General features: G+C 45.8%; 1 protein-coding gene across 1 annotated transcript; it reads right to left on the bottom strand.

Moving 5' to 3' along the window:
* Window positions 1–44,156: 44,156 nt before the first annotated feature.
* LOC129694496 (sialic acid-binding Ig-like lectin 8) lies at window positions 44,157–62,275 on the bottom strand. Its single transcript, XM_055631211.1, has 6 exons — window positions 62,230–62,275; window positions 61,292–61,585; window positions 48,287–48,568; window positions 45,691–45,963; window positions 44,578–44,656; window positions 44,157–44,256 (listed from the first exon to the last, which is right to left on the bottom strand). The coding sequence occupies exons 1-6, from the start codon at window positions 62,273–62,275 to the stop codon at window positions 44,157–44,159; spliced, it is 1,074 nt and encodes a 357-aa protein (XP_055487186.1).
* Window positions 62,276–72,089: the final 9,814 nt, after the last annotated feature.

The raw sequence follows: 72,089 nt of genomic DNA, 5'->3' as shown, positions 1-72,089 counted from the left end.
CTTTCCTTCTCTCCAGAGATTCCGCCTGTCCCGCTGAGTTACTCCAGCTTGTTGTGTCTACCTTCGGTTTAAACCAGCATCTGCAGTTCCTTCCTACACTTCTCTGTTCCCTTTCCAGCTTGATAGAGAAATAGAGAAGTTGTGTAATAGAGAAATTTACATAGAAACGTAGAAACATAGAAAATAGGTGCAGGAGTAGGCCATTCGGCCCTTCGAGCCTGCACCACCATTCAATATGATCATGGCTGATCATCCAATTCAGTATCCTGTACCTGTCTTTGCTCCCTTTAGCCACAAGGGCCATATCAAACTCCCTCTTAAATATAGCCAATGAATTGGCCTCAACTACTTTCTGTGGCAGAGAATTCCACAGATTCACCTCTTTCTGTGTGAAAAAAAAAATTCTCATCTCGGTCCCAAAAGACTTCCCCCTTATCCTTAAACTGTGACCCCTTGTTCTGGGCTTCCCCAACGTCGGGAACAATCTTCCTGCATCTAGCCTGTCCAACCCCTTAAATATTTTGTAAGTTTCTATAAGCAGGGCTGCCAACTCTCACGCTTTGAGCGTGACACTCACGCAGTTCAGCCAATTCTCACACCCTCACGCTGAAGACAGAATTCTCACGCTGACAGGCTGTCTTCAGTCTGCTGCACAGTTTGTCTCTTTGCGCCACATGGCAGCAATCTATTTTAGATTAGAATAGATTAGATTAGATTAGATTAGATTAGATCCTTTATTTGTCATGCAGGCCTTACGGCCTGAACGAAATGTCATTGCCTGCAGCCATACATATAATAATAAACAACAAAACACACAGTAAACACAAATTAACATCCACCACAGTGAGTTCACCAAGCACCTCCTCACTGTGATGGAGGCAAAAGTCTTAGGGCTACTGTCTCTTCCCTCCTCTTCTCCCTCTGCGCTGAGGCGATACCCCACCGGGCGATCTGCACAGATTGGGGAAGCGCGTCGGTCCCGGGCAGCGGGTGTCAGCGCTTTTGTGCGCTGTCTGCGAGCTCTGCGCTGCCGGCTGCCGCTGCAAACTCGTTCCCTCCCTCCCTCCTGCCCTTCAACTCACACGGCAGCGCCAACGCCGCCAATCCACGCTGCACCGTGCCCACCAGACTCCCCATTGGGCGGCCGGGGACAGAGAGGGAGGGGAGAAAGAAAAAAAGGGAGGGATGGAGGCAAAGAGAGACAGGGGAAGGAATGTAGTAAGGGATTGAAGGAAGGAAAGGAGAAAGGGGAGAAAGAGGAAGCTTGAGGAAAAAGAGGGAGGGTGAGGAAAGAGTGGGAGGGGGAGGAAAGAGGGTGGGATGGGGGGAGGAAAGAGGGAGGAGGGAGGAAGGGGAGCATGGAGGGGGGGAAGGAAAGGTGTGTGTGTGTGTGTGTGTGTGTGTGTGTGTCTGTGCATCCGTGTGTGTGTGTGTGTGTGTGTCTATGCACATCCGTGCGCGCGGGTGTGTGTGTGTGTGTGTGCCTCCCTGTGTGTGCCTCCCTGTGTGTGTCTCCCTGTGTGTGCCTCCCTGTGTGTGTCTCCCTGTGTGTGTCTCCCTGTGTGTGTCTCCCTGTGTGTGTCTCCCTGTGTGTGTGTGCCTCCCCGTGTGTGTGTCTCCCTGTGTGTGTCTGCCTCTCTCCCTGTGCGTGTGTGTGTCTGTCTCCCTGGGTGCGTGTGTGTGTGTGGCTCCCTGTGTGTGTGTCTGTCTCCCTGTGTGTGTGTGTCTCCCTGTGTGTGTGGCTGTCTCCCTGTGTGTGTGCGTGTGTGTCTCCCTGTGTGTGTGTCTGTCTCCCTGTGTGTGTGTGTCTGTCTGTCTGTCTCTGTGTGTGTGTGTGTCTGTCTCCCTGTGTGTGTGTGTGTGTGTCTCCCTGTGTGTGTGTCTGTCTCCCTGTGTGTGTGTGTGTGTGTGTGTGTCTGTCTGTCTCCCTGTCTCCCTGTGTGTGTGTGTGTCTGTCCCTGTGTGTGTGTGTCTGTGTCCCTGTGTATATGTGTGTGTGTGTATGTCTCCTGTGTGTGTGTGTGTGTGTGTGTGTGTGTGTGTGTGTGTGTGTGTGTGTGTGTGTGTGTGTGTGTGTGTGTGTGTGTGTGTGTGTGTGTGTGTGTGTGTGTGTGTGTGTCTTCCTTTGTGTATGAGTCTCCCTGTGTGTCTGTTGTCACATCCTGGCCTTAGACAGGGCTGCCAACTCTCACACTTTGAGTGTGAGAGTCACGCATCTCACGCTGATGACAGAATTCTCACACTGTCTTCAGTCCCTGCACAGTTCGTCTCTTTTGCACCACATCACAGTGATCTGTGCGGTCTGTGGAAGCGCGTCAGTTGGCGGCTTTGAGTGACGTGGCATCTCTAGTCTTCTCTTCTCTTCTCTGTGAGCTGACCTGGGAACGGCAGCTAATTCTTGGGACATGCAGAATGCCAACTTGATCATTATGGACAAATTGAGCCAGCCGTGTATATGTTGTATAACTCTGACTATGAAGATCTGAATGGGCTTTGAATGACCATTTAAGTAAAATTGCCCTCACTTTCCACATTTTGATTCTTGAGATTGTGTGTGTGTGCTCTGCTAACAGCATTAAAGTACTTATGAGGTAGAGTCATAGATTCATAGACAATAAGTGCAGGAGTAGAGGCTATTCGGCCCTTCGAGCTTGCACCGCCATTCAATATGATCATGGCTGATCATCCAACTCAGTATCCTGTACTTGCCTGCTCTCCATACCCTTTGATCTCTTTAGCTACAAGGGCCACATCTAACTCCCTCTTAAATATAGCCAATGAACTGTGGCCTCAACTACCTTCTGTGGCAGAGAATTCAACAGATTCACCACACTTTGTGTGTGAAAAAAAATGTTTTTCTCATCTCGGTCCTAAAAGATTTCCCCTTTTTCCTTAAACTGTGTGTGACCCCTTGTTCTGGATTTCCCCAACATTGGGAATAATCTTCCTGCATCTAGCCTGTGCAACCCCTTAAGGATTTTGTAAGTTTCTATATGATCCCCCCTCAATCTTCTAAATTCTAGCGAGTACAAGCCGAGTCTATCCAGTCTTTCTTCATATGAAAGTCCTGACATCCCAGGAATCAGGCTGGTGAACCTTCTCTGTATTCCCTCTATGGCAAGAATATATTTCCTCAGATTAGGAGACCTTTTTTTAATTTATTTTTTATTTTTTATTTTTTTTGTATGTTTTAAAGTATGTGCTTAATGTTCCTTCATGTGTTTTGTGTGGGGGGTGGTGTGGGGGGGTAAGGGGGAAACCACTTAGGTTGCCTCCTCCACGGAGAGGCGACTTTTTCCAGGTCGCCTCCCCCGTGGTCTAACAACAAGGATCGGCGCGGCCTTTCCCAGAGACGCGCCCGGGGCTTCAGCAGCGGGCGCAGCGTGGACTCTCGTTGTGGAGCGGGTGAGCCCTCGTTGAGGCTCGCTGGAGGGGAGCACTCCATTTCGCTGGCCCGGGGCAGCCGGCAGCCTGAGGTCGCAGCCTGAAGCCGCGGCCTGCAGAGCTCCAGCTGGCGCGGCGTCTACAGCCCGGGATCCCTCGTGGGGGACCCGGGGGAAGAAGAAGCCATCACTGCTGGCCCGCGGCCAACTTCTGCCGCGGGTCCGGCATGGACTTACCATCACCCCTGGAGGGGAGCTTCGACTGCCGGCCCTGCAGTCTGCGGTGCTTCTGGCTGCGGCGGAGACTTTAAATCTTGACCGCCGGCCTGCGGCCTACAACAACTTAAAGCCGTGGTCTCTGGTGAGGAAGAGCCGATCCTGGACTGACTCTGGACTCTGGTCCTGTCCACGGGGGGGAAATGGAGGAGGACTGGCCAAATTTCTGTGCCTTCCACCACAGTGATGAATGCTGTGGTGGATGTTTGTGTTACATTCTTATTGTGGTTGTGTGTTCTTTATTATTGTACCGCTGCTGACAACCCAAAATTCCACCGACCCTGGTTGTGTGGTAATAAATTCTATCTAAATTCTATCTAATCTTTAATTTGTTAGTTGATTTTGTGTTGACTGCCATAATTTCTGAAATGGTCTTAAAGTAACTTAACTGTTATAAAGCAGGAATAAGTGATTTTTGTCCAAACAATTGGAACTTGCATAAAATGTTTGCATTATTAGCAGGGCTGCCAACTCTCACGCATTGAGCGTGAGACTAACGAATATCACAAAATTCTCACGCTGATCACAAAATTATATAAAGGGGAAAAAAACTAAGGGGAAAAAAAATTTGTTCGGCATGGACTTGTAGGGCCGAGATGGCCTGTTTCCGTGCTGTAATTGTTATATGGTTATATGGTTATAATGAGAATAGGACCTGTTTTGCTTTACAAATAGTGTAGGAAGGAAACGGAATGGATTATATTTGGAATAATAGGAGAAGATACCAATTTAAATAAAGATCAAACATTTTTTTTTTAAATTATGGGTTAATAATTGGAAAGAAATTGATACTTAAATTTTGGAAAAATACAACCATACCAACAGTTAAAATGTGGATTAGGAATATGATGGACATAGCACGCCTAGAAGAAATGAGACTCTGACTAATAGATAAATATGACCAATTCTAAAGGAGTTGGTTTCCTTTCATCGACTTTTTGGAATCATGTGATGCAGCGGTACCGTAAAGATTGCTGATTTCATTTCATGACGCGGATAGATCTACATCTCCGAATACAGATTTGAAAAATTCTCTTTTAAGGGGCCTTCTCTTCTATTTCTACTTTCCACTTTCTCCCTTCCTTTTTTATTTTTTATATACACACTTCACGTTTTTCTACTCTCTACCATCTATTTTTCCACTTTTTCCTCTTTCTATTGTTTTCTTTTTCTTGTCTTGTCTTCCTTCTCATATCATAAAACTAGAGTTTGTACATAGAATGGATTACGGTATTACATAGTTGGCACCTAAAATTAGGTTCCACTGTACTGTTTTGTGCTGTATTAACTTCTAATAAAATAAACAAAAACAAAAAAAACAAACAAAAAAAAATGTTTGCATTATTAGCAGGGCTGCCAACTCTCACGCATTGAGCGTTAGACTAACGAATATCACAAAATTCTCACGCTGATCACAAAATTATATAATGAGAATAGGACCTGTTTTGCTTTACAAATAGTGTAGGAAGGAATTGTAGATGCTGGTTTAAACTGAAGATAGACACTAAAAGCTAGAAAACTCAGCATGACAGGCAGCATCACTGGAGAGAAAGAATGGGTGATGTTTCGAGTCGAGACCTTCAGCCTGAAGAGGTTGAAAACCAGCCATAAAACACGATGACTGGCATGTGTAAGGGCAGAAATCAGAATCATGTGTTCATCTTTATTCACGTGACACCATAATAAATATATTACAGAAACAATAATTTAATGGGCAGTGGTAGAGTTGCTGCCTTACTACTACATGGGTTTTCTCTGGATTTTCCGGTTTCTCCCATATCCCAAAGAAGTGCAGGTTTGTAGGTTAATTGGCTTCTGTAAATTGTCCCCGGCGTGATGGATGGAATTGGTGTATGATAGATTGCTGGTCGGTGTGGACTTGGTGGACCGAAGGGCCTGTTTCCATATATATTTTTATATATAGATCTTAACTTCATTGAAACATATATGATTAAATATGTGGCATTATTTTCGTCTTGTTTCTATCTTCAAAGGGTAAGGTTGAAACCGTCTGAAAAAGGGTTTCCCTGTTTCCTTCGTTCCATAGATGCTGCCGCACCCACTGAGTTTCTCCAGCAATTTTGTCTACCTTCGATTCTCTAGCATCTGCAGTTCTTTCTTGAACAAGGTTGATTGATTTATTTGCGCAGAACAGTGATGGAAGTCCAACCTTTTTGCTTTGTTTCTCTGTGTTTTTTTCTATATATATGCATAACAGCATGATTTCCATACATGAATATAGACATTCATGTGCTGCACCTGTTGACCAGAGCCTGGCTCTATTGTGGAATGTAATTAGGAATATAATTTAGCCTTACCTTATTCATACCTAATCCAATTTAAAGCATAAATGTTGCATTCAAATGCAAGTTAAAAGACTCGCTACAATATGCACCAGATTGCACAATTTCAAGCTGAAAAATGCAAAAGCTCCCAACCGTGGGAGGGGGAACACCCCTCACACTCCCCCTCCCCCCCCCCCCTCACACTCCCCCCCCCCCCCCCTCACACTCCCCCTCTCCGCCCCCCCCCCCTCGGTCGCTACGCTCCCTCGCAATTTCTCACTCTCAACCCACCCAATGTTGGCAGCCCTGCTATAAAATCCCCTCTGAATCTTCTAAACTCTAGCGAGTACAAGCCGAGTCTATCCAGTCTTTCTTCATATGAAAGTCCTGACATCCCAGGAATCAGTCTGGTGAACCTTCTCTTTACCCTCTCTATGGCAAGAATGTCTTTCCTCAGATTACGAGACCAAAACTGTACGCAAAATTCCAGGTGTGGTCTCACCAAAACCCTGTACAACTGCAGTAGAACCTCCCTGCTCCTATACTCAATTCCTTTTGCTATGAATGCTAACATACCATTCGCTTTCTTCACTGCCTGCTGCACCTGCATGCCTAATTTCAATGACTGGTGTACCATGACACCCAGGTCTCGTTGCATCTCCCCTTTTCCTAATCGACCGCCATTCAGATAATAGTCTACTTTCCTGTTGCCACCAGTGAGAAAGTTACCCATCTAATTCCTATTAATTATTTTCCCCTTCACCTTGAACCCTCCCCTCATCACCAGAACTCACCAACAAGCACCAAGACCTGGCTTGGCTGGCAGTGAAGGGAGCCCTCCCAGTCAGATCCTTCCTGCACCGTTGGAACCTCACTACCAACGCACGCTACCCTCGGGACGGCTGCTATGGAGAGGAGACGGTTGCCCACTTCTTTGCAGAAATGTGGATTTCCAAAGTCTGGAAAGGTCCAATCTGGAGAGGTCTGCAAGGGTCCCTGTCACGGTTTAGAAACATAGAAAATGTGTGCAGGAGGAGGCCATTCGGCCATTCGAGCCAGCACTGTCATTCATTGTGATCATGGCTGATCGTCCCCTATCACTAGCCCATGCCTGCCTTCTCCCCATATCCCTTGACTCCACTAGCCCCTAGAGCTCTATCTAACTCTCTCTTAAATCCATCCAGTGATTTGGCCTCCACTGCCCTCTGTGGCAGGGAATTCCATAAATTCACAACTCTCTGGGTGAAATTTTTTTTCTCACCTCAGTCTTAAATGACCTCCACTTTATTCTAAGACTGTGGCCCCTGGTTCTGGACATGCCCAACATTGGGAACATTTTTCCTGCATCTAGCTTGTCCAGTCCTTTTATAATGTTATATGTTTCTATAAGATCCCTATTCATCCTTCTATACTCCAGTGAATACAAGCTTAGTCTTTTCAATCTTTCCTCATATGACAGTCCCGTCATCCCAGGGATCAATGTCATGAACCTACGCTGCACTGCCTCAATCACAAGGATGTCCTTCCTCAAATTAGGAGACCAAAACTGTACACAATACTCCAGATGAGATCTCACCAGAGCGCTATACAACTGCAGAAGAACCTCTTTACTCCTATACTGAAATCCTCTTGTTATGAAGGCCAACATTCCACTAGCTTTCTTCACTGCCTGCTGTACCTGTAAGCCAACTTTCAGTGACCGGTGTACAAGGACGCCCAGGTCTTGCTGCACCTCCCCCTTACCTAACCTAACCCCATTGAGATAATAATCTGCCCCCTTGTTTTTTCCGCCAAAGTGGATAACCTCACATTTATCTATATTATACTGCATCTGCCACACATCTGCCCACTCACTCAACCTGTCCAGGTCACCCTGCAACCTCCTAACATCCTCTTCACAGTTCACACTGCCACCCAGCTTTGTGTCATCCGCAAACCTGCTAGTGTTGCTCCTAATTCCCTCTTCCAAATCATTAATATATATGGTAAACAGTTGCAGCCCTAACACCGAGCCTTGCGGCACCACTCGCCACTGCCTGCCATTCTGAAAAGGACCCGTTCACTCCTACTCTTTGCTTCCGGTCTGCCAACCAATTTTCTATCTATTTCAACACCCTACCCCCAATACCATGTGCTCTAATTTTAGTCACCAGTCTCCCGTGCAGGACCTTATCAAAGGCTTTCTGAAAGTCTAGATACACTACATCCACTGGCACCCCTTCATCCATTTAACTTGTCACATCCTCAAAAAATTCCAGAAGTTTAGTCAAGCATGATTTCCCTTTCATAAATCCATGTTGACTTGGACTAATCCTTTTACTGCTATCCAAATGCCCCATTATTACCTCTTTAATAATTGACTCCAGTGTGGCGGCTCCCAAGGGTCGCGCCATCATAACTGTCGAACCCCTCGGCACGGGAGTGGTTCAGTCCGGAGGCGGCCCTTAACCAGAGGGTTTAAAGGCAGGGGTTTGGGTGCCATCTTGCTCTCGTTTGGACTTCACTCCAACCGGGAGGAACATAATTAAAGGTGCCTCACAAAATACTTAACTCCTCTCTTCCTTTTTGAGACCCATGCACCACATTGGTGACCTCAACGCTCCATTGTCATCATGATGGAGAAAGCAGAAAGCCCTCCCACCTCACAGGCCGGCCCGGCCCTGTCTCTGGACGCTGTCTCTGTAAAATGTCCCACCTTCTGGACCACCCGGCCGCTCATCTGGTTCCAGCAGGCGGAGGCCCAGTTCAAGCTGCGGGGCATCACGGTCGATGCCGCCCACTTCTATTACCTGGTGGGGGCCCTCGACTAGGACACAGTTGAGGAGGTCACGGACTTCCTCGTAGCCCCCCCGGACAGCGATAAATATCTTGGCCTTAAGGAGCTCCTGCTCCAGATTTATGGACTAAGTACGATTGAGCGTGCTGCTAGGCTCCTTCATATGGAGGGCCTAGGCGACCGACGGCCATCTAGCCTTCTTAAGGAGATGGTGGCTCCCCTGGATGGGCACACGCCATGCCTGATGTTCGAGTATACTTACCTCCACCTGCTGCCGGCTTACATCTGTCTTCAGCTCACAGACGCCTCCTTCGCCGACATCAGGGCCCTTGGGAGGTGCGCCAACGCATTGTGGATGGCGTGCTCTGATGACGTCCACGCGCTGGCCGTCAGCAGCTAGGGGGACGCACTGAGGACGACGCACCCTGATGACATCAACGCACTGGCAGTCGGCAGGCGCGCCGATGACATCACCCCGGCAGCTCCCGATTTCCTCCGGTGGGGCGGGGGAGCTGTGGAAGGAGTGACAGCTCCAGCGCGAAGGCCCGTAAGATTGCCTCCTGCGACCGTGACGGGTACTGCACCTGCAGTCCAGCGCCAGCAAGCTGCAGGCACCACCAACAGGAGCCGGCAAGCTCCAAGTACCACCAACATGAGGCGTGGTGCTACTACCATCAGCGCTGGGGTGCTGCAGCACGACTATGCCACCAGCCATGCATGTTCCTGGGAAATGCTTGGGCCGGCTGCTAATAGTCCCCGCGGCGGCCGGCTAAATTCACCGCCTCTTCGCCTGGGATCGGCGCTCTGGGACCCGCTTCCTCGTTGATACTGGAGCGGAGCTCAGCATCCTGCCCCCTTCGCTGGCCGACATTTGTTCCGGTAAGCGGGGGCCCGTCCTCACTGCGGTGAATGGCAGCCCCATCCGCACGTATAGAGTGCGCATGGTTCCGATCGTGTTTGGCTCCTGCCATTTCTCGTGGCGGTTTACTATTGCTGATGTCTCCCAGCCATTGCTCAGGGCCGACTACCAGGCGCATTCCCTCATGGTGGACGTCAGGCATCAGCGCTTGGTCAACGCCGCTACGATGGAGCCGATCACATTGCATGGACTCCTGCTTCGCACGGATCTTGGCCATGTTTCCGGACATCCTGACCCCACAGTTTCGGTCATTGACCCCCAGTCATGGAGTGGTACATTTTATCCAGACTACCGGCCCACCTCTCCATGCATGAGCATGTCGACTGCTGCTGGATAAACTGCATCTGGCACGGCAGGAATTCCGCACGATGGAGGCCTTGGGGATCGTCCGCCCTTCAAGCAGCCCATGGGCGTCCCCACTCCACATGGTCCTTAAGGCAAGCGGGGGCTGCTGACCTTGCAGGGATTACCGACGGCTGAACGCCGCAACAACAGCGGATCGATACCCCATACCCCACATCCAGGACTTCACCGCCCATTTGGCTGGGGCCACAATATTTTAAAAAGTGGATCTGGTACGGGGTTATAACCAGATCCTGGTCCACCCGGATGATGTGCCCAAGAAGGCGATCGTCATGCCATTCGGACTTTATGAGTTCATGCGGATGCTGTTCGGCCTCAAGAACGCTGCGCAGGCTTTTCAACGCCTAATGGACGGGGTTTGTCGCGACCTCGATTTCTGATTTGTTTGCGTAGATGACATCCTGGTGACCAGCCTCTCGCAGCAGGAGCACTGTGCCCACCTCTGGCAGCTCTGTCAGCAGCTCAGCGAGCATGGCTTGGCTATCAACCTCGACAAGTGCCGTTTTGGGGTAACTGAGATCGACTTCCACGGCCACCGTGTGACTTCGCTGGACAGGGTTTCCCCGCCCACGCACGGTGCGCGGCCTGCAGGAGTTTGTTGGGATGGTGGCATTTTACCATTATTTCGTGCCATCCGTGGCCCACATCATGCGGCCGCTCTATCAACTTCTGGCAGGTGGGCAGCATGGGAACGTCGTGTGGACCCACGAGGCAGTGGCAGCCTTTGGTGGCGCGAAGTAGGCCCTTGCTCGGGCCGTACTGCTGGTGCAGTAAGATGCCCTGACTGCTCTCACAGTGGATGCCTCGGAGTCGGCGGTTGGTGCCGTGCTGGAGCAACTGATGGACGGAGGTTGGCGGCCCCTGGCCTTCTGCAGCCGGCACCTCAACCGCACGCAGACCAAATACAGCGCGTTCGATCATGAGCTCCTGGCTCTGTACCTGGCAGTGCGCTACTTCCGCTACTTCCTGGAGGGCCACCCATTCACCGCCTACACGGTCCACAAGCCGCTCACTTTTGCCCAGGCGAAGGTTTCCAATCCCTGGTCTGCACGACAGCAACGGCAATTGGCTTACATTTCTGAATATAACACATCCATCCGCTACGTTGAGGGTAAAGAGAACTGGGTGGCGGACGCATTGTCCTGCCCCGCTATCAACGCTGTTTTCGAGGTGGCACCCGGAACTGACTATTCTGCCCAGGCGGAGGTACAGCTCTCCGGCCTCCGCCTCGACAATGACCCTCGGTCCTGGAGGAGCGACGATCCTGTGCGATGTATCGACCAGTCAGCCGCGCCCCATCGTCCCTGCCGCCTGGCGCCGGAGGGTTTTCGAGGTTATCCACGGACTGTCTCACCCATAAATCCGGGCGACAACGGAACTAGTGGCTGCTCGTTTCATGTGGCACGGTCTGCGCAAGCAGGTTGGCCACTGGGCTTGCACCTGCATTCCATGCCAGACGGCGAAGATCGATCGCCATGTCCGGGCGCCTCTCCAGGAGTTTGGTCTACCTCACCGGCGATTCGACCATCTCCACTTGGACATTGTGGGGCCTCTTCCGCCATCCCGGGGCATCACCCACATCTTCATGATGGTGGACCGCTTCACACGGTGACCGGAAGCCATTCCACTGGCCGACAGTTCAACAGCTACGTGCGGTCGTGCGTTGTCCGCACACTGGATTGCTCGCTTTGGGGTGCCGGCGCACATCTCCTCGGACTGGGGGCCAGAGTTCACCTCCGAGCTGCGGTCGGCCATGGCTCGCTTGCTCGGGGTGCGGCTGCACCACACCACAGCATATCACTCGTAAGCTAATGGTCTGGTGGAGAGGTTCCACCGGCAGCTCAAGGCAGCGAGGAAGGCGTGACACTCCGGCCCGGACTGGATGGACGAGTTGCCGTGGGTCATGCTGGGCATCCTAAAGAAGTCTTGGCCTCATCATCAGCGGAGCTCATGTATGGGTCGCCACTCACGGTGCCCGGGGAGTTCGTGCCGTTGGAGCCGGGGCAGCTGGGAACGCCCTCATCCACCCTACAGTGCCTTTGCGTGCAATTTGGTAAACTCGCACCCGTCCCGATGTTCCGCCATGTGACATTTCGCCCGCACGTGCCATCAGCCCTCTGGGACTGCCCCTACGTTTTCCTGTGCCGTATTGCCCACCGGACGCCACTCCAGAGGTCGCACGAAGGGCCATTCCGGGCGCTGGAACACGTGCAGCCGACCTTTGTGTAGGACATGGGGGGCCAGCCGGAGGCCATGTCGATTGGCCGGTTAAAGCCAGCAAATTTGGACATTGACCAGCCAGTGCTGGTCGCCCAACCTCGACCGTGAGGTCGTCCCCCTACTCTGCTCCTTCCGCTTGTCACTCCACTTGGCGCTCTGCTGGCTCCTCTGTCGGCTGACTTCATATGCGGTCCAGTCGGGTTTGTGCGCCCTCCTGTTCTAGTGGGGAAGGGGGGAGTCCTGTGGTGGCTCCCATGGGTCGGGCCATTTCTACTATCCAACCCCTCGGCATGGGAATGGATGACTTGGATAGGCTGGGTGAGTGGGCAAATGCATGGCAGATGCAGTATAATGTGGATAAATGTGAGGTTATCCACTTTGGTGGCAAAAACAGGAAAGTAGACTATTATCTGAATGCTGGCCGATTTGGAAAAGGGGAGATGCAACGAAACCTGGGTGTTATGGTACACCAATCATTGACATTAGGCATGCAGGTGCAGCAGGCAGTGAAGAAAGCGAATGGTATTTTAGCATTCATAGCAAAAGGATTTGCGTATAGGAGCAGGGAGGGTCTACTGCAGTTGTGCAGGTGAGACCACACCTGGAGTATTGCGTACAGTTTTGGTCTCCTAATCTGAGGAAATACATTCTCGCCATAGAGGGAGTACAGAGAAGGTTCACCAGACTGATTCCTGGGATGTCAGGACTTTCATATGAAGAAAGACTGGATAGACTCGGCTTGTAGTCTCTAGAATTTAGAAGATTGAGGGGGGATCTTATAGAAACTTACAAAATTCTTAAGGGTTTGGACAGGCTAGGCATAGGAAGATTGTTCCCAACGTTGAGGAAGTCCAGAACAAGGGGCCACAGTTTAAAGATAAGGGGGAAGTAAAGGGGAAACCGTCTCACGGAGAGGCGACTTTTTCCAGGTTGCCTCCCCCGTGGCCTAGCAATCAGGATCGGCGCGGCCTTACCCGGAGACGCGCCCGGGGCTTCAGCGGCGGGCGCACTGTGGACTCTCACCGTGGAGCGGGTGTGGCCTCGCTGGGGCTCGCCAGAGGGGAGCGTTCCGCTTTGCTGGCCCGGGGCAGCCGGCAGCCTGAAGCTGCGAGCGGTCTGCACAGCTCCAGCTGGCGCGGCGTCTACAGCCCAGGATCCCCCGGGGAAAGAAGAAGCTCCATTGGCTGGCCCGCGGCCAACTTCTACCGCGGGTCCGGCATGGACTTACCATCACCCCTGGAGGGGAGCTTCGACCGCCGGCCCTGCGGTCTGCGGTGCTTCTGGCTGCGGCGCGGCGGGAACTTTAAATCTTTGACCGCCGGCCTGCGGCCTACACCATCCTGAAGCCGCGGTCTCTGGTGGGGAAGAGCCGATCCTGGACTTACCTTGACTTTACTTTGTTCTTTACCATCTGGACGCCCGCAGCAACGGCTGCGGAGGTGGAGGTCCTGACCACGGGGGAAAATGGAGGAGGACTGGCCAATTTCTGTGCCTTCCACCAAAGTGATGAATGCTGTGGTGGATGTTTGTGTAGAATTTATATTGTGGTTGTGTGTTCTTTATTATTGTACTGCTGCTGACAAATTCATTTCACTTGCACTTTATGTGCAATGTAACGAATAAAACTGATTGATTGATTGATTGATTGATTTTAGGACCGAGATGAGAAAAATAAATTCACACAGAGAGTGGTGAGTCTGTGCACTTTTACTTCGTAGTCACGTGAATGACTACGTGAAGAAGACCCCAGCTGCATGTACGTCATTACGTCAGACGCATGGCGCAGTGACCGGTCGGAGGAGCAGCGCTCCTCCAGCGGTAAGTCTTAAAACCTCAAGGTAAGTGCTCAGCTTAGTCGGAGATTGCTTTCTGGTGGAAAGGCTTGTTTTTTCAGATCAAGTTGAACATGCAGAAAGCATCAAAGGTGATGGCGAGGCGAGCCAATGGTAAAACCATGGAAGACCGCGGCAGTGCGGGTCGCGGGTGCCCGCCTAGTTCACCTGTACCGTCGTTGGCAGGGGGGGCTAGCGAGTGCAGACATGTTGCCTTTGAGCACTGTCGCCGTGCCATTGGGGCCACTTCTACATCTGCGTGGCCCATAGACTCCGAGTCGGGACAGGAGGATTCCCCTCCGCAAAGCGAGACCGTTCTTGCACGGTTATCTCAAATAAAGCTCCTGATGGAGAGGATGCTCGATAAGGATACACTCCGGGAGGAGGAGTGGTGTCCACGCCGGGCTGTTGGAGAGCTTGTGCCAGCAGTGCCAGGAATAGGGCTGCTTAATCGCTCCCTCATGCAGGAGGAGAGTTTGATGGGTCAGGTTTACACTGACACCGAATCAGTGGGTGAGCAGAGCCCAACGGGTGAAGGGAATGAGTTTCGAATACCAAATCGGGCAGCAAAATTTGCCATCCCCAGAGAATCAGGGGAGCCATTGGCTGAGGAGTTGGCCACAACGATAAACTATTTACTCTCCCATCAGCTCCAAGAGCTGACTATGGATGAATGCGCAAAAGGATATGAAACCTCGGTTAATTGTGGCTTACTGAAAGTACCAGTGGTTAACCATGTAATATGGGGCCAAATGGGTGTTAGCATTCGGGCACAAGAATTAAAGCTCCAGCGGGTGCTGAAGCTGCTTGCTACAGGCATTACTGCGTTCACCAGAGCGGTGGATGAGGGGCACCTGGCTGAATCACAACAGGATGCCTTAGGCCTTCTGTGCAATGCACATTTTGAAGTGAACTGTTTGCGGAGAAGTGCCATATGCCCTACTATCCACCCTAAATTTGCAGCGCTGTGCAAGCCCAGCAATATTCAACTGGCAAATCTGCTGTTTGGTGAGGACCTCGCAAAGAGAGTGAAGGAGCTCGATGACGAGGCAAAAACAGTGGGGTTAATTAAAGCGCTGATGGGCAGCAAAACTGTTTGGAGGCAGTTCCCCTACCGACGGGGTGCAATGGCCGGAGCTGGTGAAGGAACGAGAATATGCGCAACTGGCGCCCTGCTACAGGCACATGGGCAAACATGAATGTTCTCACGAGGAACCTGGGGCAACAAATTCCACCGGTAACCATGGAGGTAGGTGGTTTTGCTCCTGATAGAAGCATATTAAGTGCAAAACACTTACAAGTTGGGGGTAGGTTGCACTTGCTTCTAAAAGAATGGCAGGAGATAACATCAGTTCTGTGTGCGCTGTGCAGGAAAGAAGGGTTTCGAATTGAATTCTATCCTAATTTGAGTCCACCCACGCACCATGTTCCAAGCCGGAATCTGATTTTCTCACATGAAGAGAATATGGAGATAAAGGCAGAACTTGAGGAATTATGCAAAAAAGGGGTGATTGAGAAGTCGGTTCATCAACTCCATCAATTCGTGTCAAATATATTTCCTAGGTCTAAAAAGGATGGAGGATGTAGAATCATCCTTGCCCTGATGAGCCTTAACCCCTTTGTGCAGTATAGACATTTCAAAATGGAAACGTTTGCTACTGCTAAACAACTGATTTCTAGAAGGTGTTATATGACAAGCATATGACGAGTCAATAATGGCAATTCAAAGCACTGCGTAATGGTTAACCTCAGCTCCTAGGTTGTTTACCAAATTATTAAAACCAGTCCAGCGGCTACTTCGAGCTCAGGGTCATATTGTAATGGCCTATTTGGATGATATTTTAATTGGAGGAAAGACTCGGAACGCAGCTGAATCATCCATTTCAGTTGTTAAACTCAATTTTGAGAAATTGGGGTTCATCATTCATCCAGATAAATCCAAATTAACACCAGTCAAATTTATTGATTACTTGGGTTTCACTATTAACTCAGATCACATGTTGGTGACTCTGCCCAGGGATAAAAGGGGGGCAGTTAATTGAAGGCTGTATCAAGCTAATTGAAGAACAACGGCCTTCAATTAGACAGGTGGCCAGCTTGATTGGCAAATTAGTGGCTTCTTTTCCAGCTGTGCAGTTTGGACCTCTGCATTACCAACAATTACAACGAGCAAAAGAACAGGCACTGAGGACACATTCAGGTCATTATGACAGGCCCATGGAATCACCAGCTGAAGCCATTGCTGAAATACAATGGTGGATCATGAATGTCTCAAGTAGTTCCAGCAAAATTTTGGTTGACCCACCTTCCATAGTCTTACAGACCGATGTTAGTGCTCTAGGTTGGGGTGCTACTGATACTTTTTCCAGCTGTGGAGGCAGATGGAATATGCATGAGGCACCTCTTCTGCAATTACGAGTGATCAATTATTTAGAGCTTTTGTGAACATTTTATGGGCTGATGGCTCTACCAAGAGTCACTTGCATGTTCAGGTTCAAATTGACAACACTACAGCAGTGGCGTATGTTAATCATATGGGTGGAGTCAAGTCAGAATCTTGTGATAGATTGGCAGATCTAATTTGGAGCTGGTGTATTACTTTCAGCAATCTACTTATCAGGTAGATTTAACATAGTAACACAAGGTCATGCCAATTCAATGACAACACCGAATGGATGTTGAGTCATGAGATATTTAAAGATGTTGTTGCTCAGTTTGGGATGGCAGATATCGATTTGTTTGCATCCAGACTAAACCACCAGTTGCCTAAATATGTTTAATGGGAACCAGATTCTGGGGCAGCAGCAGTCGATGCATTCTCGCTGCATTGGGGTGGAAAGTTTTTATGTGCATTTCCTCCATTTTGCCTCATCAGTTGGTGTCTGCAAAAAATCAAGCAGGACTCTGCCTCAGGAGAATTGGTGGTACCTGACTGGCCTACTCAGCCATGGTTCGCTCTCGCTTTACAGATGACCACACAGCCTCTTATGATTGTTCCCAAACTGGTGCACCCTTAAACTGGCGATCAACATCCTTTACATGATCGTATTGATCTGTTAATTTGCAGATTCTAAGAAGGCCATACCTGGGGAGAGGACCATCCGATCGCACCGTAGATGTTATTACTGCGGCCTGGAGGGATAGTACCCAAAAGCAGTACAACTCTTCGATAAGAAAGTGGGAGGTGTTCTGCTTACAGCAGAATATTAAACATCAAAATGCAGGCATCCCAGACGTGCTGGGGTCTTGTCAACTCTCTATTTCGATCATAAGTTATGCTATAGTGCGATTAATACAGCCAGAAGTGCCCTGTCTTCATACTTATCCATGGGATCAGAACAATACTCTGTGGGGTCACACCCTTTAGTCTCTAGGTATATGAAGTGAATTTTCAATTCCAATCTTCCCAGGCCCAGGTATTCGGTAATCTAGAATGTAAGCAAATTTCGTCAGTGGACTCCTGTCACAGCCCTGTCTTTGACCAAAGTCACCATAAAGGTAGTCATGCTCATGGTGATGGTTTCAGCCCAACGTGTGCAGACATTACAAAAGCTGCAACTAGACAGGATGGAGGTGTCTGCAGATGCTGTTACTTTTTACATCTATGATTTGCTCCAGCAGAGTAGACTAGGGGCGACAGGGTATAAGATTATTTTTTCGCCTGCGTGTGGTGTCACATTTGGTATATTACATTTAGGCCACCAGAACCCTAAGAGGTGCGGAATCAGCATTGTTTATTAGCCACAAAAAAACGCATAGTAAGGTATCGGTTCAGATTATTTCAAGGTGTCTGAAGCAGGTTCTGGTTAAACTGGGATTGACACTGACAATTTTTAATCTCATTCCACCAGGGCGGCATCAACATCAGCGGCCAGGGCTATGGACCTTCCTATAGACCATATCCTTGCGGCCACAGGATGGTCAAGTCAATTGATGTTTCAAAAATATTACCATAAGCCATTTACCAAACCAGGGGTATTTGCCCATTCTGTTTTGAGTTCAGTTTTATAGTTTCCCCCTCGGACAGAAGGGGTTGCTATTGTTTTCTTTACAAAAATCAACCGTTAATACATTTAAATCAATGTTATGGTTTGATGCATTGTTGATTATTTACTCATTCTGAGTCAATCGATGCAGTGAGATGCCTGGATTTGAATCTGCGGCATGAAATCACAGAGCTTTGAAATCTTCACGTAGTCACTCACGTGACTCCGAAGTAAAATAGTAAGATTAAATGAGAACATATCAGTTTGAAGTTTGATCTTTATTTTATGAGGAGTTACGATGAGGGACTACGTCCCCTCCACTCCCAACCCTCTCTCACAAAGGTCATCTGGTAGTTCTAGGTTTCTGGTCTTACTATTATAGTTCAATCACTATTACCTGTGATTTCACACCGCTATTTTGAAGATTGACGCGCATGCGACTGGACAGGGTCTTCTTCAAGTGGTCCCTCATCGTAACTCCTCATAAAATAAAGATCAAGCTTCAAACTGGTAAGTTCTTGTTTAATCTTACTATTCTCTGCCACAGAATAGTTGAGGCCAGTTCATTGCCTATATTTAAGAGGGAGTTAGATGTGGCCCTTGTGGCTAAAGGGATCAGGGGGTATGGAGAGAAGGCAGGTACAGGATACTGAATTGGATGATCAGCCATGATTATATTGAATGGTGGTGCAGGCTCGAATGGCCTACTCTTGCACCAATTTTCTATGTTTCCATGAGTCCGGGGGCGGCCCTTAACTACAGGGATAAAGGGCAGGGGTTTAGGTGCAATCTCTCTCTTGCAGACTCGTCTGGTCAGGAGACTGGCAATTGATTCTTAAAGGGTCGACGGTGGATAGGCAATGGAAGGCATTTAAAGACTGCATGGATCAACTACAAAAATTGTTCATCCCAGTTTGGCAAACGAATCAATCAGGGAAGGTAATGCATCCGTGGATGACAAGGGGAATCAGGGATAATATCAAAACAAAAGATGAAGCATACAAATTAGCCAGAAAAAGCAGCCTACCAGAGGACTGGGAGAAATTCAGTCCAGCAGAGGACAAAGGGCTTAATTGGGAAAGGGAAAATAGATTATGAAAGAAAACTGGCAGGGAAAACTGACTGCAAAAGTTTTTATAGATAAGTGAAAGGAAAAGGATTAGTTAAACCAAAGGCCCCTTGCAGTCAGAAACAGTTGAATTGATCATGGGGAACAAGGACATGGCAGACCAATTGAATAACTACTTTAGTTCTGTCTTCACTAAGGGAGACATAAATAATCTACCAGAAATAGCAGGGGACTGTGGGAGGGGGGGGGGTCAAATGAGATGGAACTGAGTGAAATCCAGGTTAGCCAGGAAGTTGTGTTAGGTAAATTGAATGGATTAAAGGCTGATAAATCCCCAGGGACAGTTAGGCTGCATCCCAGAGTAGCCACAGAAATAGTGATGCATTAGTGATAATATGTCTAAGCTCTTTAGATTCTGGAGTAGTTCCTGAGGATTGGAGGGTAGCTATTGTAACCCCAATTTTTAAAAAGGGAGAGAGAGACAAACCGGGTATTACAGACCAGTTAGTCTAACATCGGTGGTGGGGAAAATGCTAGAGTCAGTTATTAAAGATGGAATAGCAGCACATTTGGAAAGTGGTGAAATCATTGGACAAAGTCAGCATGGATTTATGAAAGGTAAGCCATTTCTGACGAATCTTTTGAGGATGTAACTAGTAGTGTGGATAAGGGAGAACCAGTGGATGTGTTATATCTGGACTTTCAGAAGGCTTTCGACAAGGTCCCACATTAGAGATTAGTAAGCAAACTTAAAGCACACGGTATTGGGGGTTCAGTATTGATGTGGATAGAGAACTGAGCAAAGAGTAGGAGTAAACGGGTCCTTTTCACAATGGCACACTGTGACTAGTGGGGTACCGCAAGGCTCGGTGCTGGGACCCCAGCTATTTACAATATATATTAATGATTTGAACGAGGGAATTGAATGCAACATCTCCAAGTTTGCGGATGACACGAAGCTGGGGGGCAGTGTTAGCTGTGAGGAGGATGCTGGGAGGCTGCAAGGTGACTTGGATAGGTTGGGTGAGTGGGCAATTGCATGGCAGATGCAGTATAATGTGGATATATGTGAGGTTATCCACTTTTGTGGCAAAAACAGGAAAGTAGACTATTATCTGAATGGTGGCCGGTTAGGAAAAGGGGAGATGCAACGAGACCTGGGTGTCATTGAAAGTAGGCATGCAGGTGCAGCAGACAGTGAAGAAAGCGTATGGTTAACATTCACAGCAAAAGGAATTGAGTATAGGAGCAGGGATGTTCTACTGCAGTTGTACAGGGTCTTGGTGAGACCACACCTGGAGTATTGCGTACAGTTTTGGTCTCCTAATCTGAGGAAAGACATTGCCATAGAGGGAGTACAGAGAAGGTTCACCAGACTGATTCCTGGGATGTCAGGACTTTCATATGAAGAAAGACTGGATAGACTCGGCTTGTACTCGCTAGAATTTAGAAGAGTGAGGGGGGATCTTATAGAAACTTACAAAATTCTTAAGGGGTTGGAAAGGCTAGATGCAGGAAGATTGTTCCCAATGTTGTGGAAGTCCAGAACAAGGGGTCACAGTTTAAGGATAAGGGGGGTGTCTTTTTGGATCGAGATGAGAAAAACATTTTTCACACTGAGATTGGTGAATCTCTGGAATTCTCTGCCACAGGAGGTAGTTGAGGCCAGTTCATTGGCTATATTTAAGAGGGAGTTAGATGTGGCCCTTGTGGCTAAAGGTATGGAGAGAAGGCAGGTACAGGATAATGAGTTGGATGATCAGCCATGATCATATTTGTAAAGGAGTTAAGTCTGACACACTGTAATCTTTACTGAGTCTTTAATACAAGCCATGTTAAACACGTCCCAGTACTGACAGCATCTAGTCTTCAGGCGTACTGGAACCAAGGGAGGACCAAGGGGAAGATATCACAGTTATACTGAGATGACTGGGCGCGGTTAGTGGTATTGAGGTAGCTACGTTATAGGTTGCATGCATAAACCATCTACATCCTTTCCCTTAGAAATTTAAATTTTGAAGTCATAACAGTGGCAGTGTGATTATACAACACATGCAAAGTTAAACAAAATCACCGTAACGGACAGGAGGTTTGACAATCCGACCCGAGCGTGTGCGTATAACACCATCTCCCTCCCCACCAGATAAAGGAGGAGGTGGGGCAGTAGCAGCCAGGAAGGAGAAAGGCGGTGGGGACACAGCCGGGAATGCAGGTGGTGACCCAAGCAGCACAGGCGAGCCAGGAGGAGGAGATGGGGGAGAAGGAGGATAGGGAGCGCATGCAGGGGAGGAGATCATTCAGGTGGGACGAGGAAGCGCAGGGGGAGGAGAACGCGGCAAGCGAACTGACCGGGACATGCAGGGATCTGCGGGGTAATTAATAATGACAGGTTCGAAACGCAACGGAGGAGCGTAGGGATCCGCAGGAGGAGGCTGAGGCTCGTTAACGGCCAACAGGTGCTGGCGGCTCCGGCGGTAGACAGTCCCATCAAAGTCCACCGGGAAAGATCTCGGGGAATCGTCCACACCAACAACGGTCGAGAGACGGGAGAATCCGGTGGCTGACTGCATGCGGACGATCTGGATAGTCAGTAGTGGTGAGAGCGGGTGGCAGGACTTGTCGTGGGGGCGGCGCTGGATCTCATGCTTGTGAGCAATCCACTGCTGGATGGCAGTAGGCTGGAGGACCTTGGGCACCAGGGATTGTGGAGCGATTGGCATCGGTGGGCGAAGCACGCGAGACACCAGACGCTGGGCAGGGGATCGCATGGTGGAGTCCTGTGAGATGTTGCGAAGGTTTAGTAGACCCTGGTAGAAATCACCATTGGAGAGACTAGACTGCTCGAGCAGATTCTTGGCACTGTGGACAGCTCGCTCAGCCAGGCCGTTGCTCTGCGGGCATTCGGGGCTGCTGGTATAGTGAGTGAAGTTCCACTTCACAGCGAAAGCCTGGAATTCTGCCCTGGTGAACTGACGGCCGTTGTCGGTCTGCAAGCGGACCGGGGACCCAAAGGTAGCAAAGTGTCTACGCAGCTTACTGATAACCATTTCAGAGGTGATAGCAGGGAGAAGGTCCACTTCAAACCAGTTGGAATATGAATCAACCAGCACCAGGTAGTGCTTGCCTCGCCATTCGAATATGTCAGCAGCCAGCGAGGTTCAGGGCATGTCAGGCGCAGGCTGCTGCAGAAGTGGCTGGCACTGCTGATGTGGGGCTAGGGCGTTGCAATCAGGACAGGAGGCTACTCAGGCTCTAATGTACTTGGCCATGCCAGGCCAATAGTATTGTTCCTGGGCATGTGAAATGGTCGCATCTGCTCTGGGATGCCCCATGTGGGCAGCTTTGTAGTACGAGTTATATAGGGAGGCAGGGACGACCACCTTGTGGCCCTTGATGATGATGCCGTCCCGGAGCAAAAGCTCGTCGCGGACCAAAAAGAAAGGGTGGGCACCCGCAGGCAGTGAGGTGCGTCTGCTGGGCCACCCCCGCTGGATGACAGCTGCAAGCTGTTGCAGGTCGGGGTCGTGGCGGTGTGCGCAACCAGGCACTGCAGCTGTTTAGAGGGAACAAAGTTGACAATGAGTACCTGCAGATCCTCCTGCTCGTAGGGGTGCCTAGCACAGGAGGACCGGGAGGCTCGGGACAGCGCGTCAGCCACATGCATCTCGGTGCCCATCTTGTACACGATCAGAAAGTCAAACCGCTGGAGCTGTAGCATCATGCGCTGGAGTCTAGCAGGGGCGACATGGATAGGCTTGTTGAGGATGGTCACCAAGGGTTGATGATCCGTCTCGACGGTGAACCTGGTACCGAAAAGGAAGTCCTTGAACTTGGAGTAAGCGAATACAACCGCAAGAAGCTCCTTCTCGATTTGTGCATAGCGCTGCTCAGTGTCTGTCATGGTACGTGAGGCATAAGAAATGGGCTGTAGCGAGCCGTCATTATGGAGTTGCAGGCAGGCAGCACCGAGTCCGAAGCGGGAAGCATCACACGTAACTACAATCGGACGTTGCAGATCGAAAAACTTGAGAGTCGGTGTGCTAATCAGCTTTGTTTTGAGAAGGTCGAAAGCCTGCTGGTGTTGGGGAAACCAGGACCAGGCGATGTCTTTTTTCGTCAGTTGCCTTAGGGCTGCACTCAGCTCGCTTAGGTCGGGATGAACTTCCCCAAGTAGTTGACCATGCCCAGGAAACGCTGCAGGCTGGTCACGTCGGTCGGGGCAGGCAGCTCGGTGATGGCATTGGTCTTCTGCGGATCAGGTTTTAGCCCGTGGGCTGTGAAGATGTGGCCAACATTGGGTACTTCGGTTACACGGAACTTGCACTTGGACGGGTTAAGTTTTAAGTTGATCTGGCAAGCGCGGTCTAGAATCCGTCGGAGGTTGTGGTCGTGCTCAGCAGTATCTTTCCCATAGACCAGGATATCATCCACAATAATGGCACACGGCAGGCCAGCGAACAGCTGCTCCATGGAGCGTTGAAACACTTCGCTGGCAGAGTTGATGCCGAACGGCATCTGCAAAAATTTGAATCTTCCGAAGGGGGTGCCAAAAGTGGTCAAGTCTGAGGAGCGTTTGTCTAGAGGTATTTGCCAGAACGAGCTCCTGGCATCAAGGACAGAGAACACTGTGGCCTTACCGACCTGGGCAGCAACATCTTCTACAGTCCTCATAGGGTAATGAGGACGTCTTATTGCCAGATTTAAGTCTTTGGGGTCGATGCACACCCGTATCTCGCTCTTACCCTTCTTAATGGTGGCGACCATGGTGAAGACCCACTCGGTGGGTTCGCTGACAGCGGCAAGCACTCCCATGTCCACCATGTTCTTCAGCATGGCTTCGACTTTGCCCTTCATGGCAAACGACACCCTGTGAGGAGCACGGATCACTGCTACAACCGACGGGTCAGTTGCGATCTTGTATACAAGGGGCAGCTTACCCAGTTCATTGTCGAATAGGTCAGGGTACTCGGAGAGTGGATCCAGCATCACCCGTACATCGTGGACAGTACGATCAAAGGACACCAGCCCGAGATCCTGACTCGCCTGATTGCTCAACAGAGTCACACAGTCACAGTCAAGGATGAAAAAAGACAGGTCACGCGAAGCTTTCTTCAGCACGCAGTGGAAAGTGGCCCTCCCCACAGGTTTTAGCTCCTCTCCCCCATAAGCGCACAAAATGGAGCGATCAGCAGTTAACAGTTCAGAAATAGCAGGGGCTATGGCAGAAATATTTCAAATGTCAAGAAATAGCAGGGGCTATGGCAGAAATATTTCAAATGTCATTAGAAACGGGAATAGTGCCGGAGGATTGGCGTACTGCGCATGTTGTTCCATTGTTTAAAAAGGGGTCTAAGAGTAAACCTAGCAATTATAGACCTGTTAGTTTGACGTCAGTGGTGGGCAAATTAATGGAAAGAATACTTAGAGATAATATATATAAGCATCTGGATAAACAGGGTCTGATTAGGAACAGTCAACATGGATTTGTGCCTGGAAGGTCATGTTTAACTAATCTTCTTGAATTTTTTGAAGATGTTACTCGGGAAATTGATGAGGGTAAAGCAGTGGATGTTGTGTATATGGACTTCAGTAAGGCCTTTGACAAGGTTCCTCATGGAAGGTTGGTTAAGAAGGTTCAATGGTTGGGTATTAATGGTGGAGTAGCAAGATGGATTCAACAGTGGCTGAATGGGAGATGCCAGAGAGTAATGGTGGATGGTTGTTTGTCAGGTTGGAGGCCAGTGACGAGTGGGGTGCCACAGGGATCTGTGTTGGGTCCACTGTTGTTTGTCATGTACATCAATGATCTGGATGATGGTGTGGTAAATTGGATTAGTAAGTATGCAGATGATACTAAGATAGGTGGGGTTGCGGGTAATGAAGTAGAGTTTCAAAGTCTACAGAGAGATTTATGCCAGTTGGAAGAGTGGGCTGAAAGATGGCAGATGGAGTTTAATGCTGATAAATGTGAGGTGCTACATCTTGGCAGGACAAATCAAAATAGGACGTACATGGTAAATGGTAGGGAATTGAAGAATGTAGGTGAACAGAGGGATCTGGGAATAACTGTGCACAGTTCCCTGAAAGTGGAATCTCATGTAGATAGGGTGGTAAAGAAAGCTTTTGGTGTGCTGGCCTTTATAAATCAGAGCATTGAGTATAGAAGTTGGGATGTAATGTTAAAATTGTACAAGGCATTGGTGAGGCCAATTCTGGAGTATGGTGTACAATTTTGGTCGCCTAATTATAGGAAGGATGTCAACAAAATAGAGAGAGTACAGAGGAGATTTACTAGAATGTTGCCTGGGTTTCAGCAACTAAGTTACAGTGAAAGGTTGAACAAGTTAGGGCTTTATTCTTTGGAGCGCAGAAGGTTAAGGGGGGACTTGATAGAGGTTTTTTAAATGATGAGAGGGATAGACAGAGTTGATGTGGAAAAGCTTTTCCCACTGAGAGTAGGGAAGATTCAAACAAGGGGACATGACTTGAGAATTAAGAAATGGGACTAAAGTTTAGGGGTAACATGAGGGGGAACGTCTTTACTCAGAGAGTGGTAGCTGTGTGGAATGAGCTTCCAGTGAAGGTGGTGGAGGCAGGTTCGTTTTTATCATTTAAAAATAAATTGGATAGTTATATGGACGGGAAAGGAATGGAGGGTTATGGTCTGAGCGCATGTAGATGGGACTAGGGGAGAATACGTGTTCGTCACGGACTAGAAGGGTCGAGATGGCCTGTTTCTGTGCTGTAATTCTTATATGGTTATATGGTTATATGGTTATTCCTTATCTTCCTGAACAGGGATGTTGACATAATATTCACCTTTGCCCCCGTGTCGAGTTTAGCAGTGAAGGACTTGTTTACGGTGACAAGCACAGAAGGATCGGGGATGCGAGATTGATTGTGAAGGAGAGTGTAAACACTGGCATCTCCCATGGAACCGCTGGATTCAGAATCAAGGGCAGTGTCGACAGAAGACTGTGAAGCAAATTCTTTATCAACTTGTTGAAGGTTGTTTAAAACCTGCCTGGGAGCTGGAGGAATGTTCCCACGGGAGCGGCAGGCAGCTGCAAAATGGTTCAACTTCTTACAGAAATTACAAGCTTTCCCAAATGCGGGGCACTGCAACTGCATAGAGTGGAGATAGTTGCAGTTGGGGCACTTCTTGACAAACGGGGCCCAAGCGGCATAAGTCAGCCGCGGTGCAAGGCGAACGTTGTCTTGCCTGCGACGGGGCATAGCAACACCAGTTAGATTAACAGTCCGATTATCAGATCCCCTCTGACCATGTTGCGGTTCAACCACCTCAGCTATACGGCATGCATGCATAGCCTCAGTCAGGGTGAGGCCCGGTTTGAGCAGCAGCTCTGCTCGTAGCTTCTGGTCTAGCATGCCGGTGACCAAAATATCTCTGGTGAGCTGATCACGGCACCGCTGAGCAAGGTAGTGCAGGTCAGCGATAAAGCATTCCACAGGTTCATCAGGCTGCTGTTTCCTTGTAAAGAATCTAGCCCGCTCCAATATACGTTTGGAGGGCAAGTCACAGATCTCCGCAAACTTGCGTAAGAGACATACCGGGTCACTGGCAGATTCTGCCGGTTCGAGGACCTGGCCGTTGTCATCCAGGACCGCTGGATTGTAGGTGAAAGTCTGAGCATGTCTCATAGCATCTGGACCTGCAAGGTTCAGCAGGAGGGAGGCTTTGACCGCATCAGGGTCGTTTCTGTGAACGATGTTGATAAAGCGATTGTAGTCCATAACGAAAGTGGCCCATCGCTCCGCAATGTCAGCGTCAAAGACAAGGGGAGAGGGCTTGCGGCACGAGGATGCCATGGTTAACGGGGAATAATTACTAGTAAAACTAGGGGCAAAAACAGACCCGATAAACAGGAGGCGTGCGTTTAACTTACTGACACCATGTAAATAAGTTAAGTCTGACACACTGTAATCATTACTGAGTCTTTAATACAAGCCATGTTAAACACGTCCCAGTACTGACAGCATCTAGTCTTCAGGCGTACTGGAACCAAGGGAGGAGCAAGGGGAAGATGTCACAGTTATACTGAGATGACTGGGCGCGGTTAGTGGTATTGAGGTAGCTACATTATAGGTTGCATGCATAAACCATCTACAATATTGAATGGCGGTGCAGGCTCAAAGGGCCGAAGAGCCTACTCCTGCACCTATTTTCTATGTTTCTATGTTAAGTTGCATTTTTTAAATACTTCGCTATTGCATTGATTTGGCACATTTTTTAAAAAACTTGACAAAGATTGATTAAGATTTATTTTACGTTGAATTTTTAACTAATATACAGTTCATTTTCTACAAAGACTTCGGCATTGAATTGTATGTTCAACACAATTGCATTTCAAAAGAGACTGCAATTCGCTTCAATAACATTTTCATTTACAGTTGCAATAAAAAAAAACGTTTCATTGATTTCATTCCACAGGAAACACAACATTTTAATTCAATTAATCTGTGTTCATTACAAACTGAGATTGTACTTGGGCTATTTTTACGCAATTATGTTATTTTAAACCAAAAATATATTTTTTTATTTATGTTGCAATTAACAGCAAAAATTTCAATGAGATTGATTTCATTCCACAGGAAAGACTTTATTTTTTAAAAATCATGCCAAGAAGAAGGAGAATGAAAGGTCCAACTATGCCCTCTATTCTTTTACATTTCCATCCTGGGAAAAAATTCTGGCCGTCTAGCCTATATGTGCCTCTCAAAATCTTTTAATATACTTTTTTACATAGAGTCTTACAGATTACTGGATAACACACAACAAATAAAGCTCTTCACTGTATACGGACATGACAATAAGCTAATGTGTAGAATTTTGTATATTTCTCTTAGGTCTCCCATCAATCCTCCACTCTCCAGAGAAAACCATCCAAGTTAGCCCAACCTCTCTTTATGTCTAATCCCCTCTAATCCAGGCAGCATCCTGGTGAACCTCTTCTACACCCTCTCTAAATCCTCCAATATATTATTGTAATGGGGTGACCAGAACTGAACACAATACTCCAAATGCGGCCTGGTCAAAGTTTTATAAAGCTGCAACATGACTTCCTGCTTTATATTTCGCACACAAGTTGGCGCAGCGGTAGAGTTGCTGCCTTACAGCACCCAGGTTCGATCCTGACTAAGGTGCTGTCTGAACGGAGTTTGTAGGTTCACTCTGTGACCTGCGTTGGTTTTCTACGATATCTTCTGTTTCCTCGCACACTCCAAAGACCGACAGGTTTGTAGGTAAATTGGCTTGGTATAAGTGTAAATTGTCCCTAGTGTGTGTTGGGTCATGTTAATGCGCAGAAAAAACCTGTGGGTGCGACTCGGTGGGCCAAAGGACCTGTTTCTGCACTATATCACTAAACTAAACTAACCTAAGAGCTTTTCATTCCACCTCGATAAACATGACTATAGGGGGGTTGCACGTAAGGTCACTGGGTCATAGGGCCTGACGCACAGAGCCACTCAATCCATCTGGAGGACATCAGTAACTTCCGGTATATGTTATTAATGCTAGAAACGCGTACTTTCCTACCTGTTAAAAACCGCCAAAATGTTGAATTTTTCCGCTGTAAAAAATCGTGGAATTTGGGGTAAGTGTGAGAGACATGTACCGAACTTCAGAATTCCAAAAGTGAAGCGAAATGAAGGTAAAGAGACGCGAGAGCTGAAGGAACAAAAACAGCTAAAGTGCTTGGCGAACATTGGCCGTGCAGACATCGGAATTGGAATATTGGGAATTATCGCGTTTGCTCACTGCATTGCATCAACAGTAAGGCATCATTTGTGTTTTTTTTTAATTTCTTTGGTATCTAAAAAGTCTCAAAAATGAAAAATCTGGCTGTAAATTTTGCTTCAGTGGCGTGTTCTTTTTGTATGTAAAAACCCACTTGAGAACCATGGCTAATTTTTAAATTTTACAGCCAGATTTATCACTTCTGAAACTTTTTAGATGTAGTTGATGAAATGCAGTTAGCAAACAGCCAATGTTCACCAAGCACTCTGGCTGTTGTTGTCCCTTCAGCTCTCGATTCTATCTACAGTCATTTCTCCTCACTTTTGGAATTCAGAAGTAGGCTAAATGTCTCACACGCCTATCCCAATTTCCATAATTATTTACAGCACACAAATTGATAATTTCAGCCGGTTTTCACGGAAACGTTGGAAACAATGGTAAGTGCTTACCTGCAGTTCATCGCGTGTACTCCACTTGGCCTAACGTAGCAACAGTACGGGTCATGGGTCGTGACCCGACTGCCGTGAAACCTCCCTATAAACTAAACTCAATGTGCCAAGACATGGGAGCACTGAGAAAGCTCACGCAGAAGCGACAAAGAGTTGGGAATTGAACCTGGGTTTCTGGAGCTCTGTGTGTCAGTTTTAATCACCGCATCTCCCAGCAGAAGCAGGGAACACAAGCCCCAATACACCACCTTCCACCCTATCGACCCGAAGCTCTCCCACGCCGCCGTTTGTCATCTGGCTTGATCCTCCAGTTCTTCTGCTCTCCAGCATGGGGGCAGTGAGAGGGTTGAGTGGGCAGTGCATGAGATTTGGATTCTGAGCAGTTTATGTCACAAACAAACCGGGGGTGCAATGAAATGCCTCGCCTGCTGTCAGCTCAGAGTGTAAACTGTGGACACGCTGACAGATCACAGCTCGTCTCGCAATAACGCGCGTCGACACTTTCACCGCATGTGATTGCACCCTTGGATGGCGGGATTGGACTGGACAGCTCGCAAACACAACTTTTTACCCTTTCTCAGTTCATGTGGCAATTATAAACTAAAGCTAGACACGAAATGCTAGAATAACTCAGCGGGACAAACTGCATCTCTGGAGAGAAGGAATGGGCGATGTTTCAGGTGGAGACCCTTCATCAGAGATGCTGCCTGTCAAGTTGAGTTACTCCAGTATTTTGTGTCTATATTTGTTTTAAACCAGCACCTGCAGTTCCTTCCCACACAATAATATACTGAACTTGTTGTAAAATCAGTGGGAGTGACAGCGGATTGGGCGTGCAGGATTCTCGTGGCTATTCACGATCATAGGATGCTGAAGGTGTGAGCAGAGAGGGTAGGGAGAGAGCAGAGAGGAGGAAGGAATGGGAGAGAGGAGGAGGGAGGAGAGAGGAGGAGGCTTGGGGAGAGAGGATTGAAGGAGAGGGAGAGGAAGGAGTAGGGGAAATGATGCGGTGGAGAGAGGGTGGGGGAGAAAAGGGAGCAGCTGGGCTTGTACACTCTGGAATTTAGAAGGATGAGGGCATCGTTGAAACATATGATTATTAAGGTTTGGACACGCTAGAGGCAGGAAACATGTTCCCGATGTTGAGGGAGTCCAGAACCAGGGGCCACTGTTTAAGAATAAGGTGTAAGCCATTTAGAACGGCGACGAGGAAACCGTTTTTCACCCAGAGTTGTGAGTCTGTGGAACTTTCTGCCTCAGAGGGCGGTGGAGGCCGGTTCTCTAGCTACTTTAACGAGAGAGCTAGATAGGGCTCTTCAAGATAGTGGAGTCAGGGGATATGGGGAGAAGGCAGGAATGGGGTACTGATTGTGGATGATCAGCCATGATCACATTGAATGGTGGCGCTGGCTCGAATGGCCGAATGGCCGAATGGCCGAATGGCCTACTCCTGCACCTATTGTCTATTGTTTATTGAGAGAGGATGGGGGAGAGAATCAGAGAGATGGGAGAGGGGGGAGGGAGAGGGAGAGGATGCAGGGAGGGAGAGAGGATGGAGGGGAGGGATAAAGGGGCGAGGGAGAGAATGCAGGAAGGGAGAGGATGGAGGAGGGAAGATGTCGGGACAGGGAGAGGATGCAGAGGGAGTGCGTGCTGGAAGGGGTACAGTACATTAAAAAAACAGTGGGTAAGATAATACAGCGAGAATGGAGCAGTGGACACAGTTTAGTTTAGTGTCAAAAATGCTGGAGAAACCCCACGGGTGCGGCAGCATCTATGGAGCGAAGATAATAGGCAACGTTTCGGGCAGAAACCCTTCTTCAAATCAAGGGTCTGAAGAGGGTTTCGGCCAGAAACGTCGCCTATTTCCTTCGCTCCATAGATGCTGCTGCACCCGCTGAGTTTCTCCAGCATTTTTAGGTACCTTCAATTTTCCAGCATCTGCAGTTGCTTCTTAAACATTAGTTTAGCGTCACATGTACCGAGGGACAGTGAAAAGCTTTTGTAGCGCATAAAGATACACGATACACGATAAGGGAATAGCGTTTAGTGCAAGGTAAAGCCAGCAAAGTCCGATCAAGAATAGTCCGAGGGTCACAAGTCAGGTATATTAGTTCAGCACTGCTCTCTGGTTGTGGTACGGTGATCCAGTTGCTTGTTAAGAGCTGGGAAGAAACTGTCCCTGAATCTGGAGGTGTGCATTTTCACACTTCTCTATATTTTGCCCAATGGGAGAGGGGAGAAGAGGGAGTGGCCAGGGTGAGACTGGTCCTTGCCGAGGCAGCGTGAAGTGTAGATGGAGTCCGTGGAAGGGAGGTTGGTTGTAGAGAGTGAGGAAGAGAGAGATGGGCAGAGAGAAAGTCAGAGAAAGTGGACAGAGGGAGGATGCGCACAGAGAGGGGTTGAGCTGAGGTTCATTTGAATCTGGGCTTGAGCTCGCTGTACAGATCCATGTCGTCGAGATGCAGTTCCTGTGAGGAAAAAAGTTCACAAGTTATAGGAGTAGAATAGTAAGATTTAACGAGAACTTACCAGTTTGAAGTTTGATCTGTATTTTATGAGGTGTTACGATGAGTTTACCATGTTACAGCCGTTAGGATGTAATCCAACGGAACGTCAACAACCTTTGCTGCCGATGTTGCAGCAGCCCCGGTGCAGTGAGATCTGGAATCAGTATCTACTCCTGCATAGTTGAACCCCGTTTTATTCTTGGACATCATCTGACCGGATACATTTTGTAATGTGTTTTTTTTTCCTTTTTGTTTCTTTTTGTGTGTAGTAACAAGCATAGCAAGTTCAGAGCCTTGAAAAGCTCTTGGTGACCTTAACGTATAGTTGTATATGTGTGCCCTCACATAGCCAAAGGTCCCTGGGTATGCCTTGAACTATTCTGAGACCTGACACCCTTTCTGCTGTGCGTAAGTAATTATAAACATAAAATATTATATTTTATTTACAGATGTAATCATCCTGTCCCTTTGCAATATGTAGCGACTGAACCTGTTGCGTTAAACCTGCGCCAGTAGGATAACTACCTTATGAGAGCCGGCCAGACTCAAGGATGTAACTGGAGCCCCGGAGTGAAACAGTGTTTATACAATGTCAGTATCCCTTACTGCCTTGTAGTTGTCCTGGGAGAATTTGTGTTAAAGATATCCTTTACAAACTTGATATCCGGGGTGAACCTGACAGAGTGAGTCCCGTTTGCTGCAGTAAATATGCTGGGAAAACACGTTGACACAGTTAATGGCCCTATCACTTAAATTATTGTCAAAAGAGAGTACTAATAGAATACTATTATTCCTGCAAATAAATTTACTGCCTTCCCTTTTTTGGTGCTATATTAGCACTCTGGAGTGAACCTAAACAAGGGTAAGTGTGCCAACTACAGCCACAGGGGAGTCTAATTCAGATACTGCAGAGCATAAATTGATTTTAACATGCAACGGCTGATTTCCCAAGCCATAACCTCTTATAAGGTTGTCTTATTGTTCCTTACAAATCGAGAATTTAAGCTGCATAGACCAATCAGACAGTAGGAAACTTAAAGCGGAATCTTGATGATTTTATTTGAAGACCCGACTGACGAGGCAAAATGGAGGAAAATATAAAACCATTCCTACTCCTTGTAGCGAGAATGTATCTTTCGCCACTGTTATATAGAATAGAATAGAATAGTTTCTTTATTGTCATTGTAACATGAACCATGTACAACGAAATTTAAAATGTCAGATATTTCGCCACTGTCATAAATAGTGTGTGGTCTAACACCCATTCTGTGTTGTCATGATTTGTACTTGATGATACATCTGTGGCAAACGACATTGGGTAAACCATTACAGGATATTTTACTGTTACTTGATTGCACCCATGTGACCATAGTGTATCAACCTGAAATTGAGCATGCAGAATAAGCATATTCGCTCAGTCACTCTTTAACCCATCAAATGCATGTAGGGTTTATAAATAGTTGATACCAATAACTTGTTTTAACCAACAAGGTAAGGTTTTACACTTACCTCTGGAATTGTTTTTTGTTTTGCAGGAAACTAATTTTCAGAGTTTGCCTGCTGAATTGGGGGCGAAGTCGGGACGGGCCGCGGGCAAACCTATGGACCGCGGGAACCCCAGTCACGGATATGGAATCCCGGTCATGACCTCAGGGATACCCGGAAATGGACCGCGGGACCCGCTACAGAGACCACGACAGTACGAGTAGCGGGTGGCGGTAGAAATTCGCCTCTCGAATCGCTGGCAGTGGAGCCAGCGGCGTCGGACTGATGCCGACAGCACCAAGACAGCCGTTGGATATCACAAAAATTGTATCTCCCGCTCTGCGGAAGGGAGTGCAGGGAAGAGGCCCATTCATTAAAACGAAACAGGCCAGGAGTATCTAGGAAAACCCAATTGGAGGGTTAGCCACTATTTGATCTGTCGCTCTGAGGAAGGGAGCGCAAGGAGAAAGCCTGCAAACAAGTCGGGCCAGGAGGATTCCGGATGGAGAGGAATACCTCCTACATGGGTAACGTGTTTAAACGTTCAAACCTGATGGAGAGGTGCTCCACACTGATATACTCCAAAGGAGGGAATTATCAGCCCGGGTATTATGGCGAACCCGCAGGCAGCGGTACCTGTTTCAGGGCTGCACAAATGTCTCCTGCTCTGAGGAGAGGAGCATCCATGGTCAATTTCAGTCTGACCCAAAGCAAGAACCTGATATACGTCCGCTGGAGGGGCCATGTCAGCGCAGGTATCCTCAAGGGCCTGCGGCAGCACCTGTTTTCAGGGCTGCCTACAAATCTCACTGTTTGTGGAGGGGAGTGTGAGTGATCAGTAGGTAACTGATCTCGAATTTAAAGTATGAACATACTGAAGCATATGCAAATGGCCTCAAGAGTACTCGCAAACAAAGGGTTTGCTACCGGAAGAGTTGGTCTCCAGCCGTTGGCAGAATAACCGGAAGGGGCCAGAGTTTTCACGCTACAAGTGCTGGCAAGAGAACAGTGCTATCAGGGTGACATTGGAGAAACCAGTCGCCAAATCCTCTCTTCAGGCAAGACCAGAAGAAGGAAGCAAAAGCTGTTGGATTAATCAAGGTACCAACGACAAGCAAAGCTTCATCAGTAGGCGACAACAGACCCCATGCCGCCATAGGGGGGGAAGCGGTTCACTGAAGCCGGTGGTAACTTGAAAGCTGGGCATGGAAATATGATTAGAGTCGTATTTCAAGGCAGACAGAGTTATGGCCAGAATTGTCTTACAAGGGAGGCTCAGTATGATGAGGTTTCAGCCCAAGACCCAAGCAGAGGTCAGGAGAAACATGGAATCCACACTCCCTACCAGTCCTACTACCAATCAAGGAGAAAAGGAACCCGCATCAGTGGCCTTTGGGCTTACCACAAGACCACCGGTAGCCATGGAGGTAGGTGGGTCTGGGTTTACCGAACTAAGGGATTGTGGACCAGTTACATGTTGGTAATTTTTACTCTTGTGGTTTTTTTGTTCAAAATGACAATGGAAAACAACATGAGTTTCAAATCTGGTTTAAAAAAAGATAATAACATGTGATTACTTTTACTTCACAACATACATAGGTTTCAAGCGACTTGGAATTGGGACCGGAGATGTCTTCGAGGCAGGCCCAGTATGATGGGAAGGATTGCCTTTCAGGACAGGTAACAGATGGAGGATGTCACTTCATCCAGGTTTAACTCATATGTGCAGTACAGACTTTCATAATAGTAAATTTTGTTACGGTCTAACTGTTTTATAGGAGCTATATCGCAAGCATCAATCTCAAAGATGCATGCTATGCAGTTCCCATTCACTGGAATCGCCAGAGATATTTGAAAGATAAATGGATGGGGCTATAATAACAGTTAAATCGTTGTAAAATAGGCTAACTACAGTTCCCAGGTTTACTTACCAAATTTCCAAATGGAGCTTGGGCTGCTCAGAACTCAAGAACATTAGTTATCATTTATCTGGAATGATGTTAAATGCTGGGTTTTGCTAAAATTAACTGTTATAGGCCCAAACTATATTTGAAGAATCAGGGTCCCACCCATCCAATTAAATTTAAAGTTGATACCAATCAGAACTACTGATTATTGGGATTAACATTCAACTATCAACTAACAATTTTGCCCTGGAGCAAGAGATGCAATTAACAGAAGCCTGTTGGTTATTAAACAGCTTTCTATTACATCAAGATGTAGTTGACAATATAGCAGCTGTGTATCTGCGGTACAAATTGGGCTTTGCATTTCCTGAAGTTAAAACATGCAAAGAATTACCTCTCTAGTACCATATAGGTCATTACAAATAAACCTATGCTATTCTCAACTGAAGCTACCGAAATCACGATGGTGGCAGTATTCAGCATTGCCCCAGTATTTTTGGTCGGGTATACTTAGTATTACAATTGATACTAGTGCTCAAAGATGAGAAGTGTGGTATGCCATCTCCAGTTACGGAGGCGGATGCAGGTTGCGTAAGTACCAATTTTCAGTAATTGGTATCAACTACCTATAACTCAGTGCATTATATACATTAAATGGTATTGTAAGAATGTGCACAATCTGCATGCTCAACTCCAAGTTGATACACTATGGGGGTGGCATATGTTAGTCACATGAGTGCTATGAATTTTAAATATCCTGTGATATTTACCTAATCTTATTTTGAAACTACTATCCCATGTGAAATCTATGAAACACAGGATAGATGTTGGACTACAAAGTATTTAATGTCATTTTGGCTCGTTTAAACATCGAATATCGATATATTTATATACAGGCTTATTTACCACTGCAAAACATGTGGCATACATTATCGCCACGGTGGAGGAATTATTGCATTTGTGTTTTCTCCATTCTGCCTCATCAGTGAGGTTTGCAATTTATCCAGCAAGACTTCAGGTCTCAATCTGCCTGACTGACATATGCAGCCATGGTTCCCGCTAATATAGGGAATTATACAGAACCTATATGGTTATTAAAAGCATAAAACTTGCTGGTACAGCCTGTGACTCGGGAGACCAGCGTCTGCATGGCACATCAAGTCATTGACTTGAAGACTCCGAGCCGATTTCCTGCGCCGCGGGTCGTCGGACAAATCCGTGGAGTGCTCACTGCAGAATGCAGGATAGCACCAAAACGAGGCAGGACATCTCCACTTCAGCAGATGGGGAACGGTTTTAGCTGAATACACGTTACATGCTATACAGCACGAATAACTGATGTCCTAAAGTTCATCTCATATGAGTCTTTGAGAATACTCAGTTACAGTGCCATTAAACGGTGCTAACGTGCTTCTCATCATATTTGCTGCAGCAAGTGGAACCCACTCTGTCGGGCCTCACCCTCTGATCCTTATCTCAAGTTGGCTCTCAAAAGGTAATAATCCTCATGGCATTGGCCTCAGTGCAACGGGTCCAGTCATGACATACATTACGACTGGACAGGGTGGTTACATATGTTAATAACATAATATATTATGTTTGACTTAATAAACCAAAGTTACCAGGCGTGAGGTACATACAGTTTCATGGCATACCCGACGGACCTTCGTGATACGTCTGGATCACTTAGAGCCTTAAGGCCCCAAATGAAACAATATTTTGTGGAAGAAAAATATATATATATATATATATATATATATATATATATAAATTTCATAACAAGTTTAGTACTACCATCTTCAGGTGGTAAAACGTGAGTTTGGTAAATGCAGGAGTCAATACTAATATTTTAACACGCACTTCACCGGGTTTGCTACCACATCAGCTCATAGGATTATGTACGTTACTTTGGACGACATCCTAGCAGCAGCAGGATGGTCAAACAAACATACTTTACCAATTTTTAATACAACCTGTTGCCAAATCTGTGGGGTAGTTGCCAACTACATTTGTGACTCTGTTAATAGTTTCCTCTGGATGAAAGGGGTCGCTATTAATTTCATTGGATGATCAAGCATCAGCATAACAAACCAAGTCATGTCTGAATGCATGAATCTTTTTTCACTCATCCATGGTCACTTCAAGCAGTGTGTTACGCATGGATTCGGTTCCGGCGTGAAGTCACAGAGCTTTGAAATCTTCACGTAGTCACTCATGTGACTCCGAAGTAAAATAGTAAGATTAAACGAGTACTTACCAGTTTGAAGTTTGATCTTGATTTTATGAGGAGTTACGATGAGCGATCACGTGCCCACCGCTCCCACCCTCATATTATCAAGGCCATATGGTAATTCCAGTTCTCAAAATCTTACTATGTTCATAGTCAACTATTCATTCTGTGATTCCACATCGCTGCTTTGAAGTATGACGCGCCAAGTGGGATGATGGCCTTCTTCACGTAATCGCTCATCGTAACTCCTCATAAAATCAAGATCAAACTTCAAACTGGTAAGTTCTCATTTAATCTTACTACAGGTACACAACCTTTTATCCAAAAGCCTTGGGACCAGACATTTCTCGGATTTCGGAATTTTTCGTATTTCGGAATGGAAGATTTTTAGTGTAGATTAGGTAGGTAGCGCGGGCGGCTTGAAAGGTCTGGAGCGGCTGCCTCCTCCCCGGAGACCGGGGAATCATTGTAAATCATTGCTTAAATGTTAGTCAGTTAGTTTGGAGGGATTTTATGTGGTGGAGGGGGGGGGTGAAGGGAGAAACTTTAATTCTTAGTCCCTTACCTGGTCGGAGAGGCGGGGAGCGGGCAATGCCTTACCGGGTCGCCGTGCAGTAAGCTCCAGAGCGCTGTGGCTGCCGACTCCCAACATCGCGGAGCTGGGGCTGCGGGCGTCCAGCCGCGGGCGGAGCCGTTTGGATCTCCGACCCCGGCGAACTCCACCACTGGCTGCGCGGCGCTCCAAATCTAGCGCAGCCCGCGGCCAGATGACCGCAGCCCCAGCTCCGTGATGTTGGGAGTCGGCGACCACAGCGCTGGGATACCAGCGGGGAGCGGGCAATGCCTTACCGGGTCGCCATGCGGTAAGCTCCGGAGACCGGGGAGACACTTAAACATCTGTAAATCATTGCTTAAATGTTAGTCTGTTAGTTTGGGGGGCTTTATGGGAAGGGGGGGGGGGGTGTGAAGGGCAAAACTTTAATTCTTAGCCCCTTACCTGGTCGGAGAGGCGGGGAGCGGGTAATGCCTTACCGGGTCGCCGTGCACCAGAGCACTGTGGCCGCCGACTCCCAACATCGCGGAGCTGGGGTTGCGGGCGTCCGGCCATGGGCCGCGCTGGATTTGGAGCGCCGCCCAGCCAGGGATAGAATTCGCCGGGGTCGGAGCTCCAACCGGCGCTGCCCACTGCCGGACGCCCGCAGCCCCAGCTCCGCGATGTTGGGAGTCTGCGGCCACAGTGCTCCGGTGCTGGTTCCCTCGTCAGCCTCGCGAAGTACCGACAGGAACCTCTGCGAAAGAGGTTCCTGCACGGAATCTAAGAAAGGTAAGAAATAGAAACCTTACTTTCTTAGTTTAAACTTACCGCTGGCAAGCAGCGACATCCTTGCCAGTCTGGTGCTTTTGTAATGTGAACGGCGATATGACGCGCATGCACACGAGCGGGGTTCTTCACATATTCACTCACGTGACTATGAAGTAAAATCACAGATAACAGTAGTTGAAGTGACATAGTAAGGTTAGAGAAGACTAGAGCTACCAGATGACCTTTATGATATACGAGGGTCGGGAGTGGAGGGCACATAATCGCTCATCGTAACTCCTCATAAAATAAAGATCAAACTTCAAACTGATAAGCTCGTTTAATCTTACTATTTTACTTCGGAGACACGTGAGTGATTCTGTGGAGATTTCAAAGCTCTGTGATTTCATGCCATGGATACGAGTCCATACGACACACTACCTCAGTTGACACAGGATGAGTAATAATAAATAATGCATTCAAACATGATGCAGACTTAAACATGTTGATGCTTTAATTAGCAAAAAAGAAAACAATAGCGACCACTCTCTCCCAGGGGGAAGATATAACACAGAAGTTAAAATGGAGTGGGCAAATACCCCCGGTGTGGCAAGAGGTTTATTATAAAACCTTTGAAATGTCAGTTCATTGGACCATCCTGCGGCAGTGGGGAATTACAGTTAAATATACCTTTCATGAATTGGGATATTAAAGGGTGAGACCCACCAGAGTGTTGTCCCGATCCCTGCCACAGGTAGGACGATAAGGCACTCCTGGCACCGTTGATGGCACTAAAGCTCAGTTGCTCACCAAAATACAGTGTGGAAAGAAATTGCAACACATCCGGTATGCTTGCCGTGTGATATGATATGTTCGACTGCAAGCAGAACACCTCCCATTTCTTGTTATGAGAGATGTATTGTTTTTTAGTATTATCCTTCCAGGCCGCAATAATCACATCCACTGTACGACCTGATAGTCCGAGCCCCAGGAATGGTTTTGTCAGAATCTGCAAATCAATAGATTAATACGGTCAAGTAGTGGATGGCTCTCCCCAGTCACAGGGTGAACCAGCAGGTTACTGCATTTGGGGACAACCATAAAAGGCTGTGTTATTAGTCTCAGAACGAGTGGGAACCATGGCTGTGTGGGCCAGTCGGGAACTACCAAAACGCCTGAGGCGGAGTCCTGCTCGATCGTAAGCAAGCATCAAATGATGAGGCAAAATGGGGGAAATGCATATAAAAACATTCCACTCCAGTGTAGCGAGAATGCATCTATTGCTACTGCCCCTGGGTCTGGTTCCTATGAAACATACTTTGGTAGCTGGTGATTGAGTCTGGATGCAAACAAATCATTATCTGGTACGCCATACCGAGCAGCAATATCATTAAATATTTCATGATTCAACATCCATTCTGTGTTGTCACTGATTTTTGTGACCTTGTGTCCGCCACCATGTTTAATCTACCTGGTAAGTAGATAGCTGAAATCCAGATGTTTCTTGCAATACACCAGTGCCAAATAAGATTAACCAGCTTATCACATGATACCGACTTGATTCCACCCATGTGATTGACGTATGCAACTGCCGTAGTGTTGTCAATCTGAAGCTGAACATGCAAGTGATGCAGACTAGTATAATACGCCTTTAAGCCATAGAGTGCTCCCAACAACTCTAAATAGTTAATACCATGTGATTGAAGAATTAATGCTTCATGCATATTCCATCTACCACCACAGCTAGAGATGGTATCAGTAGCTCCCTATCCTAGAGCACTAACATCAGTTTGTAAAATAACTGAAGGTTTATCAATCAGAAATTTACTGGAGCAATGCCAAATATTCACTATCCACCATTGTAACTCAGCAATGGCTTCAACTGGTAATCATATGGGTCTATTACAATGACCTGCATGTCTTTTGAATGCCTGTTCCTTTGTACGTTGTTAATTTGATAATGTAAAGGCCCAAACTGTGCAGCTGGATAAGCAGCCACTAATTTGCCAATTATACTAGCCACCTGCTGAATAGAAGATTGTTGCTCAACAACGAGATTGTTACAAGCTTCTATTAACTCTGATCTCTTGTCTCTAGGCAGAGTCACAGACATGCGAGTTGACTTAATTGTGAATCCCAAATAATCAATGACTCTAGATGGTATCAATTTGGATTTAACTGGATGGATGAGAAACCGCAACCTCTCAAACATGAGTTTGGTAGCTGAAACAGATAATTCAGCTGATTTCTGAGTCTTGCCTATGATTACGACATCATCCAAAAAGGCCATTACAATATGATTCTGAGCCCGGAGTAGGCCCAACACTGGTTTTAACAACTTTGTAAATAATCTAGGAGCTGAAGTTAAATCAGCAGGCAATGCTTTAATCTGCCATTGCTGCCTCATCCAGCTAAACTTCAACTATCTCCGGTGATTGTAATGAATGGGTACTGAATAGTATTCATCTTTAAGGTCTATGCATGCCATATAGCATCCTTTGGAAACCAGTTGCTTAGCAGTAACAAAGTTTCCATTTTGAAATGTTTATACTACACATAGGAATTAAGTCGAGTTAGATCAAGAATGATTCGACACCCACCATCCTTCTTTTGTCTAGGAAATATATTAGACACAAATTGGTGAGATTGATTGAACGACTTTCCAATTACTCCTTTTTTAGATAACGTTTCAATTTCAGCTTGTACATCTAACGATTCTTGTCGTGAAAAAAACAATGTCCGGCTTGTTGTATGCTGTGTAGGTGGACGCAATTTGAAAAGGAATCCTATTCGAAACCCTTGTATACTGTGCAGTATAAACAAATCTGATGTTATGCAACACGATTCATTGAAAAACAAGTGTAATCTCCCACCAACTTGTAACTGATCCAGACAGAACATGTTCTGAAAAGAACCAGATCCACCTACCTCCATGATTGTCGGTGGGAGCTTCTGCTTCCGAGTTCTGGAGGGGAAGAATGCTGGAGTGCGCCAATTGCGCATGGTTGGCAAGGGCCAGATTGGTCCTTGGCCTGTAGGGGTGCTGCCGCCGAAGTGGAATTTTGCTAGTTGGCTGGGCTTTTATGAGGCCGACCATTTTTGCCTCGCCGTCCAACTCTCTGACCCATTTTGATAGGTCATCACCGAACAGTAGATTCGGCGGTTGCACATTGCTTGATTTACCTAGTGCCGCAAACTTGGGGTTCAGAGTCGGACGGATAGCACTCTTTCTGAGACAGTTTATTTCAAAATGTGCATTGCCCATTAGGGCCAGAACATCCTGCTGCACCTCAGACCCCATCGACCGACCTAGTGAAAGCTGTAATGCCTGAAGCGAGCAGCTTTAGTATCTTCTGGAGCCTCACTTCCTGTGCTCTGATACCCACACCCATGTGACCCCAGATAGCGTGGTTCACAGTTGGCACTTTGATCGAGGCACAATTGGCGGGTGTCTCATATTTTTTGGAAGTTTCTTCCATTGTGAGGTCTTGCAGCTGGTGTGAGGCCATGTTGTTTATAGTCATGACCAGGTCCTCATCCAGCGGTTCCCCAGTTCCGGTCGGTATAGCAAATTTAGATGCCATGCTTGGCACCCCTGGTTTACGGCCTTCTTGCCTTGAGGTATGCTCACCGGCTATACCTCCGACCTCGGAGTCAGAACAAAACTGACCTCGTATGCTATCCTCCTCTGAGAGGGAGACATTATGCAGCCCTTCAACGGGTGCCACTGCCACGGGCCCCCGAGGACACCCGTGGATATAAAGCTCCTCTTACTGGAGCGTATCGTGATGGAGCATCCTCTCCGTCAGGAGCTCCATCCTGGACAAACGTCCTAAGACGCTATCCATTTGGGCGGGGAACCCTTCTGGCGCAACTCACGTGAGCCCACAGGCTTTTCCGACTTCTTAGTGGCTTTCCGTCCCACCGGAGTAGCCACGGCGCTTTCCACTGGCACCAAGTCGGAAGCCACTGACCATGCCGCCAGCGACTCTGAAGGCAAGATGGACGGCCGCCCCCAACCGGAACTCCCGCGGTCTTCAATAGCTGTTCTCCTGGCGGCCCGCCTCGACCTTCCCTTAGTCATTTTCTCCATGGTCCGACTTGTTCCTGCAACAATACTTACTGGCCGCAGAAAACGACCTCAACTAAGTATTTAAAACTTATCTGAGGGTTTTAAAACTTACCGCTGGTGGAGCTATACGCCTGCCAGCCCGTAGTTGCACCATGCGTCAGACGTAATGACACGCATGAGGACTGGCAGGCTTCTTCACGGAATCACTCACATGTCTCCGAAGTAAAATGAGGCCATTCGCCCAAGAAGTCTACTCCGCCATTCAATCATGGCTGATCTCTGCCTCCTAACCCCATTTTCCCGCCTTCTCCACATAACCATTGACACCTATTCAAATCAAGAATTTGTCTATCTCTGCCATAAAAATATTGACATCAATGACTTCCACAGTTTAACTACCCTTTGGATAAAGAGGTTCATCTTCACCTTTCTAAGAGCGGCCTTTAATTCTGAGGCTGTGACCTCTGGTCCTAGACTCTCCCACCAGTGGATACATCCTTCCCACATCTACTCTATGCAGGCCTTTCATTATTCTGTATGTTTCAATGAGGTCACCCTCATCCTCCTAAACTCCAGCGAGTAGCGGCTCAGCGCTCATCATATGCAAACGCATCCACTCATTCCTGGAATAATTCTTGTTAACCTCCTCTGGACCCTCTCCAAGAAACACCGGTCACAGGAATAAAAGAAACAGCCCATACAGTATCGGGGCCAGAGGAGAGGGAGAGGGGGTCACAGAGACCAGTAGAGGTGTAGGGGCTGGAGGGCAAGGGAGGGGGTAGGCGTTACAGAGGTGGTTACTGAGTCTGCGGGTGGAGAGACTTTCACTGAGCTACCATGTGGGGGCGGGGGGGGGGGGGGGGGGGGTACAGGGGAGTGAATGTTGAGGTGTGGAAGGTACAGGATAAGGTTCTAGCTGCGGGGGAGTGGGGCAGGGACAGGGTCGGTGAAGTTCAGTACGTGGAATGGGACGGATAGGGCAAGTGGGGACGAGGATGTTTCCATTTGTGGGGGCTCAAAATTAAAGGACATTCCTTTAGAAGGCGATGATGCGGAATTTCCTTTGTCAGAGAGTAGTGAATCTGTGGGATTAATTGCCACAGACGGCTGTGGATATTTTTAAGGCAGAGATAGATAGATTTGATTATATTAGGTGTCGGGGTAATGGGGAGAAGGCAGGAGAATGATCAACTGCGATTGAACAGTGGAATAGACTTGATGGACCAAATGGAGATAATTATACTCCCATTACTTATGAACATCATGGTCCAGTCTCAGTGGTCAAAGTGGGATGTGATGGACGGATTAAGTGTGGCGAGGGGGGGGGGGGGGGGTCAGTATCCTGGGGCAGAGACGGTGACAGGGGGTGGGGACGGTGATTTGGGAGACATGGGTTTGGTGGACAGGAGTGGGGGAGGTGGTTGGTGCCCGACACTGGGAGCGGGGGAAGAGTATAGTTCAGTTTAGTTTATTGCCACGAGTACCGATGTACAGTGAAAAGCTTTTGTTGTGTGCTAACCACTCAGCGGAAAGATAATACATGATTACAATAGAGCCATTTACTGTTTACAGACACATGATAAGGGAATAGCGTTTAGCGGAATGTAAAGGTAGCAAGGATAGTCCGAGGGTCACCAATGAGGTAGATAGTAGTTCAGCTGTGCCCTCTAGTTGTGGTAGGATGCCTGATAACAGCTGGGAAGAAACTGTCCCTGAATCTGGAGGTGTGCGTTTTCACACATCTGTACTTCTTGCCTGACAGTACCAACCTGATAGGGGGACTCCAGCGGTTCATCTTCAGCTTTCTGCTCCTTTGGCTGCACCACGGAACATCCTGGAAGACACAATTTAATTCAGACCATTCACTTTCCTCTTTGCCTCTCTGTCTCCCTTCTCTCTTTCTTCGGGAGTTCCTTCATTCATCTTTCTCTCTCCCTCTCACTCTTTCACATTCCTCCCATCATTCATTCCCTGTACATATCTTTTTCATTCAACATCTTTAGCACCATCATGTCTCAATCTCTGCCTCCCTCCTTCCCTCCTTCCCTCCCTCCCTCCCTCCCTCCCTCCCTCCCTCCCTCCCTCCCTCCTCCCTCACAGATTCATTCTCTGACTCACACCTTCCATTTCCCTCTCTCTCCTCCTTCCCATATCTTTTCCCATTAATTAGTACAGGTGTCAGAGGTTATGGGGAGAAGGTAGGAGAATTGGGTTAGGAGGGAGAGATAGATCAGCGGGAATAGACTTGATGGGCCAAATGGCCTGATTCTACTCCTATCACATGACTTTATTCACTCTTTCTTCCACTGTAATTTACCTCTGATCATCTCTCTAGGAAAGGGTTTGGCTCCACTGAAACTCTGTGAAGGGGTAATTCTTGGGACCTATTGATACATGGGAGTGAATGGGAAAATGTGTGGGTGTATGAGGAGTGTGGGCAATGGGAAGAGAGTGGGAGGGAGTTTCTGTCCATGGGGAATGTGGAGGGGAGGAATGGGGGGAGATGGGTCCATGCAGAGTGTGGGGAATGGGGAGAGAGTTTCAGATCGTGGGGAGTGCGGGCGGTGGGAGTGAGTGGGGAGGAGGTTGTGTCCATGGGAGTGTGGGGTGCGGGAGAGAGGTTGGGTCCATGGGGAGTGTGGAGAGGAAGTGCGAATGGGATTGTGAATGGCACTGAGATTGTTCCCAGGTGATGTAGTTTTTGCTGATGCAGATGAGGTATAAATATCAGTTCCAGGATGCTTGTGTAATCTACCCTGCGCCTCTTCCAAACACAGTGGTAGCAGTGGGGGGTGCGGGGGGGGGGGGGGGGGGGGGGGGGGTCATGTGTTGGAGAGGGCTCTGATTTCAGGTTGACACAGTGTGTACTCTCTCTTTCTCTTTCTCTTTCTCTTTCTCTTTCTCTCTCTCTCTCTCTCTCTCTCTCTCTCTCTCTCTCTCTCTCTCTCTCTCTCTCTCTCTCTCTCTCTCTCTCTCTCTCTCTCTCTCTCTCGAAGGCATTCAGACAGTTTCCAGATCCTCTCGCACCTCGTTTGCTGCAACAACACGCTGCCCAGAAGATTGCGGCGGTGATGACTGCGACAATAACGATACCAAGGACGATGGCCACGACATATTTCCCAGTCCTGTCCCAGCCACATACTGAGGGATGGAGAAAGGAGTCATTGAGAGTTAAGCTCTGAGAGGCAGACACCACAACTTAACCCCAACTCCAGCCCAGACCAATAAGCAAAAGAAGATCCACCACTCACCTCTCTCTGAGCAAAGCCATGTCCCTCTGTCCCAACTGCTGTTTACTGCTGGTGGCCTCCAGGTCTGCTCATCCCCACACTCTACACACATCCATTCCTTCCTAACCCTTCATTGTTTCAGTTGTGGAGTGGTACAGCACGGAAACAGGCCCTTCGGCCCAACTCATCCATGCCAACCAAGACGCCACATCTAAGCTAGTCCTATTTGCCCATATTTGGCCCATATCTCTCTGAACCTCTCCTATCCGTGTGCCTGTCCAAATGTTGTTATTGAACCAACCTCAACTACATCCTCTGGCAGTTTGTTTTCAGATACCAACCACACTTTATGTGAAAAAGTAGCCACTCAGTTTCTTTTTAAATCATTCCCCTCTACCTTCTCGTTCTTGATTACTCTATCCTTACTCACCTCCATAAGATCACCTACCCCTCAGTCTCCTGTGCTTTGAGGAATCAAGTTTGTGCCTGTCCAACCTCTCCCTATTGCTCAGTCCCTCAGGTCCAGGTAACATCCTTGAAAATCTTCGCCACACACTTTCCAGCTTAATGGCGTCTTTCCTATAGCAGGGCGCCCAAAACTGAATAGGCTAAAGACAAATTGGAGGAACAGCATCTCATATTTCACTTGGGCATCTTACAGTCCAGTGATATGAATATTGATTTCTCTAACTTCAATTAACCCCGGGATATTCCCTCTCACTCTATCCCTCTCCCACCGAATCGCACCAACTTCTCGTTTTTACCCAACAAACAGTAAACAATGGCCTGTTTCCTTTAACATCGTTCTTTTTTTTACATATCTTTCATTTATTGTTCTTTATCTCCATATATCATCTTCTATATCTTTAGTTTCCCATGACTTCCAATTTGCAGAAGGATCTCGACCTGAAACGTCACACTTCCTTCTCTACAGAGATGCTGCCTGTCCCAGCTATTTGTGTCAATTTTCTATCCATTCAGCTGTCTCTGACACAGGAGGCTGTGGAGGCCACAGTGGATATATTTTAAGCAGAGATAGATAAATTCTTGATTATTATGGGTGTCAAAGGTTATGGGGAAAAGGCAGGAGATTCAAGTTCAGAGGGAGAGATAGATCAGCCATAATTGAACGGCTGAGTAGATGTGATGGTCCGAATGACCGAATTCTGCTCCTATCACTTATGATCTTATGATTATGATCTCCTTGGATCCCATGCAAGCCAACCTTCCAGAGCAGCCTACCATGCAAAACCGTTGAATGCCTTGCTGAAATCCATATATATCTCTGCACTCATCGAACTTTGGTCATCTCTTCAAAAAACTCAGTCATATTCCTGAGACACAACCTCTCACATACAAAACCATGTTGTCCATCCCAAATCAGCCCTTGTCCATCTAAACGCATGTATATCCTATCCCTCAGAATACTCTCCAGTAACTTCCGACCACAGATGTTCTCATTGGCCTGTATTTTCCCAGCCTTTTCCCTGAAGCCCTTCTTCAATAGAGGCACAATCGATGACAACGTTTATGGCCATCCAGAGATGCTGCCTGTCCCGCTGAGTTACTCCAGCTGTTTTTGGGCAATCTTCGCTTTACACCAGCATCTGCAATTGCTTCCCACACAGAACTTACTCAATCCCTAATTTTAAATTAATACGGACGTCTAATCCGTGCTGCTTTCTGGTAAAAACCTTCAAAGCCTCCACATCGTTCCCGTAATGGGGTGATCAGAACCACACACAATACTCCAAACAACCCTTATCTGATATTGAATATTGCCTTCTCTAACTTCTAGTAATCCTTGCTTTCACTCTCTCTCCATCCCCACCCCATCCCCCCCCCCCTTCCCAGTCCTCCGACCAATCTGATTGTCCTCGATTTCATTTTATCTCTGCTTGTTTCATTGCCAGCTTCTCCAAGCTAACAATGATCTATTCTGCATTCCCCTTTGTCTCATTTTCACACCTTGCACTTCCTTATCTTTGTATCTCTCTCTTCCCTGACTCAGTCTGAAGAAGGGTCTCGACCTGACACGTCACCCATTCCTTCTCTTCAGAGATGCTGCCTGTCCCACTGAGTTACTCCTGCATTTTGTGTCTAACCTTATCTAATCCTCTTCATTTTACAAGAGGAGAATGTGGGAGAGAGGCAGATATACAATCCTGTCCCAGCAATATGTTCTACTGACTTCTCATTTATGTTCAGAGAGACATGACCATATATCTACTCACATTCTACGATGAGGGCCACTGTCCCCTCCCTCGCCCCGTGTTCATTCTCTGCCACACACTGATAGTCCCCAGCAACCTGCGGCGTCACCAGAAGGATCTTAAACCACAGCTCGTTGCAGGAATGTGTTGTGTTCAACGTGATACCGAGATGTCTCCAGGTCAGTTTAGATGCTGGGAAACTCTGGACTGAGCAGAGGAACATTGCGGAGTTTCCTTCCTTTACATTGACTACGGAATTGTTGACGTTGTCGGGGGAAGTGATAGAGAGGTTCCATGGCGCATCTAAAGACAAAGAAGATATAAATGTGAGCACACACAGTTCACGGCAGAATTCCACGTGCCAACCACCTGTGTGAAGTCTGCAAGCATTTCTATACCTTGTTCCCATTAAGACAAGGTGTCAACATTCATGATAGACATAGAATGCTGGAGTAATTCTGGAATGCTGGAGTTTAATGCTGATAAGTGTGAGGTGCTGCATCTTGGCAGGACAAATCAAAATAGGACGTACATGGTAAATGGTAGGGAATTGAAGAATGCAGTTGAACAGAGGGATCTAGGAATAACTGTGCACAGTTCCCGGAAAGTGGAATCTCATGTAGATAGCGTGGTAAAGAAAGTTTTTGGTGTGCTGGCCTTTATAAATCAGAGCATTGAGTATAGAAGTTGGGATGTAATGTTAAAATTGTACAAGGCATTGGTGAGGCCAATTCTGGAGTATGGTGTACAATTTTGGTCGCCTAATTATAGGAAGGATGTCATCAAAATAGAGAGAGTACAGAGGAGATTTACTAGAATGTTGCCTGGGTTTCAGCAAATAAGTTACAGAGAAAAGTTGAACAAGTTAGGGCTTTATTCTTTGGAGGGCAGAAGGTTAAGGGGGGGACTTGATAGAGGTCTTTAAAATAATGAGAGGGATAGACAGAGTTGACGTGGATAAGCTTTTCCCACTGAGAGTAGGGAAGATTCAAACAAGGGGACATGACTTGAGAATTAAGGGACAGAAGTTTAGGGGTAACATGAGGGGGAACTTCTTTACTCAGAGAGTGGTAGCTGTGTGGGATGAGCTTCCAGTGAAGGTGGTGGAGGTAGGTTCGATTTTATCATTTAAAAATAAATTGGATAGTTATATGGACGGGAAAGGAATGGAGGGTTATGGTCTGAGCGCAGGTATATGGGACTAGGGATGAATACATGTTCGGCATGGACTAGAAGGGTCGAGATGGCCTGTTTCCGTGCTGTAATTGTTATATGGTTATATGGTAACTCAGCGAGACAGGCTACATCTCTGGAGAGAAGGAATGGGGGACGTTTTGGATCGAGACCGTACTTCAGACCCTTTATAGCAAAGTGTGTGTGTGTCAGGGCCGTGTGGTCAAGGGAGAGGGGAGGCAGAGCCTCACCTGTCATACTCCCAATGAAAACAGCTGTTAAAAAAAGTAAAGAAAAATAATAATAAAATAAAATAAATAAAAATATTTTCCCTCTGATCTGTTATATATGTCATTTCTATATGAATCTAATCATATTTTATAGTAAAAATCGCCAAATTTGCGCAGCTCTGCTGCAAATACAGGGAGAGATGAGAGGTGAGGCAACGATGAGGTGAGGCAGTGACGAGCTGAACCTCCCCTCTGATTGCGCAACCCCTCAGAAATAAGTGTGTGCCTGTTACCATCTCGATGTATGTCACCAATGTTTGTAAACCCCTTCATTACATGTCCTCACCTTCCATAGCCCAGGTAACCTATTTCACATATAAATATATTACATTTGTGGTCGCTAGTCTCACATAAAACTGCAATGGAAAAGCACCAGGGGAGGCAGCGATTACATCTGCCTCACAAGGGGGCGTGTCTTGAGCCCAGTGGAGGGAGAGTGAGCGTCAATTATGTAGGCTCAGCCCACGTAAATGACGCTACCTCACTCTCCCTCCACGTTCGCTCAAAGATCTTATAGCGGAGCTATAACATGAAAAATTTATAACATAACAAATGTAATAATTTTGTAATGTACCGACAAAGCCTACCTCCCCAATCAAGCTCCGCTATAAGATCTTTGCGTTCGCCGGCTTCAGCAGCGGCGGCGCAGTACTGGGTTCCACCGCTGAACAAAGATCCTCGAGCAGAGCAAGTCACGCCACTTGGCGAAAAAACGGTCATTGGGAACAAAGATCCAATAGCGGAGCTTGATTGGGAAGGTAGACTTTGTTGGTACAATCTCTCTCTCTCTCTCTCTCTCTCTCTCTCTCTCTCTCTCTCTCTCTCTCTCTCTCTCTCTCTCTCTCTCTCTCTCTCTCTCTCTCTCTCTCTCTCCTCTTCTCTCCTCTTCTCTCCTTCTCTCTCCTCCTCCTCTCTCTCTCTCTCTCCATTCCCCCTCTCCTCTCTTCTCCCTTCTCTATCTCTCCATTATCTCTCTTTCTCCCTCCTCCCTCTCTCCATCCCCTCTCTCTCTCTCCCTCTCTCCTCTCCTCTCTTCTCCCTTCTCTATCTCTCCATTCTCTCTCTCCCTCCCTCCCAGCCTCTCTCTCCTTGGGGAGATGTGGTGATCATTACAGGAAGGGCCTGTTTAATGATAATAGCCAGTACCTCCTCAGTCATTTACCTCACCGTACGTCACGTGTGTGTGTGCATAAGTGTGTGCCTTTGATCTCTGTGTCTCGTGCACATGTTCGCACATTTAAGGGAAAGGGGAGAGGGAAAGTGGCCTTGTGAGGGAAGTGTGAGTCTTTGGCTCGAGAGTCTTCGGAGAGGAGGCTGAGGAGAGGAGACCACACGATACGCTTGAGAGGTAGAGACGAAATAAGGAGATGTCAGGCAAGCTGATTCAGTGCGATGCTTGCAATATGTGGGAGGTCAAGGACACCGCTGGTGCCTCTGGCTGTTACAAATGCGAGAAGTGCATCCGGGTAGAGCTCCTGAAGGGCCGTGTTGTGGAACTGGAGAAGCAAGTGGATGACCTCCGGTTCGTACGAGAAACTGAGTCGTTCCTCGACAAGTCCTACAATAAGATTGTTACACCTAAGGTACTGGAAGAGAGAAGGTGGGAGACAGTGAGAAAGGGAGGGAAGCATGGAATGCCAACGTCCCCGGGTGTTGTACCTCTTGTGAACAGGTTCACCCGCTTAGAAGCTGTCGGGACAGAAGACGTGTTTACACTGAGCGGCGGACTGGCTTGCGATGCGAATAGGGCTGTTGAGCCAAAACCAAAAGGCCTAAGGCAGGCAACGCCATTGTAATGGGAGACTCCATTGTGATAGGTACGGACAGGGGTTTCTGCGGCAACAGACGGGATGCGAGGATGGTGTGCTGCCTTCCCGGTGCCAGGATCCAGGATGTCACGGACAGAGTGCAGAAAATCCTCAAGGGCGAAGGTGAACATCCGGAAGTGATAGTGCATGTCGGCACAAACAATGTCGGAAAGAAGGGGATGAATATTCTGCAGCGTGACTTTGGAGAGCTGCTGAAAAGCAGGACCTCCAGGGTTGTTATCTCCGGTTTGCTTCCAGTTCCTCGTGCTGGCGCGAGCAGGAACAGTGAGATACTGGACCTGAACGTGTGGCTGAGGAACTGGTGCAAGGGGCAGGGACTTAGATTCTTAGATCACTGGGATCTGTTTTGGGGTAAGGGGGAACTGTACAAAAGGGACGGATTGCATCTTAACAGGTGTGGAACCAGCATTCTGGCAGGCAGGTTTGCCGCTGCTACACGGGTGGTTTTGAACTGAATAAGGGGTGGGGTGTCGAATGGGATACTGGAGGATGGAGTTAAAGGGAAAGGGATTCTTAAATGTGTGAGCGTGGAGACAGAGGGGTGTAAAATGATGGTAGAAGCAATAGGTAGCAAGGTGAAAAGTAAAAGTGACTGGCCGGCAAATCCAGGGCAAAAATCAAAAAGGGCCACTTTTCAGCATAATAGTATAAGGGGGAAGAGCATTGTAAAAACAAGTCTGAAGACTTTGTGTCTCAATGCAAAGAGCATTCGTAATAAGGTGGATGAGTTGAATGTGCAGATAGCTATTAATGACTATGATATAGTTGGGATCACAGAGACATGGCTCCAGGGTGACCAAAGCTGGGAGCTGAACATCCAGGGATATTCAATATTCAGGAGGGATAGACAGAAAGGGAAAGGAGGTGGGGTAGCGTTGCTGGTTAGAGAGCAGATTAACGCAATAGAAAGGAAGGACATTAGCTTTGATGATGTGGAATCGATATGGTTAGAGCTGCGAAACACTAAGGGGCAGAAAACACTAGTGGGAGTTGTGTACAGGCCACCTAACAATAGTAGTGGAGTTGGGGATGGCATCAAACAGGAAATTAGAAATGCGTGCAACAAAGGTAAAACAGTTATAATGGGTGACTTCAATCTACATATAGATTGGTTGAATCAAATTGGCAGGGGTGCTGAGGAAGAGGATTTCTTGGAATGTAAGCGGCATAGTTTTTCTAAACCAACATGTAGAGGAACCAACGAGAGAGCAGGCTATTCTAGACTGGGTATTGAGTAATGAGGAAGGGTTAGTTAGCAGTCTTGTTATGGGTGGCCCCTTGGGCAAGAGTGACCATAATATGGTTGAGGTCTTCATTAGGATGGAGAGTGACATCGTTAATTCAGAAACAAGGGTCCTGAACTTATAGAAAGGTAACTTTGAGGGTATGAGACGTGAATTGGCCAAGATAGACTGTCGATTGATTCTTAATGGGTTGATGGTGGATATGCAATGGAAGGCATTTAAAGACTGCATAGATGAACTACAACAATTGTTCATCCCAGTTTGGCAAAAAAATAAATCAGGGAAGGTAGTGCATCCGTGGATAACAAGGGAAATCGGGGATAATATCAAAACAAAAGATGAAGCGTACAAATTAGCCAGAAAAAGCAGCCTACCAGAGGACTGGGAGAATTCAGAGACCAGCAGAGGAGGACAAAGGGCTTAATTAGGAAAGGGAAAATAGATTATGAAACAAAACTGGCAGGGAACATAAAAACTGACTGCACAAGCTTTTATAGATATGTGAAGAGAAAAAGATTAGTTAAAACAAATGTAGGTGCCTTGCAGTCAGAAATGGGTGAATTGATCATGGGGAACAAGGACATGGCAGACCAATTGAATAACTACTTTGATTCTGTCTTCACTAAGGAAGACATAAATAATCTGCCGGAAATAGCAGGGGTCCGGGGGTCAAATGAGATGGAGGAACTGAGTGAAATCCAGGTTAGCCAGGAAGTGGTGTTAGGTAAATTGAATGGTTTAAAGGCCGATAAATCCCCAGGGCCAGATAGGCTGCATCCCAGAGTACTTAAGGAAGTAGCCCTAGAAATAGTGGATGCATACGTGATAATTTTTCAAAACTCTTTAGATTATGGAGTAGTTCCTGAGGATTGGAGGGTAGCTAATGTAACCCCACTTTTTAAAAAGGGAGGGAGAGAGAAAACGGGGAATTACAGACCAGTTAGTCTAACGTCGGTAGTGGGGAAACTGTTAGAATCAGTTATTAAAGATGGGATAGCAGCACATTTGGAAAGTGGTGAAATCATTGGACAAAGTCAGCATGGATTTACGAAAGGTAAATCATGTCTGACGAATCTTATAGAATTTTTCGAGGATGTAACTAGTAGAGTGGATAAGGGAGAACCAGTGGATGTGTCATGGTACACCAGTCATTAAAAGTAGGCATGCAGGTGCAGCAGGCAGTGAAGAAGGCGAATGGTATGTTAGCATTCATAGCACAAGGGTTTAAGTATAGGAGCAGGGAGGTTCTACTACAGTTGTACAGGGTCTTGGTGAGACCACACCTGGAGTATTGCGTACAGTTTTGGTCTCCTAATCTGAGGAAAAACATTCTTGCCATAGAGGGAGTACAGAGAAGGTTCACCAGACTGATTCCTGGGTTGTCAGGACTTTCATATGAAGAAAGATTGGATAGACTCGGCTTGTACTCGCTAGAATTTAGAAGATTAAGGGGGGATCTTATAGAAACTTACAAAATTCTTAAGGGGTTGGACAGGCTAGATGCAGCAAGATTGTTCCCGATGTTGGGTAAGTCCAGAACAAGGGGTCACAGTTTAAGGATAAGGGGCAAATCTTTTAGGACCGAGATGAGGAAAACTTTCTTCAAACAGAGAGTGGTGAATCTCTGGAATTCTCTCCCGCAGAAGGTAGTTGAGGCCAGTTCATTGGCTATATTTAAGAGGGAGTTAGATGTGTCCCTTGTGGCTAAAGGGATCAGGGGGTATGGAGAGAAGGCAGGTACAGGATACTGAGTTGGATGATCAGCCATGATCATATTGAATGGCGGTGCAGGCTCGAAGGGCCGAATGGCCTACTCCTGCACCTATTTTCTATGTTTCTATGTTTCTATGAAATGAGGTAGTATGGTGGAGGAGGCGGTTGGAGGAGGAGTGGGAAGGAGGGATGGTTGTTGGGGGAGAGTGTGAGGGGGACATAGAGAGAAAGGAGTGAGGAAGGAATGCGAGTGTGTGTATGTGTTTGGGTGTGAGAGGTGTGTGTGAGAGAGTGAGTGTTTGTGTCTATCTAAAAGTGTGTGTGCGTGAGGGATGTGCAAGTAAGTGAGTGTGAGAATAAGTGCGTTTGAGAGAGAGTGTGATTGTGCATGTGGATGTGTGAGAGTGTGTGTTAGTGAATGTGCGTGTGTGTTTGTTGGAGATTGTGTTTGAGTGTGCATTTTTTTGTGTGTGAGTATGCTCGTGGTTGTGTATGTGACAGGGAGAGTGGGTGTGTGTGGATGTGTGTGAGTTTGGGTGTGCATGCGGATGTGTGTTTGTGAGTGTGTGTGCATATACAAATGTGTGTGGGTGTGAGGGGTGTACAAGTGAATGTCTGTGAGAGAAAGTGTTTTAGAGAGGGAGAGAGAGTGTGTGTTTGAGTGTGCATGTGAATGTGCGAGTGAATGTGTGAGTGAGCGTGTGTTTGTGAGAGAGTGTGTTTGAGTATGCACTTTTTTGTGTGAGTGTGCTTGTGGATGTGTGTGTGACAGGGAGAGTGGGTGTAAGTGTGCCTGGATGTGTGTGAGTTTGGGTGTGCATGCGGATGTGTGTGAGAGAGTGTGAGTGTGGGTGCATATACAAATGTGTGTGGGTGTGAGGGGTGTGCAAGTGAATGTGTGAGAAAAAGTGTTTGTGAGAGAGAGAGAGAGAGAGAGAGAGAGAGAGAGAGAGAGAGAGAGAGAGAGAGAGAGAGAGAGAGAGAGAGAGAGAGGAGAGAGAGAGAGATAGAGAAAGTTTGAGTGTGCATGTGAATGTGCGAGTGAATGTGTGAATGATCGTGTGTTTGTGGGAGAGTGTTTGAGTGTGCATTTATATGTGTGTGAGAGAGTGTGAGTGAGCTTGTGAATGTGTGTGCGAGAGGGAGATCTTTGATCTGACTTTATTGGCTTTACCATGCACTGAACATTATTCCCATATCATGTAACTGTACACTGTGAATGGCTCTACTGTAATCATGTATTGCCTTTTCGCTGGCAGGATAGCACGCAACAGAAGCTTTTCACTGGATCTCGATACACGTGACAATAAACCAAAGTAAACTAAGGAGAATATGTGCGTTTGTGTGTGTGTGTGTATGTATAAGTGAGTAAGTGAGTGTGTGTATGTGTGTGATGGAAGGAACTGCAGGTGCTGGTTTAAACCAAAGATACGACACAAAATGAGAGAATAACTTAAGAAGGAATGGCCGATGTTTCGGGTAGAGACCCTTCTTCAGACTATTTTAGTGGCCACTAATCCTTCATTTCCCTCGTCCAAATCATTAATATACAATGTGCAGAGTAGTGGTGTGTAGGAAGGGACTGTAGTTTACTCCGCAGATAGACACAAAAATCGTGAGTAACTCAGCGGGACATGCAGCAGCTATGGAGAGAAGGAATGGGTGATGTTTTGGGTCGAGACCCTTCTTCAGACTGAAAGTCACTAGAAAGGGAAACAAGAGATATAATGATGATGTAGAGCGATACGGAATAATGAATTGAAGATATGCAAAAAAGTAATGATGATAAAGAAAACAAGTCTATATTAGCTGTTTCTTGGGTGAAAACGAGAAGCTGGTGCAGCTTTGGTGGGCGAGGGAGAGAGAAAAATGAAAATGCAAGGGCTAGTTAAAGTTAGAGAAATCAAAAATCATAACACTGGGCTATACTTCGGCAGGATAGATTAGAGGGCTCGTCTAGGGAGGCTATTTGGGTGGAACTGAGAAATGGGAAAGGTGTAGCAACACTTATAGGGGTGTATTATAGACCGCTTAATGGGGAGCGAGAATTGGAAGAGCAAATATGTAAGGAGATAGCATATATTAGTAGTAAGCACAAGTGATTGTGGGAGATTTCAATTTTCCACACATAGACTGGGAAACACATTCTGTAAATGGACTGGATGGTTTGGAATTTGTAAAATGTGTGCAGGATAGTTTTTGCAGCAATACATAGAGGTAGCTACTAGTGAAGGGGTAGTGCTGGACCTCCTGTTAGGAAATGAGACAGGTCAGTTAACGGAGGTATGCGTTGGGGAGCACTTCGGGTCCAGTGATCATTCTACCATTAGTTTCAATATAATTATGGAGAGGGTGAGAACTGGACCTAGGGTTGAGATTTTTGATTGGAGAAAGGCTAACTTTGAGGGGATGCAACCGGGAGATTAGGTAGTTCTTACATCTCTCTACATCATCGTCTTTATCTCTCGTTTCCCTTTCCTGTGACTTTCAGTCTGAAGAAGGTTGTCGATCCGAAACGTCACCCATTCCTTCTCCAAAGATGCAGCCTATCCTGTTGAATTACTCCAGTTTTTGGTATCAGTTTTATTAGCACGAGTGTCAGGAGTTATGGGAAGAAGGCAGGAAAATGGGGTTAGATAGATCAGCATTGATTCAATGACGGAGTGGACTTGATGGGCTGAATGGCCTTATTCTGTTCCTATCACTTGTGACCTGGTATACCAGCATTGCTAATAGATAGGTCAAATTGGATAGGTCAAACCTATTACTCCTCATTCACCTCTAAAGCAAGAGGCACGGCCATTATAATTCGGAAGGGCATACCTTTTAAATTAAAGAATTCCATATCTGATAAAGAGGGAAGATATGTTATAGTCACAGGAGAAATTTACAATACACCATTAACTATGATAAATATTTACGCGCCTAATTTTGATAACCCACAATTTTTTAGGAAAATAATAGATTTAATCGCAGAGCATAATTTTCAAAATATAATAATGGGGGGAGATTTCAATTGTGTTATAGATCCATATTTAGATAAATCAATAAAGCTAGGGAAGCGTCTTGTTAAAACCAAGACCTGTGAATTTTTAAATACTTATATAAAAAATAATAACATAGCTGATGTTTGGAGAATAGCAAATCCAAGTGGTAGGGAATACTCATTTTATTCATCAGTTCACAAAACTTATTCGCGAATTGACTATTTCTTACTGGACACAAAATTGATCCCGTATACGAATGAACCATCATATCATAATAGTATTATTTCTGATCACTCACCATTGACTTTTATACTTAAAATTGAGGGAATGCCGAGTATAAAGCCTTTTTGGAGGTTCAATGCACACATATTAAATAACCCGCAGGGTTATGAGTATATAAAAGAACAAACGAAACTTTTTTTCGAAACAAATGACACACCGGGTATTTCTGCACCGCTATTATGGGAGACCTTTAAGGCATATATTCGCGGTGTCATAATCTCTTATCAAAGTTTTCAAAATAAGGAAAATAAAAGAGAACTTCAGCGGATAGAACAGAAGATAAAATTACTAGAACTGGACAATGCAACTGACCCAACCATAAATAAACATAATAAGATAACTTTACTGAAATATAAAGTCAATAGAATATTATCGGCTAGAGTAATAAGAGTATTCCAAATTACAAAACAAGCACACTTCGAATTTGGGGATAAGCCACATAAACTGCTTGCGAGGCAACTGAAGCAACGAGAAAAGGAAAAAACTATTACAAAAATTAAATCGGACAATGGTGAGTTGCTAACATTGCCTAAGGATATTAATAAAAGGTTTGCCCAATTTATCATAATTTATACACATCCAAAATAAAGACAGATGTAAGTAAAATTACAAATTTTTTAGATAATTGCAAGCTCCCAAAATTGGGTAGTTTAGAACAAGAGCAATTAGGAGCACGGATTACTAGTGAAGAAATAAAACAAATAATAAACTCATTGAAAAATGGGAAGACCCCAGGACCAGATGGCTTTAGTAATGAATTTTATAAAAGATTTCAGGAGTCTATTGTACCAAGATTATTTAATTTATACACGCAGGCTTATACTGAAAATAAACTACCAGAAACCCTAGCAGAAGCAAAAATAACGCTTATACCAAAAAAAGATAAAGATTTAGAAGAGCCTGGTTCTTATAGAGCTATATCACTTCTAAATACGGATCAGAAAATTTTAGCAAAGATTCTAGCTAGAAGGCTAAATAATTATATTAACAATTTAATAAATACGGATCAAACGGGTTTTATACCCAAAAGACAATCATTTAATAATTTGAGAAGGCTTTTTAATATAATGTACTCTCATAAGAAGTACAATGAAGATATCTCAGTGGTCACGTTGGATGCAGAGAAGGCATTTGATCAAGTAGAATGGCAGTATTTATACAAGGTACTCCAAAAATTTAATATGGGAGAGAATTTTATCAGATGGATTAAACTACTTTATGACAGACCTACGGCAAGAATATTAACTAACAATACACTATCTCCAAAATTTTACTTATCAAGGGGTAATAGGCAAGGGTGTGCCTTATCACCATTGCTATTTGCCCTTATGATAGAACCGTTGGCCGAAAGGATTAGAAATCACCCGAATATTCACGGATATAACAGCAAGGCCTCAAAGAATAAAATTTCATAATACGTTGATGATATCCTTTTATATATTACTAATACACAAACGAGTATACCCACATTATTAACACTAATTGAGGAATTCGGCTCTTTTTCAGGATACAGAATAAATTGGAATAAAAGCGAAATTATGTCTTTAAAACCACAGGATTCGAGACACTTACTAAAATTCCCCTTCAAAATTGCAACAGAAAAATTTAAGTACCTGGGTATTCAAATTACGAGAAGACACAAATCATTATTTAGTGCTAATTTTATACCACTATTAAATAAACTGAATGATACGATTAAATTTTGGAAAACGCTTCCACTCTCATTGATAGGCAGAATTAACGCTATAAAAATGACTTTCCTACCACAATTAATATATTTGTTTCAAGCAATTCCAATATATATTCCAAAATATTTTTTCAAAAAATTAGATTCCACTATCACTAATTTTATATGGGACTACAGAACACATAGAATTCAACGAAAGCATTTGTGCAAATCTAAAGAAGTGGGGGGTTTATCATTACCTAACTTTATATATTACTACTGGGCAGTGCATATTAAGAACATAATATACTGGCTAGATAGTTCCACTCAGCAGTTGGAGTGGATAAGAATGGAGAAAGAGGAGTGCTATCCGCACGATATAGGAACGATCCTGCTCTCACCGATAAAATTGAATAGTATAATATATAAGAAGAACCCAATTATTCACAATATAATAAGAATTTGGAAACAAATAAAAGCATCCTTGAAATTAAATAATTTAACAGTACTAACCCCACTACTGAACAACCCCGCATTCAAACCTTCTCTCATCGACAACACATATCAGCAATGGGATAGACTGGGGATTAGGAAAGTAGGGGACATGTATGAAGTGGGCAAACTGTTATCATTTCAACAATTAAAATTAAAATTTAAATTGAAGGATAATCAATATTTTAAATATATACAGGTATGTGACTTTATGAAGAAACATACACATAGATTTCAAACTATATTTTTAGATCCTTTAGAAGAAGCAATGAATATTAAGGCTGATTCACAAAAATTAATATCATACTTTTATAATAATATATTAAATAGAGAATCACCCTCAACAGAAGCATTAAGGGAAGATTGGGAACAAGAGCTAATGACAAAGATCTCGAAGGATAGATGGGAAAAATATTTGATGAACACACATAACTGTTCAATTAATGCAAGACACAATTTAATTCAATTCAAATTATTACATAGACTATATTATTCAAAAACGAGGTTGAACAAATTTTATCCAAACGTCTCTCCCAGATGCGATAAATGTTTGTTTCAAAACGCTAATATAACACACTCATTTGTTGGATGTACAAAGTTGAATAAATTTTGGAGTGATATATTCGATATATTTACAAAGATTTTCAAGTCAAGAATAGAACCCAAAACAGAATGGATTATATTTGGAATAATAGGAGAAGATACCAATTTAAATAAAGATCAAAATGTTTTTTTTAATTATGGGTTAATAATTGGAAAGAAATTGATACTTAAATTTTGGAAAAGTACAACCACACCAACTGTTAAAATGTGGATTAGGAATATGATGGACATAGCACGCCTTGAAGAAATGAGACTCCGACTAATAGATAAATATGACCAATTCTTAAAGAGTTGGTCTCCTTTTATCGACTTTTTGGAATCATGTGATGCAGCGGTGCCGTAAGGATTGCCGATTTCAGTTCATGACGCGGATAGATCTACATCTCCGAATACAGATTTGAAAAATTCTCTTTTAAGGGGCCTTCTCTTCTATTTCTACTCTCCTCTTTCTCTCTTCCTTTTTTTATTTTTTATATACACACTTCACGTTTTTCTACTCTCTGCCATCTATTTTTCCACTTTTTCCCCTTTCTATTGCTTTCTTTTTCTTGATCTGCTTACTTTTTTCTTATAACATAAAACTAGAGGTTGTACATAGAATGGATTACGGTATTACATAGTTGGCACCTAAAATTAGGCGCCACTGTACTGTTTTGTGCTGTATTAACTTCTAATAAAATAAACAAAAAAAAAAAAAAAAAAAAAGATTATTGCTGTTCCTGCACAATAAACGATCTCCGTACTTACATTGCACAGTCATTGTGATGGTCTGATCTGATGAGACAGTTGGGTATCTAACTCTGCAGGTGAGTTTTTGCCCGTGATGTTTGAACGCTGGGGTCAGGGACAGAACAGAAGTATATGTCAGAGTATGACCCCGCTTAGTTACGCTGTGTGAGACTGATGGCGGTTCATCATCAGGGGTGTCCCAGGATAAGGTGGGTGTTGTTCCATCACACGAGGTGTTGAAGGTGCAGGTCACGTTCACAGGCTTCCCTGCCACCATTTCAGCAGGGAATATCATGGGTTTATCTTTGAAACCTAGCAGACAGAGAAACAGATACGTTTAGTAAAATATCATTAGATACATCAGTTCACATCGAAATCCCAGTCCCACACGAGAAAGGATGTTTTAACAAGGCACAAATGTATGAAAAGGAACACCTCCAGATTGTCAAGGACCAGTCTCACCCTGGTCACTCCCGCTTCTTCCTTCTCCCATCAGGCAAGAGGTCCAGAAGTGTGAAAACGCGCGTCTCCAGATTCAGGGACAGTTTCTTCCCAGCTGTTACCAGGCCACAGAACCATCCTACCACAACCAGAGAGCAGTCCTGAATTACTATCTACCTCATTAGTCATCCTCGGACTATCCTTGATTGGACTTTTCTGGCTTAACCTTGCACTAAACGTTATTCCCTTATCATGCATTTGTACACTATAAATGGCTCGATTGTAATCATGTATTGTCTTTCCGCTGACTGGATAGCATGCAACAAAAGCTTTTCACTGTACCTCGGTACACATGACAATAAAACAAAATAACTTTGTAGCGGCACCTGTTGGTGCTCGCAAGTATTGAACCCTGCGGTCGGAAGTCGCACGGTTGGTCCATGAAAAAATTATTTTCCCGCTGGGGCCATCGGCGCCGCCGACGCCCAGCAGGACTCAGTGAGCCTTTGGCTCACAGGTTTGCTTTGCGCACGTGGAGGCGCAATTCCACCTGCACCGCATCGTCGCGGACGAGACACGGTATTTCCATGTGGTGGGGGCCCTGCCACAAAAATCGGCCTCCCGTTTGCTACCTTACCTGAGGGACCGACCTGCGATGGCCAAGTACGATGGCCTCAAGTTGATGCACACTTTCGGACTCAGTCGTCGAGACTGCGCAGCACGGATTCTGCACATGGATGGTATGGGGCATCGAAGACCCTCCGCCTTAATGGCCCAGATGCTGGGCCTGATGGACGGACAGCGGCCATGCCTGTTCTTCGAGCAAGCTTTTCTGGAGCAGATGTCTGACGACATCTGCCTGATGCCCGCTGGAATTGATTTCAACGACCCCCAGCAGCTCACGGAGCAGGCCGACGAACTACGGACCACGAGGCATCAGGAGGTGTGCGGCATCAGCCGTCCGGCTGCACTGGCTCGACTACCACCGCAGCGGCCACTCGAGGAAGGCCCGCCACCTGCCGCCTCTCTGCCACATCAACCAGAGTCCTTTGGTAGACGACGCTGGTGTTACTACCACCTCCGATTCGGGGCTGAGGCTCGATGCTGCCAAAGTCCCTGTACGTTTCCAGGAAATGCCTTGGCTGATCGCCTGTAGAGACCACTACGAACAGCCCGAATGAACGCCTCTATGTCAGGTCCCACCGTGAGGACATGTAAACTGTTATGTTCTATCTGTGTGTGTTTCTATCACTGCCATTGTGTGTGTGTTTGAGGGAGTGTGAGAGGGAAAGTGTAGTCCGTGGGCCAGAGGGGCCTACCGTGCAACCCCCCACCCCACCCCATGATCCTACTTCTTGGGTGTCATTTTGTTCATTGATATCTCATCTGTCAGAAAAATTGATGTTCCCAAGAAAAAAAACTCATTTGGACTGTTTTTTTAACCCTTATTTCAATCTGTCAAAACTGTGTTCTTTCACACTTCTTGGGGTCTGTGAATTTGGTACTTGCAATTGAGTCTATTTCTTAGTAAAGATACATTAAAAATCCACTAAATTAGGACCATATCATCTTCAACTCAATGAAAATCACTAAACTCTGCCAGATGAATTTGTTTCGCTGTTGCATCAGTTTGATTGGCTTGACTTTGCCGATTCCTTTGAAAGCACTTGTTTGAGTCACAGCCTGAGAATGCATGCAGTCCAAGTAATGCTGAGTAGTATTCTGAGGAGGATTGCTTTGCAAAATCGGTGACATCTATTAGCCTTTGCCTGTTGCCTCTGCATGTGTCAAAGAACACTGTGGTGTCTTGAATGCTGTTTGCATAGTGAAGCAATAGGAAAAAGATATCGCTGTCTGGGCTTTTGACTTGTAAGTGGTAATATCCTTGCTCTTTGCCACAGTTGCACTATAGGATGACTCTCAAGTCTGTTTCTTCTTGATTTGATTTCAGGGATTGAATCTCAGACTGCAGGGTCTCTTTCCCATTTTGACATAGCCCCTCCTTCCTTAATGAAGATCACCTTCCTTCCATGTAGCCTCGTTTCCATGTCATGCTCACTCCACACATCAAGAAGTTCAACGATCTGTTTCTTCTTCTCATCATTGGTCAAGAACTGCCACCAATCTCTTGGTTATCTGGTCTTTCTTCCTTTGATTATTCTCTTCTCCGCACACCCACGTCGTGTCCGTTCACTTGTCTTCACTGAATCTGCTTTGTACATATCGGTACTCAAGACTACACCATTAGATAACAATTCATTGAAGATTTTGGTGCCAATCTCTTTGAAGTTTGTAGAAATATTTTTGAGAGTAGAATACAGTTGAACAGAGGGATCTGGGTATAACCGTGCATAGTTCCTTGAAGGTGGATAGATAGGGTGGTAAAGAAAGCTTTTGGTATGCTAGCCTTTATAAATCAGAGCATTGAGTATAGAAGCTGGGATGTAATGTTAAAATTGTACAAGGCATTGGTGAGACCAAATCTGGAGTATGGTGTACAATTTTGGTCACCCAATTATAGGAAGGGGTGTCAACAAAATAGAGAGAGTACAGAGGAGATTTACTAGAATGTTGCCTGGGTTTCAACAACTAAGTTACAGAGATAGGTTGAATAAGTTAGGTCTTTATTCTCTGGAGCGCAGAAGGTTAAGGAGGGACCTGATAGAGGTCTTTAAAATGATGAGAGGGATAGACAGAGTTAATGTGGACAAGCTTTTCCCTTTGAGAATAGGGAAGATTCAAACAAGAGGACATGACTTCAGAATTAAGGGACAGAAGTTTAGGGGTAATATGAGGGGGGATTTCTTCACTCAGAGAGTGGTAGCGGTGTGGAATGAGCTTCCAGTGGAAGTGGTGGAGGCAGGTTCATTGGTATCATTTAAAAATAAATTGGATAGGCATATGGTTGAGAAGGGAATGGAGGGTTATGGTATGAGTGCAGGCAGGTGGGACTAAGGGGAATAAAAATTTGTTCGGCACGGACTTGTAGGGCCGAGATGGCCTGTTTCCGTGCTGTAATTTTTATATGGTTATATGTTATATGGTTAATACAGCATTGCCATCTTCCACTATCAATGTCTTGTTACTGGCAGGAGGCTGTGAGTTGTCTACATCTTTCAATAGGTAGTGTAGGCCCATGGATGTATTAGTCTTTGCAAATAATTTGTTTGACGAACCATTGGAGTAGGGTACAGGGGTCAGAGAGTACTTCATAATCTCTCATAGATTGAGTTGAGTTGCTTGAACTTTGTGCTTGGACCATCAGTTGTAAAGCAATATCTCCTTGTTGCTTGTACTCTATAAACTTTCGTTCAGATGTCTTCAGCTTCACTCTTTTCTTTGTTTCTGCCATGGTTTTGAGCTTCAGATTCTTGGTGGGTTTGGACAATGCTGTTGTTGTCTCAAGTCACTTTCTGATGAACTTCTCTTTCTGTTCTTTCCCTGTGATAAGTACCTTTATGACATCTTTCTCAACTTCAGCCGGAACACGTGCACCAAAAGAGAGAACATACAACCCAGTATTGTCATCTACATCAAAATGATTCAGGAAGTTCTTTACAGCATCTATGGCTTTCTTTACACATGCCTCACTTTTCCTTATCTCAGTTGGTTGTTGATCTCTGTGTTTGCTTCTGTAATTGGTATCAGAAGTCATGTCTGCGAGGTTGAGAGTTGCAGAGAGAAAGTGTGCCCTTTGTGTTGAAGTTCGAACCCATCTCTCATAAGCACTGTGTTCTCCAAGATGTCAGAGAGCCCAACACCACTGCCACCACCTCGAGATTTGCCATGCTTCATGATCATCTCCATCATTTTGTCAACAGCACATCGGTTTCCTGGTATGAACGACCTAGCGACACTGATGTCCCCTCTTTTGAGGAAAGCCAGGGCACCGGGATGTGATTCTTCGATGTTTGCCAAGAACACAGCAAAGTAGGTCAGATAGCAGGAATAATTGTGACCACCAACGGTGAGGAAGAGATCGGGCATAAGAAACAAACAGTGCAAGTACAACGGAACGTTTTTCTCTTTCACAGACCTAATCAATGTGAGAGCAATCCACACAGAATCCATGTACGACAACCAAAATTGTGCAGCCTTCCCGAGAGATCCTTTTCGAACATCAGCTTTGAAGCTCTTATACGATTCCATCAATGTGTTGAGATCTGCATTAGCCATGACTTCAGCAAGTGCCTGCTTTGTTGGTGATCGGATTAGCTCTTGAAAGATGCCCTTGGATTCCTCTGGAATACCGGATAGAACTGTATCTTTTCCAGCCATAGACAGGAATTCATCAAGAAGGAGCCTCTCCAAGCACTCCACTATAATCTTGTGGCAGTGCAGACTTCTGTCATAGTTCTTTCCTGTCATAACACCGTTCATAGAACCAGCAGACATGAGTCCCGATTCCATGAGGACATCCTGAAGACCAGATCCTTCCAATTCCTTTCCAAGCATTTTGAAGTTTGCACAAATGACATGAATTGTGCCAATCAACACAATGTGTTTCTTGTACTTTGCAGGATGACTCCACACGAGACGGTATGCCTTCATTCAGACACCCAAGTGGAATGTTGTAATGACATATTCTTGGCCAACTTCATGACTTGCTTCTTCCGAAGCTCATAAACACTCTTGAACTACTGAATTCTGCGATGGGATGATTGATCACAGGATATGAGACAAATCCAGCCCAAGCTGGAAGCTCTTGACCTTTCTCACTACTCGCTCTCCGAGAAAGCATCCATGCCAGATCTTTTCTTGTACACTGTTTGAATGATTCATCCCCATCATCACGCTTCCAGTGCCGCACACGAAAATCTGCATTTGCTTTCCGGTTGACATAGAATGATGGAAGAGGGCCTCAAGAAAGAGGGCAAAGTGTGAAAAAATAGAATTTTGACAGATTGAAATAAAGGGTTAAAAAACGTGCATGAGACTATTTGTGTGTGAGACAACAAAAATGTGTGTGTGCGTTTGTGAGAGAGGGAGCATGTGTATGTGAGAGAGTGTGTCTGAGACAAAGATGCAGAGGCCACTCCCTCTTCTCCTCTCTCCCATCGGGCAAAAGGTACAGAAGTATGAAAACACACAACTCCAGATTCAGGGACAGTTGCTTACCAGCATTTATCAGGCAACTGAACCATCCTACCACAAGCAGAGAGCAGTCCTGAACTACTATCGGACTATCTTTGATCTGACTTTACTGGCTTTACCATGCACTGAACATTATTCCCATATCATGTAACTGTACACTGTGAATGGCTCGATTGTAATCATGTATTGTCTTTCCGCTGGGCGGATAGCACGCAACAAAAGCTGTTCACTGTATCTCGATAAACGTGACAATAAACCAAAGTAAACTAAAGAGAATATGTGCGTGTGTATGTGTGTGTATATATATATATTATATTATAACTGAGCAAGTGAGTGTGTGTATGTGTGTGATGGAAGGAACTGCAGGTGCTGGTTTAATCCAAAGATATGATACAAAATGCGGGAATAATTTAACAAAGAATGGGCGATGTTTTGGGTCGAGAATCTTCTTCAGACTAAAAGTCATTGGTAAGGGGAGAGATATAAATCATGGTGTAGAGAGATATAGAACAAATGAAATGAAGATATGTCAAAAAGGTCACGATGATAAAGGAAACAGGCCAATGGTAGATGTTTGCTAGGTGAGAACGAAACGCTGGTGTGACTTGGGTAGGGGAGTGATTGAGAGAGAGAGGGAATACAGTTCTCATCTGCCTTTAGAGAGAATTATCCACCTGCGTTAATAGAGATGTGTTAGTGTGTGTCTATTCACATTCTACAGTGAGGGTCACATCCCTCTCTGCTGTCCCGTGTTCGTTCTCCGCCACACACTGATACACCCCAGCATCCTGCCGTGCCAGCTGAGGGAACTCCATCCACAGCTCGTTGCTGGAACGTGTTGTGTTCAGCGTGACACCTGATGTCTCCACATCAGGTTAGACGCTGGGAAACTCTGGAGGGAGCAGAGGATCGCTGCAGAGTTTCCTTCCTTTATACTGACCCAGGAATTGTTCCCATTGTTGGGGGAAGTGATTGCGAGATTCTGGGGGGCGTCTGTAAACAGATAAAATTCAGCAACCAGTTTTGCAGCACTTTCGGTGATCCTTGCATTGTAAAAGAGTTTAGTCTTCAGACTTCAGAGATACTGTGCAGAAACAGGCTCTTCGGCCCACCGAGTCCTCGCTGACGATCGATCACACATTCACACACAAGTTTTATGACTAAGGAAACTAAAGATAAAGATGATGGTGTAGAGAGTTATAGAAAAAATAATGAAAGATATGCAAATATTTAACGTTGATAGTGCCATGCTTCCTCCTTTGCTACACTATATTCCATCCGACACATCCATGCCCACTCTCCCAACCTATCCAAGTCCATCTGCAGAGTCCCTGCTTTCTCTACACTATCTGACCCCCCATCTATTTTCGTATCATCTGCAAACTTGGCCACAAATCCTTCATTTCCCTCGTCCAAATCATTAATATACAATGTGCAGAGTAGTGGTGTGTAGGAAGGGACTGTAGTTTACTCCGCAGATAGACACAAAAATCGTGAGTAACTCAGCGAGACAGGCAGCAGCTATGGAGAGAAGGAATGGGTGATGTTTCGGGTTGAGACCCTTCTTCAGAAAGGGAAACAAGAGATGTAATGATGATGTAGAGCGATACAGAATAATGAATTGAAGATATGCAAAAAAGTAATGATGATAGAGAAAACAGGCCATTATTAGCTGTTTGTTGGGTGAAAACGAGAAGCTGGTGCAATTTTGGTGGGCGAGGGTTAGAGAAAAAAGAAAATACAAGGGCTAGGTAAAGTTAGAGAAATCAAATATCATAATACTGGGCTATTCTTTGGCAGGATAGATTAGAGGGCTCGTCTAGGGAGGCTATTTGGGTGGAACTGAGAAATGGGAAAGGTGTAGCAACACTTATAGGGGTGTTTTATAGACCGCCTAATGGGGAGCGAGAATTGAAAGAGCAAATACGTAAGGAGATTGCAGATATTACTAGTAAGCACAACGTAGTGATTGTGGGAGATTTCAACTTTCCACACATAGACTGGGAAACAGATTCTGTAAATGGACTGGATGGTTTGGAGTTTGTAAAATGTGTGCAGGATATTTTTTTGCAGCAATCCATAGAGGTACCTACTAGAGAAGGGGCAGTGCCGGACCTCCTGTTAGGAAATGAGACAGGTCAGTTGACGCAGGTATACGTTGGGGAGCACTTCGGATCCAGATATGGTATCAGAATACCATTACTTTCAATATAATTATGGTGAGGGTCAGAACTGGACCTAGGGTTGAGATTTTTGATTGGAGAAAAGCTAACTGAGGAGATGCGAAAGGATTTAAAAGGAATGATTTGGGACATTTTGTTTTATAGGAAGGATGTAGAAGAGAAATAGAGGATATTTAAAGGTGAAATTTTAAGAGTATAGAATCTTGATGTCCCTGTTCAGTTGAAAGGAAATAGCAATAATTGGAAAGAGCCATGGGTTTCAAGGGAAATTGGAAACTTGGTTCGGAAAAAGAGAGAGATCTACAATAATTATAGGCAGCATGAGGTGCTTGAGGAGAGTAAAGAATGTAAAAAGAATCTTAAGAAAGAAATTAGAAAAGCTAAAAGAAGATATGAAATTGCTTTGGCAGGTAAGGTGAAAGTAAATACAAAGGGTTTCTACAGCTATATTAATAGCAAAAGGATAACAAGGGATAAAATTGGTCCATTAGAGTGCCAGAGTAGACAGCTATCTGCAGAGTCAAAAGAGATGCGGGAGATATTGAACAATTTATTTTCTTCGGTATTCACCAAGGAAAATGATATTGAATTATGTAGGAAAGGGAAACAGGTAGAGTAGCTATGGAAGCTATGAGATTCAAAGAAGAGGAAATACTGACACTTTGAAAAATATAAAAGTGGATAAGTCTCCAGGTCCTGACAGGATATCCCCTAGGACATTGAGGGACGTTAGTGTAGAAATAGCAGGGGCTGTTGTGAGGTTATCCACTTTGGTGGCAAAAACAGGAAAGTAGACTATTATCTGAATGGTGGCCGATTAGGAAAGGGGGAGATGCAACGAGACCTGGGTGTCATGGTACACCTGTCATTAAAAGTAGGCATGCAGGTGCAGCAGTCAGTGGAGAAGGCGAATGGTATGTTAGCATTCATAGCAAAAGGATTTGAGTATGGGAACAGGGAGGTTCTACTGCAGTTGTACAGGGTCTTGGTGAGACCACGCCTGGAGTATTGCGTACAGTTTTGGTCTCCTAATCTGAGAAAAGACTTCTTGCCATAGAGGGAGTACAGAGAAGGTTCACCAGACTGATTCCTGGAATGTCAGGACTTTTATATGAAGAAAGATTGGATAGACTCGGTTTGTACTCGCTAGCATTTAGGGGGGATCTTATAGAAACTTACAAAATTCTTAAGGTGTTGGAAGGCTAGATGCAGGAAGATTGTTCCCGATGTTGGGGAAGTCCAGAACAAGGGGTCACAGTTTAAGGATAAGGGGGAAATTTTTTAGGACCGAGATGAGGAAAACATTTTTCACACAGAGAGTGGTGAATCTCTGGAATTCTCTGCCACAGAAGGTAGTTGAGGCCAATTCGTTGGCTATATTTAAGAGGGAATTAGATGTGGCCCTTGTGGCTAAAGGGATCAGGGCGTATGGAGAGAAGGCAGGTACAGGATACTGAGTTGGATGATCAGCCATGATCATATTGAATGGCGGTGGAGACTCGAAGGGCCGAATGGCCTACTCCTGCACCTATTTTCTATGTTTCTATCTATGTTTCTATGACAGAAATATTTCAAATGTCATTAGAATAGAAATGGGAATAGTGCCGGAGGATTGGCGTACTGCACATGCAGTTTCATGTTTGAAAAGGGTTCTAAGAGTAAACCTAGCCATACAGTCCTGTTAGTTTGATGTCAGTGGTGGGCAATTAATGGAAAGGATACTTAGAGATAATATATCTAAGCATCTGCATAAACAGGTTCTGATTAGGAACAGTCAACATGGATTTGTGCCTGGAAGGTCATGTTTGACTAAACTTCTTGAATTTTTTGAAGAGGTTACTAGGGAAATTGATGAGGGTAAATCAGTGGGTGTTGTCTATATGGACTTCAGTAAGGCCTTTTACAAGGTTCCTCATGGAAGGTTGGTTAAGAAGGTTGAATTGTTGTGTATTAATGGTGGAGTAGCAAATGGATTCAACAGTGGCTGATGCCAGATGGGAGATGCCAGAGAGTAATCGTGGATGGCTGTTTGTCAGGTTGGAGGCCGGTGACTAGTGGGCCTCAGGGATTTGTGTTGGGTCCACTGTTGTTTGTCATGTACATCAATGATCTGGCTGATGGTGTGGTAAATTGGATTAGTAAATATTCAGATGAAATTAAGATAGGTGGTGTTGTGGATAATTAAGTAGATTTTCATAGGCTACAGAGAGATTTAGGCCATTTGGAAGACTGGGCTGAAAGATGGCAGATGGAGTTTAATGCTGATCAGTGTGAGGTGCTACATCTTGGCAGGACAAATCAAAATAGGGCGCACATGGTAAATTGTAGGGAATTGAAGAATGCAGTTGAACAGAAGGATCTGGGAATAACTGTGCATAGTTCCATGAAGGTGGAATCTCATGTAGATAGAGTGGTAAAGAAAGCTTTTGGTGTGCTGGCCTTTATAAATCAGAGCATTGAGTATAGAAGTTGGGATGTAATGTTAAAATTCTACAAGGCATTGGTGAGGCCAATTCTGGTCTATGGTGTACAATTTTGGTCGCCTAATTATAGGACGGATGTCAACAAAATAGAGAGAGTACAGAGGAGATTTACTAGAATGTTGCCTGAGTTTCCGCAACAAAGTTGCAGACAAAGGTTGAACAAGTTAGGTCTTTATTCTTTGAAGTGCAGAAGGTTAACGGGGGACTTGATAGAGGTCTTTAAAATGATGAGAGGGATAGACAGAGTTGACGTGGATAAGCTGTTCCCATTGTGAGTAGGGAAGATTCAAACAAGAGGCCATGACATGAGAATTAAGGGACAGAAGTTTAGGGGTAACATGAGGGGGAACTTCTTTACTCAGAGAGTGGTAGCTGTGTGGAATGAGCTTCCAGTGGAAGTGGTGGAGGCAGGTTCGATTTTATCATTTAAAAATAAATTGGATAGGTATATGGACGGGAAAGGAATGGAGGGTTATGGTCTGAGTTCAGGTAGATGGGATTAGGGGAAAATAAGTGTTCGGCACGGACTTGAAGGGCCAAGATGGCCTGTTTCCGTGCTGTAATTATTATATGCCGGATGGCCATTATTCTGCTCATATACTTGTGACTGATATA

The sequence above is a fragment of the Leucoraja erinacea genome, unplaced genomic scaffold (assembly GCF_028641065.1).
Source record: "Leucoraja erinacea ecotype New England unplaced genomic scaffold, Leri_hhj_1 Leri_691S, whole genome shotgun sequence".
Lineage (NCBI taxonomy): Eukaryota > Metazoa > Chordata > Chondrichthyes > Rajiformes > Rajidae > Leucoraja > Leucoraja erinaceus.
The sequence above is the reverse complement of the archived record's forward strand: the minus strand, read 5'-3'. Positions and strand labels throughout refer to the sequence as shown.

What these genes read in the sequence shown, in the direction of transcription:
- LOC129694496 (XM_055631211.1), bottom strand. Translation starts at nt 62,275, where the DNA reads ATGCGGTGCAGGTGGAATTGCGCCTCCACGTGCGCAAAGCAAACCT. An exon ending in AGTGGCCCTCATCGTAGAAT is followed by an intron (nt 45,964 to 48,286) that starts GTGAGTAGATAT and finishes TCCATCCCTCAG; the next exon opens with TATGTGGCTGGGACAGGACT. An exon ending in TATCAGGTTGGTACTGTCAG is followed by an intron (nt 44,257 to 44,577) that starts GCAAGAAGTACA and finishes CCCCGCTCCCAG; the next exon opens with TGTCGGGCACCAACCACCTC.